A 72,089-nucleotide genomic window follows, 5' to 3' on the forward strand; every position below is an offset into this window, starting at 1 on the left:
TCTGTGTTTCTTTCTGTCGTTTTGTAGTTTCATCCTCACACGCTTGACACTGTGATTCTATATGCCAAGTGCACTTCGGGACACAGCACACAACAATCAGGACTGTTCTCAGAAGTATTGCCGATCATGTATCTCACTAATTGGTCTTTTGACCAATCAGATCAGTTCTGAAAGAAATCTGATGTGAAAAGATCTGATGTAATTGGTCAAAAGGCCAATTAATGGAAAAAGATCAGAATTGGGCTGCGTGTGTAAATGCAGCCGACTAACAACAAGATAACAATGAGCCGATGAGAATAGAGCATCTCCAACATACAAATTGCCACTGGTAATTTAAGCAAGCTTTTTAACTACAGCAATTTGCCACCACTGTGGAATAATTGCGTTAAATTTTAAGACTGGACCCCACATTATCCCCAGCACTTGAGCGTGATAAACAACATTTAGCAGTGGGACCATTCACAGAGAAGTACAGTGACGCTCGGAAGAGATTTCATTTAACAGTCTCTGCACATTGTGAGGAAATGAGGGAGAGATGAGTAGGAGAGGATGGAAAGAGTGTTAGAGAGAGAGAGAGAGAGAGAGTTGAGAGAGAGAGAGGGAGAGAGAGAGAGGGGGGGGGGAGGACATTGGAGCTGTTAGATATAATAGCTGTGTGTGGGTTCTAACACTAGGAGACCGAGGTTATGAAAATAGAGACAGAAAAGGGAGTTAATAACTTGATAATTCCAAATGAATCCTTAATCCTTTGGTAAAGTAGAGTATTCTTAATGGTGAGAATGTTGGAGATGGTCTTCATGTGGTTAGGTCCAGTTGGAAGTGTGGCTGAGTTGCTAACTAAAAACGCATATTTAGTACTCTAAAGTCTTTACAGATCTAGGTACATCAAAGTTCAGACACAAAATGAAGGAGTAAAGGGATACTATTCCTCCTAATTACAACCTCGTGTAATTAAATGGACATCACACTGGTAGTTCAATAGGTTCCTCATCCATTCTGCCCTCTAGATGAACTCTCTGTATGATTATCCCAGTAGCTCTAGCTCCCCTCCCAGTGCTACAGGCCTCCCGGTGACAGTAAACTCTCCCATTCCGCCTACATTCAAAGGAACCATGAGGAGCCGATTTGCATAATCTGGAATGCTGGGTGTGTTTTTAGGGAGAGTGGAGATTTATTCTCAGCTTTCCCCAATCTAATTATCCCTCTGGCCTCGAGTCTAGCCCCACTCTGTGATGGGGAGAATAGACATGGTCAAAAATGAAAATACAACACAAAAGTTCAGAGAGAGAGAAAGAGAGAGAGAGAGAGTTGCACTTGATTATACAATCAACTGACCCAGACAGAGGGATGTTTTCATTGAGCTCTGTCAGAATATACGTTTTTATGAATCTAACATTGCAGTGTTGAACGAACAGACCTGGTACCTAACTGTTTCCACTTTCAACAATATTTGCTGTGTGATTGACTTCCTAAATAAGAGAGAGACAGAACATAGCTGAGTTGGAGTCAGATTCACTAGAGAAGCTCTTTAGATCTATATCGTTAGGGATCTCAGGTATGCAGCTCCTGTCTCCTCACTCCGTGCTCCCCTTTCCACTCTCCTCCCTCCATCCTCACCTTCTCCTCATTAAAACTCTTAATTGTCTCGTTCACACCTGCTCGTGTGCTGGATCATTTGGGACGGCTTCCTCACCAGAGCAGCTTTTCTCATCAACGCTGAGCTGAGTTGGGTTCACATCAGGGTACTGTGTCCTTCACTCACCTACAGGGCAACACACACCTGTCTGTGTGTGTGTTTCCATGTGTGTGTGTGTGTGTGTGTGTGTGTGTGTGTGTGTGTGTGTGTGTGTGTGAGTGTGTGTGTGTGTGAGTGTGTGTGTGTGTGTGTGTGTGTGTGTGTGTGTGTGTGTGTGTGTGTGTGAGTGTGTGTGTGTGAGTGTGTGTGTGTGTGTGTGTGTGTGTGTGTGTGTGTGTGTGTGTGTGTGTTTCCGTGTGTGTGTGTGTGTGTGTCGGTGCATAGACCTACTGAATAACCTTGTCTTGTCTATAACCGTCACACATACTGTATGTCTCTTTAACTGGTTGTATGAATACAATTTGGTCATCAGTCTTTCTATTTCTCCTGATCTCATTGCTGTGATATAGGCCTACTACCCATGCTTGTATTAGGAGCCATCTACCTCCCTATTCTCTCCGCTTCCTGTTTGTCGGCAGGATTGATAAATGCTCCATCAAAAGCACATCTCCAAATGTAAATCGTAACCTTTTGTTAAGCAGGAAATTAGTTTTCTAAAATACACTGGAGCGCCTGAGTGACTGCTTGCTAAGTGTCAGTGCTGTCACACCCAGATGGACCCCTGCCTCCTACAATGGCCTGCAAGAGACATAATTCACCTAAAAGAGCACGGCCTCTCCCCTCCTCTCCTCTTTTTTTGTCATTAGGATTTTATATTTTAACGAAAATCTACCAGTTTTCCTTCCCGACAAAATTCAAACCATCCCTGTAATTCCCGGTATTCCCGTTCAAACCGGAAATATTATTTAATAGCGTATAATACCAGCTAAAAACATCTCACATGATTATACTAATGTAAATTGAGAAATCTGGGCAGGAATCTTGTCACAATTGTAATAGGCCTGGGTGTAGTTGGTGCAGAGGAGTCAGGTGCAGGACAGCAGAGATGAGTAATAAAAGTAACTTTACTCAAAATGACCAAATACATGTAGAATTACCAAGCCCACACAAAAGTACCGAAATACATAAAACAAACACGCACAAAAAACATGGGAAAAACAAGGGTTAAATAACGAACATGTAATTGGAGAATTGAAACCAGGTGTGTAAAACAAAGACAAAACAAATGGAAAATGAAGGATCAGGGATGGCTAGAAGTGGATCAGGGATGGCTAGAAGGCCGCCGAATGCCGCCCGAACAAGGAGAGGGACCGACTTCGGCGGAAGTCGTGACAACAATTTAATCAGCTCAAAGTTCTGTCAGTCACCACACTATTTTGTTGATGGAGCCTAGTTTAAATGTAGGCCTAAAATATTATGTTCTTAGCCTACATCCTAGTGAAAATTGTATTCATTTTAGCTTACCTTTGTTGGCCCTTTTCTCTCCACTTGCACCTGGCAATCAGGGCAATTTCAGAAGGTTGTGGCTGTTTTTACTTTATGATTACCCACTTATCATGGTGACTTAGTCACAGGAAACAAATGCAGAGGCAAATAGACCTTGTAGAGGAGATCCATCACAATGGATAGCGCCGCGGTTGATCAAATCCTTGCAAATCTGACTAGTTAAACCCGTGCACTCGCTTTTGTTATTGTAACATCATAAATGGATCAATGTTGGATCAATGTTGCAAATGTCTATTTCCTCTAGCGCGTTTCTGAACACATTACCAACCATGTTGTTAACAATGAGTATAGGCCTAGCTGGAGTTTATATTTCGAGCCTCTTACAATGCCACAAAGCCTCTTCCAATGTCACAAAGCTATTGGAGATTTGTGAATGTGAGATGGAGATTGCCTTCAGAAATTGCGTGGAGTGGTCGAGTGTAACCTACACATTATAGTCAACAATGGAATTTATAGATATCATGAGAGTAAATGTTTTCTATTGGTCAATTTACATTGAATACGATAAATATGGTTGGCTGCTAGCTGACTAAACTCCAATCCATGGTGAAGGAAGTTTCTGATAAACTCCGCCAATTATGCTCCGGCTACATCAATTCGCCCAAAGGTCAATACTTACAAAAAAATGAATTATGAAACGTCCACCTTGTACCTATGTTTGTCTGTCCTCTGTAGTTGAGCATCTTTCTTTGTTTGCTGAAATCCATGCTTTTTTAATAAACGGTAATCAAATACAACCACCAACTGTTTGCTCATTGCTTTTGCTCCAAGACGGCAAGTCAGCGCAAATGCAATTGAATCTCAACAAGGAAACAGTCGATGGTTGTATTTGATTAACATTTATTGAAAAGTATGGAGTTCATCAAACAAAGAAAGGTGCTCAACTACAGAGGACAAGGATAGGTACAAAGGAAGCATTATTATGTTATTTTTTTAAACAGAGTAAACTAATGGACAACAACACTTAGCCTTCCACTTCCAGCTTATACATACTATATACATTTCACGGACAGTATATTTTACATGAGTTATCTTTTGTTTGCTTTAAGCCACAGCCTTGAGCTACCCTCCAACCATCCCCTCTATCTCTGAAGACTGTCCAGTTTGGATTTCTAGCTGCCATATAGTTTCCTATTGTGCTGTGATGTTTCACAGAAGTCTGAACCTTTCTATTCTCAGAGTTTCTACAGATTGTAAATTAACCATAAACACCTTTGCTAAGAGTATTATTATATTATTGACCGAGTGACTAAGACTTTTTAAATCACCCAACAGTGCTATTTGCAGAGGTAGCTCCAAGTAAATGTTGCATTTCATAATTTACATTTTGTGAAACATTGTCCTTGGGCGAATAGATATAGCCGCAACTGAATTCCACAAAGCCTGGTCTCTGCTCCACTCCGTTGGTGGAGTTAATCAGAAACCTCCTTCACAATGGAGTTTAGTCAGCTAGTAGGCTGCCAGTGGTGTGATAACTGGTCTAATGTATGAATGAGGGGGACCAAAATGCAGCGTGGTTATTTCGATTCATGTTTAATAAAAAGATAAACATGAACAATACAAAACAAGAAACGTAACAACCTAAACAGCCTTATCTGGTGCAAACTAACACAGAGACAGGAACAATCACCCACAAAACACTCAAAGAATATGGCTGCCTAAATATGGTTCCCAATCAGAGACAACGATAAACACCTGCCTCTGATTGAGAACCACTCCAGGCAGCCATAGACTATTCTAGACAACCCCACTATACCACAATCCCAATACCTACAAAAACCCCAAGACAAAACACACCACATAATTAACCCATTGTATTTCATTCTGTTGAGAGTGATACAATCAATTATTTTGCGTTTTGTGGTAGTCATAAATGATGGGATATCTTAATGCTCTCCCGTTAATTCTTGAAAATAAAATGACTTCATTCCTAGTGTATGTGTGTATGTCAGTCAAATCTGTGAGTATGCAGAGGCATAGATTATAGAGCAGTACCATTGATCATGTCATGAGACATCTTTGAGACATCTTTTAATCATTTGCAATTTGTCACTTTTTCGATTAATTGATCTTTAATAATCAAACCTATCAATGACGTTATGCATTGTGGTCAATAGATTATTTGACAAACCAACTCCTAGGCTCGGCCTACAGAAGACGAACGTGGTCTGAATGTAATAAAGGAAATCTGGATGATTAAAAGCTCCTATTAATTACTGGCAGACAGGAGAATTATTGCTGAACATTAGTAAAGCCGATAAATTAGAGTCATTTGCCAAAATGTCTATTGATGGAGTGCTGTGTGAAAATAAGCTTTTAATGTTTTGCAATATTTAGCTAACAGTGCTCTATGATGTTTTTTTGTCTGCATATCGACTGCAGTGTGTGAATGTGTGTGTGTGTGTGCGCGCGTGAGTGCCTGTGTGCATGAGTACAATATCAGTGTTTTCATCTTTTCCAGTCATATTATACTGCATTTCAGGAAAACCAACAGCATCCGCATGTAGTAAATCATTCATATTGACAAACCCTTATCTAGCCTTTGAGAGGAGCACTAATACTGTAGTCAGATCTCCAAATCATCTGGATTAGTGTCTATTAGTGTCTATTAGTGTCTATTAGTGTCTATTTAGCAGGTGAGAGTTTTTCCCCATGAATCCTGTTCTGAAGGCAGCTCTGCAGAGGGGTCCCTAGCTGGCACAGCTGCAAAGGCATAAAATCTGATTTTAAACCTAATCTTAACCTTAAATTAAGACCAAAAGGCAATTTTTACTTTGCAGCTGGCCTATCTAAGGGGAAATCGCACAGTTCTGCCTCCAGGACAAGATATATGACAATAAACGTCAACCTGCATCTATTTAGATCAATGTGCAGTCATTTGGTCCCATCCTCTCACTGTGAGATCTGTAAAGAAACCTTCCTCTTCAGATCCTCCCTGTCATTTCCCTGCTCGACGCCTCTCTCTGCCCCCCCCCCCCCCCCCCTGCGCCCTGCACTTCACACCACTCTGAGATTAGTTCCCCCTGAGTGGTGCCCGCTCTGGGAAAATGGTCTCATTACCAAGGAGAGGACCAGCAGAGAGGCCAATCTGCCTCTGTGTGCCATTAGGCTGCACAAGCCTCTTAATCTGTGCAGCGCATGATGGACACTGGCGGGGGAATGGAAACCCTCCATGCCAAAATGGGCTCTGTTATTATAACATAAAGAATGGTTATTAAAGTGTCTGGGGGACAGGGGTGTTCATCGTAATAAGCCTGAGAGCCCTGTCTCAGCCCTACAGTGTGTGTGTGTGTGTCGTACAGGCTGTCTGGCCGTGTAAAGCCCTTTTTATGACCTCCTTGCCCTTCCCTCCCAGAGTAAAAGGCCTGATAAGCTATTTGGCCTATTTGTTCCATTCTTCCTCATGTAGAATCAGACAGGTTCATTTAGGGAGCGCTGCGTATCTGAGACAGAGGTTGTACCAACTAGAGCTTTTCAATGGGACACGTTTATACTGATAGTCCATTGTGAAGGGAGGCCATCAAATCTGGAATAGGATTGTCCATGTTTGAATAGACATGCACTGTAGTCATCCTTAATTCACATACGCACATAGCATACATAAAGCATCCCTTTATCCTTGAAAACAACACATAATCACACAGTATGTCTTCAAGATCAATAGCATCATTCATATTTCCTCAGGATGGCTAGCTGCTGTAGTTTATCTGCTAGTGGCTCATTTGATCCTCTACACACACTAGAGGATCGTTCTACTGCTTAATTTATCAACATGCCAGTTGCTTGCAAACACTGCATAATCACAAGATGATTGATGTTAGGATCAGCCAGCCTGTATAAGGAGTAGAATGTGTGACGAGAGCATATGAAAGTACAGAATTGGGTGAGGGTATGTTTGTGATGGGTTGTCAGACCCTGTGTCGTCATAAGCGAGTACGAGGGGAACACAAGCAGAGATTGTTTTTGATCAGAACTTCATGGAGTCTGATCAAAGATGAGTTATTGACCCTGTGGTATGAAACAGAGGCACGGAGAAACTACTGTAATTCATCACACAGCTTCTAGCTACACTAGATACAAGGACTTTCACGACTTTAAATGAACAGAAAGACTACAACATATTGTAAGGAACGTGTGTGTGCGGAGTGTGTTTCTGCGTCTGTACGTGTGTGTGATGTGGGATAGTGATAGGAACCAATGACCTTACAACTCAAAGCCAAACATCCAAAGCTGCTACACCAAGAGGTCCGTGCCGTTTATGAAGTTGCAAAGAGTTGAGCTAATGGATGCAGTGTGTATAACACTTTATACCTGTGTTGATACGACCCTGATTGTGTTACAATCTAAATGACTTTCTCTCCTTTTAGAGGTAATGCTCTGCAGACTAACTACTGCGTGTGCCTGTGTTTGTCTGCAGCATCTCGCACACACACATGTACACACACACACACACACACACACACACACACACACACACACACACACACACACACACACACACACACACACACAGAGAGAGAGAGAAAGAGCCCTCTGCTGGAGTGCTGCCATTGATTGACTGAGCCTGAGGTCAGATAAACACACTGTGCCGTGAGATTACATCCGTCAGCGCTCTCCAGAGGTGTGTTTGTGTGTGTGTGTGCATGTGTCTGTTTCCGTCTGTGTGTGTCTGTGTGTCTGTGTGTGTGTGTGTGTGTGTGTGTGTGCGTGTGCGTGTGTGTGTGTTCCACAAGGTGAACCCACTCAATTAGGAGAACAAACAGCAGTGTGTATTCCTGGCTGTCAGAGGGGACAGGGGCTGATCAATGCCTCCCTCTGCAAGCTGCACTATCAACACACACACACACACACACACACACACACACACACACACACACACACACACACACACACACACACACACACACACACGCACACACACACACACACACGGCCTGCTGATCAATGTGGCTCTCTGTAGGCCATACCATTAACAGACAGCACAGTGTATTCTAATAACTGCCGTCTGACCTTTCATTTGAATGTTGTATTCTCCCTCCCTGGACCTGGCCACTTTGCTCTAGCTGTAAATAGCCAAGGAGAAAAGGTGAGGCTTGTTTTAGCGTTCTGTAAGCGTAATAGAGATGGATCTTTGTCTTCCATAGAGCGCTGTGGTTTGTCAGGACTGAAGGACTAACAGTAGAGGAGGCTGAGGTCCTTTAGGAGACTGATTTATAGATCGATTCACCATACTTACATCCATACGTGCCATGTTTGTGAAGCTCCACTGTTATTCATGTGAATGAATCCAACCTCTATCCATTCCTGCTCAAAGCAGTTCATCGGAAGAGTATCCCAGGTGTAGTTATGTACTTTGCCCTTGCAGCTCTGTGCCAACAGGTAAACCAACAGGTTGACATATTATAAAACTTAGTAAACCTCCTGTCCAGGTAGTGCTGTCATATAGGTTCAGTACTTCATCATCAGTGTCTATTACAGTTTTTTTCGATTGCTAAACGATAGTGGACACAACTGGAGTCACATGTGCAAAACTCTAACTACAGTCTGCACAGCAGCAGTTCATGTGGACCAAACTCTAGTTCGTTTTACATTGCTTGAACACAGTTTTCAAAACTCTACACACTTATCCCATAACTTTAACCACAACCTGCACAACACTGTGGATTTACAGCACTTTGTTCAAATGCTAACACACTGCTGTCAAAACGGTGAACCACACATTCAAAACGGAATAGATTTCAGCCTTGTGCCTTTCAAACACTGCTGATTGCAATTTCAGCTGAAAGGCTAAGCAGGTGTCTTGTTTTAGACTTGTTAGTGAACACACACACATATTACAGTATATATAGGTAGAGCTCAGAAAGACTCATTTTGGAAATGGAACAAGGAAGATGGGTTCGTGGAGGGAGAAGGGTGGCAGGGAGAGGGCGGATGCGTGGAGGAAGACAAAGAAGACAAATAGCTGTTATTTCAGATGAAATAAGGGCTACACTTGTCGTGAACCATGGTCTCTCATTGAGAGAGGCAGGGTTGAGGGTGCAACCCAATCTGCAAAGATCCAAAGTGGCATCTGTAATGCGAATTTTCCATCATGCAAACAGGTGAGAGTTACATCCTTACAGTAAATGAAAACATTACAGGAATCTATTTTGTATTGCAATTATGGAATATTTACACAGATATATATTACAGTAAGTTTGACTGTAAAATATATTTTTACAACAGGACCCAAAGGCTGCCCCCAACAGGGGGAAGAGGAAAAATATTTTCAGATGCGCAGGAAAATGCTATTGTTGACATGGTTGTTGTCAACAATGCAATAAAACTGCGGGAGATTCAAGATAGAGTGCTGGCTGATAATGATATATTTGAAAATGTTAATTCTGTCAGCACAACAACTATTGCTCGAGTCCTAAAGAAACACCAAGTTACAATGAAACAGTTATACACTGTACCGTTCGAGAGAAACAGTGAACGGGTAAAAGAGCAAAGATACCAATATGTCCAGGTAAGACGTCTGAGGTTACGTACACAGCTATACAAAATATTTACAGTAAAAAAAACACTAGCATTTCTACAGTAAAACTGTGCACTTACTGTTTTTCAGAGAGTAATGGAGGTGGAAGCACTGGAAAGACCACATTCATTTGTATTTATCGATGAAGCTGGATTTAACCTTGCCAAAACACGGCGCAGACGAAGGAATGTTATAGGTCAAAGGGCCACTGTGGAGGTTCCAGGCCAAAGGGGGGGAAATATCACCATGTGTGCTGCAATGGCCAATGATGGTTTGCTTCTCAACACACCACTCATTGGCCCATACAACACAGAAAGGCTTATAGCTTTCCTAGAACAGCTCTATGCTCAGCTAGTGCCAGCAGAACAGGGGGAGCCAGTAAGAAACCCCCAAGTTTTTGTCATAGTTTGCGATAACGTTGCTTTTCACCACTCTGCAGCTGTCACAGATTGGTTTGCAGCACATCACAGATTTATGGTTTTGTACCTGCCTGCATATTCACCCTTCCTCAACCCAATAGAGGAGTTTCTCTCTGCCTGGAGGTGGAAAGTGTTTGGTCACCACCCACATGACCAAATTTCTCTTTTGGAAGCCATGCGTGCCGGATGTGAGGACACGAGTCCAGAGGACTGTCAGGGATGGATAAGGCACTCCAGAAGGTTCTTCCCCAGGTGCATGGCAAGAGAAAACATTAGATGTGATGTTGAAGAAAACCTGTGGCCTGATGCTAGAGAAAGGCAGGATTAGCCCCTCAATTATTTGTTCGAATTACAGTATGTACTTTTAGTTTCTACCTTTTTTTTCTCATTACTGTAATTCCGTAAATTACTACAGACTATTGAAGCAAACTGCTAATTTTCATTTACCTTAAAGAATTGTTATGTTCTAAAAATTTGAATAAATCATGTGAAAGAATGTCACTCTTTTCTTTGAAGAAAATATTACTTTGTATGAAGTCACTGAAATTGTTCAGTGAAGATGAAAAGTTTGTATTTTCTGTATTGGTGTTTGATGCTAGTGTTTTTACTCTCAGTGTGTTCTGAGTGACAGTGTGTGTTATCTCAGTGAGGGTTGTGCATAGTGTTTGGCTGCACTGAGCGTGTTTTGAGCCATGTGTTAAGAGTTGTGTTGCTTGGAATGAGTTTTGCAGGTGATGTGAACTGTTTAGCTCAGGTGACTGTTGGTAGTGCAGACTGTAGTTAGAGTTTTGCACATGTGACTCCAGTTGTGCCCACTGTCATTTAGCAATCGAAAAAAACTGTAAGCTGCTTCCCACCAGTCTCTCCTCTACTCTACAGGGAGATGAGAGGTCAGAACTGAGGACAGCGAGGGCCTGTTTCCCTCATCCCTGCTGTGTTCCCTTCTGTTACCACTCACCCACAGACAACATCATGCTATCATTTCCATCGCTCTGTCTTGAGGGGCTGTGGGGTTGACGTGGGAGCAGGAAAACACACATTTGTCTTGATGATAAATCCACAAGTTCGTTGTTCTGACAGCTGTGTGTGTTTGTGTGCGTGCGTGTGTTTACACATGTGTGTGTGTGTGCATGTGTGTGCATGTGTGTTTGAAACAGTATTGAATCATAGAACTGCATTCCTGTTTGTGGGTATGACCTTGGGCTAGCTGAGAGAGGTCTCTAAGTGCTGATTAATGAAGTGACAGTGGTGGAGAGAGAGATAGGGATTGAGAGAGAAAGAGAGAGAAAGTATGTTTGCCTGTGTGTGTGTGTGTGTGTGTGTGTGTGTGTGTGTGTGTGTGTGTGTGTGTGTGTGTGTGTGTGTGTGTGTGTGAGGACTGGGTGTACCCATTTAAAGGCCTGGTCACTAATGAGCTTGGAGTCTCTAACCGGTCAGTCACCTAACACAGACACACTCCTCCACCCACAGAGGGCAGTCACCTAACACAGACACACTCCTCCACCCACAGAGGGCAGTCACCTAACACAGACACACTCCTCCACCCACAGAGGACAGTCACCCACCTAACACAGACACACTCCTCCACCCACAGAGGGCAGTCACCTAACACAGACACACTCCTCCCCCCACAGAGGGCAGTCACCTAACACAGACACACTTCTCCACCCACAGAGGACAGTCACCCACCTAACACAGACACACTTCTCCACCCACAGAGGTCAGTCACCTAACACAGGCACACTCCTCCACCCACAGAGGGCAGTCACCTAACACAGACACACTTCTCCACCCACAGAGGTCAGTCACCTAACACAGACATACTCCTCCACCCACAGAGGTCAGTCACCTAACACAGACACACTCCTCCACCCACAGAGGGCAGTCACCTAACACAGACACACTCCTCCACCCACGGAGGACAGTCACCCACATAACAGAGACCCACTCCTCCACCCACAGAGGTCAGTCACCTAACACAGACACACCCACAGAGGACAGTCACCCACCTAACACAGACACACTCTTCCACCCACAGAGGGCAGCCACCTAACACAGACACTCCTCCACCCACAGAGGTCAGTCACCTAACACAGACACACTCCTCCACCCACAGAGGACAGTCACCCACCTAACACAGACACACTCCTCTACCCACAGAGGTCAGTCACCTAACACGGACACACTCCTCCACCCACAGAGGTCAGTCACCTAACACAGACACACTCCTCCACCCACAGAGGACAGTCACCCACCTAACACAGACACACTCCTCCACTCACAGAGGTCAGTCACCTAACACAGACACACTCCTCCACCCACAGAGGGCAGTCACCTAACACAGACACACTCCTCCACCCACAGAGGGCAGTCACCTAACACAGACACACTCCTCCACCCACGGAGGACAGTCACCCACCTAACACAGACACACTCCTCCACCCACAGAGGTCAGTCACCTAACACAGACACACCCACAGAGGACAGTCACCCACCTAACACAGACACACTCTTCCACCCACAGAGGGCAGCCACCTAACACAGACACTCCTCCACCCACAGAGGTCAGTCACCTAACACAGACACACTCCTCCACCCACAGAGGACAGTCACCCACCTAACACAGACACACTCCTCTACCCACAGAGGTCAGTCACCTAGCACAGACACACTCCTCCACCCACAGAGGACAGTCACCCACCTAACACAGACACACTCCTCCACTCACAGAGGTCAGTCACCTAACACAGACACACTCCTCCACCCACAGAGGTCAGTCACCTAGCACAGACACACTCCTCCACCCACAGAGGACAGTCACCCACCTAACACAGACACACTCCTCCACTCACAGAGGTCAGTCACCTAACACAGACACACTCCTCCACCCACAGAGGGCAGTCACCTAACACAGACACACTCCTCCACCCACGGAGGACAGTCACCCACCTAACACAGACACACTCCTCCACCCACAGAGGTCAGTCACCTAACACAGACACACCCACAGAGGACAGTCACCCACCTAACACAGACACACTCTTCCACCCACAGAGGGCAGCCACCTAACACAGACACTCCTCCACCCACAGAGGTCAGTCACCTAACACAGACACACTCCTCCACCCACAGAGGACAGTCACCCACCTAACACAGACACACTCCTCTACCCACAGAGGTCAGTCACCTAACACAGACACACTCCTCCACCCACAGAGGTCAGTCACCTAGCACAGTCACACTCCTCCACCCACAGAGGACAGTCACCCACCTAACACAGACACACTCCTCCACTCACAGAGGTCAGTCACCTAACACAGACACACTCCTCCACCCACAGAGGACAGTCACCTAACACAGACACACTCCTCCACCCACAGAGGACAGTCACCTAACACAGACACACTCCTCCACCCACAGAGGTCAGTCACCTAACACAGACACACTCCTCCACCCACACAGGTCAGTCACCTAACACAGACACACTCCTCCACCACACAGAGGACAGTCACCACACTGACTGGTAGAGTTTATTAATACACCTGGCCTTCCTACATTAATAGCATTACTTTCAGACTCATTTGTTTACAATGTCTGGTATCTGAAAACACCTCCTGAAGCAAAAGGCAACTCCCAAGATGTCAAGACAATTAGTCATTTTTTCCAACCATGATGTAATTGTTTATCAAGTTCTCTTTACATGATATTGACCAGTCCCTCTGGCTTTGAGCATGTACAGATTGTCCCCTAAATGTTGTCATTTCGGTGGTCCTCAAAAAAAGGCAGATCCTAACCTGCCAGTCCCTAGTACATAATTGTATTACCTATACAGAACAGTATTACCTATACAGAACAGTATTACCTATACAGAACAGTATTACATATACAGAATAGTATTACCTATACAGAACAGTATTACCTATACAGAACAGTATTACCTATACAGAATAGTATTGCCTATACAGAATAGTATTGCCTATACAGAATAGTATTGCCTATACAGAATAGTATTGCCTATACAGAATAGTATTGCCTATACAGAATAGTATTGCCTATACAGAATAGTATTGCCTATACAGAATAGTATTGCCTATACAGAATAGTATTGCCTATACAGAACAGTATTACCTATACAGAATAGTATTGCCTATACAGAACAGTATTGCCTATACAGAATAGTATTACCTATACAGAACAGTATTACCTATACAGAACAGTATTACCTATACAGAATAGTATTGCCTATACAGAACAGTATTGCCTATACAGAATAGTATTGCCAGTTGACGTGTGACGTCTGCTGGTGGCAAGGTTGGGTATGTTACTTTCTAAATGTAATCCTTTACAGTTACCTGTCCAAAATGGTAATCAGTAACGTAACGGTTGGATTACCCAAACTAAGTAACGTAATCTGATTACATTCAGTTACTTTTGTGTCATCAGTGCTTTGCCTTGCCCCATTGAATAGAATGTATGTTTTATTGACTGACTATTCTTTCTTTTTTTTACAATTTAAACACATTTTGCATAGACAATGTAGTTGTTGTGGTAGTCTGAAGGCAAACCATCTTCATTATCACAGTGGCACCTCCAAGTGCCACTCAGACCTTCTGGGAGAAGAGTATCTGGCATTGAACTTGGTAGTTGTGTGTATGTTTAAGCTAAGGATCCATCATCTCCTGCTTCCATAAATTTCACCACTTAGATTACAAGGGTTGGATGTGCACTAAACAATTTCATGTCAGCACAAGGCATGTACAAAATCTAGAATAATCATTAACCTCATACATTGTTTACTGGTGTTGTTTTTATATTGAGAAAAGACCCCTTTACTTTTTCCACATTTTGTTATGTTACAGTCTTGTTCTAAAATTGATTAAATCGTTTTTTTCCTCATCAATCTACACACATTATCCCATAATGACAAAGCAAAACAGGTTTTTAGATTTATGTGTATAAAAATATATATTTTTAAATCACATTTACATACGTTTTCAGACCATTTTCTCAGTACTTTGTCGAAGCACCTATGTAGAACATAGTCAAATAATGAAAAACCCTTGAATGAGTAGGTGTGCCAAAACGTTTGACTGATACTATAGATGACCTTAAGCATGTAGGTCTAAAAAGCCCAGTGGGATTTTAGTCACGACTCGTTACGACTGTTTTAATGAATGCCCAGTTGAATGTCCGGGGTGTGAATCTGTAGCTGATTTTTTTTTTTATCCCAGAAAAATCCCAGAAACCTTCTTGGAGTCGACCACCATAAATTATTTCACCCAATCTAGAATACAGTAGGCCCCAGGGAACCACCAAGTAGTTCAACCAAATTAGAAACTTGCCTGGGCTTACAGTATATAGAAAGTACAGAAATACAGGACTCAAAGGTTCTCTCTCACTGGGATTAGGTGTCCTGCTACGCTGCTCTGCCGCAGAGCTCTGTTTGCCTTTGTAAATATCCTCATCATCAGAGCTTCCCTGTACTCATACAACACATTATTGATTCTCAGAAGGCGACTAGAGTTCCACATGGCTAACCATATTGACTGGGTCTGCTCTTTGTGTTACAGCATTAAGGGAAACAGATGAGCCTGTCTGAGCTCTTATGATGGATCACCTCTGCCTGGGCTTTAATTGTGTGTTGATGAGGTCAGTATCAATGGATCGTGTGTGTGTGTGTGTGTGTGTGTGTGTGTGTGTGTGTGTGTGTGTGTGTATGTGTGCACATGTGTGCGTGCATGTGTGGGTGCGTGTGTGTGTGTGTGTTAACATGGTAATCAATGAGGTAATTAAGGTATTTTGCTTCCTTTCTCATGGGGTTGTTTGACTTGGCTTTAAAAAGCTGTGACTTCTTTTGGCTCTTCCACCAACATGATTTTTTTTGATTTCACCTTTATTTAACCAGGTAGGCCAGTTGAGAACAAGTTCTCATTTACAACTGCGACCTGGCCAAGATAAAGCAAAGCAGTGCGACAAAAACAACAACACAGAGTTACACATAGGATAAACAAATATACAGTCAATAACACAATAGACAATCTGTATACACTGTGTGCAAATGAAGTAAGGAGGTAAGGCAATAAATAGGCCATAGTGGCAAAATAATAACAATTTAGCAATTAAACACTGGAGTGATAGATGTGCAGATAAGCATGTGAAGTAGAAATACTGGTGTGTAAAAGAGCAGAAAAAGAGTGACATCATTAATACATACAGAGAAAAAAGTCGGCCCAAGAATTGAACCCTGTGGCACCCCCCTAGAGACTGCCAGAGGTTCGAAAAAAGGCCCTCCGATTTCACTATAACTAACTATATCTGAGAAGTAGTTGGTGAAACAGGCGAGGCAGTCATTTGAGAAACCAAGGCTGTTGAGTCTGCCGATAAGAATATGATGAATGACAGAGTCGAAAGCCTTGGCCAGGTTGATAAAGACGGCTGCACAGTACTTTTTTTTATCGAAGGTATCGTTTCGAACCTTGAGCATGGCTGAGGTGCACCTGTGACCAGCTTGGAAACCGGATTGCATATTGGAGAAGTTAGGGTGGGATTGGAAATTGTCGGGGATATGTTTGTTCACTTGGGTTTCGAAGACTTTAGAAAGGCAGGGCTGGATGGATGTAGGTCTGTAACATTTTGGGTCTAGAGTGTCTCCCCTTTAAAGAGGGGGATGACTGCGGCCGCTTTACAATCTTTAGGAATCTCAGACGATGCTGGAAGATCAAAACTATTTAAACATCATACTGTACCTCTCTGAAAATAATACTCACCATTTGACCTGAAATAAGGAAAAGAGTTGAAGTAAATAGACTGTAGTAAGATGAAATAGAATGTCGCCTGATTTGAACTTTTGTTAAGAGTGTGAGAGGCTGGCTGGTGGTGTATGCCAGGGGATAAATGGAGTGTTAGATGAGCTGCTGAAAGGAGGTATCACACACATCCATATCCACACACAGTAATTACAAAGAATGATACATTACCAGTATGGAACACACATAATGAGCTTATGATTGATATGAAGTTACTCTACCAGCACCATGGTTAGAGTGAGGGAGCACACTGACTGATATAGCTACCTGGCCAATCAGTGTGTGTGTGTGTGTGTGTGTTTGCATGTGTGTGCAGTGTGTGTGTGTGTGTGTGTGTGTGTGTGTGTGTGTGTGCGTGTGTGCAGTGTGCAGTGTGTGTGTATGCGCGTGTGTGTGTGTGTGTGTGTGTGTGTGTTCCTTAAGCCAATCAAGAATCAGCAGAGCCAAGAGTTGACTTAGTTGATGAATGTTCCTGGATTCAAGCAGTCCATCATGTAAAAGCTAATAGATTTATTTTTAATGAAGTCATCTGGGTGAAATGAGTTCACTAGTGGGAGAAAAGGCTTTTCATAACACCTTGTCTTCCATCAGTATGCCCTCCATCACAAAAAGATTACCTTTCTGTCCTTTCAGTCCAACTCAGCATGACAACAATAGCACCAAAATACCCCTTCTAAATATAACAAAAATAAATAACTACTAGCGAGGAAATGATTTCCTTCTTTTGTATGTGCAAACTACTATATATAAATATTTACTTCCATTGTTCCACATGAGACGTTGCTTGAAACTCTGAGTGGTATGTACATATAAACATTATAGACACGTCTCCATATGTTGTTGTTTGATTGTGACTTCCACAGCATCTTTAACACACAGCCACAAAGACTGGCAAGCTGCTGCAGCGTTGTTGTATAGTCATTTCAACTCCAACTGAACCCTGCATTTGAATTCTTTTGAAATCTACCCAGCCCCGTCATGCAACTTTGAACATGTATATAATACTCACAGTGATGTGAGTTGAAATGTGATGTATTTTCCTTTCTTTACTTCATTATTTTCTTAAGTCATTTAAATAACACATATCTTTCATATCTTAGAAACTATATAATCCTCTCTTTCTTTCTTTCTTTCTTTCTCGCTCTTGCTCTCTCTCTCTCTCTCTCTCTCGCTTTCTCTCTCTTCACTGTCTCTGTGCAGCTTTCAATAACACATGGGCTTTGAGTTGATGAGGATGCGTGGAAGCTCCTGTGGGAATATTGAGCTACTGGTCTTCTCATCTCGCTTCCCTTTACTGACACACTGATGGAAGAATGCTGCTGTCACATCTTACTGTTTTGTTTTTCACACTCTCATTGCATCATTAAATGTGAACCTTAATCTTCTCAACTAATAAAATATTAGCGTTATCCGTACTTTTGTGGAATTTGGGCCGCAGGAAGCCTAAGGCGTTTGGCCAGTAACCGAAAGGTCGCTGGTTTGAATCCCTGAGCCGACTAGGTGAAAAATCTGTCGATGTGCCCTTGAACAAGACACTTAACCCTAATTGCTCATGTAAGTTGCACTGGATAAGAGCGTCTCCTAAAACGCTATCATGTAAATGTAAAATTGTGGGGGTGTTGGGTGTATGATTCCCTTTGGCCTGTAAGAAAAGCCTTGTCGTTCCTACAAATCAGCAGATGTCTGCTGGGTGGGTTGGTGAGTGATTGACCTGTCTCACTCAGTGTGTGTGTGTATGTGTGTGTGTGTGGGCTGGTGAGAGATTGACCTGCCTGAAATCTCTGAGTCCATGTCCGCTGATTGATCGTCTGGTAAATCGATCAACCCCCTCAGATACCTGAACCACAGATGCTGGTCTCACCCCGGGCCTCTTCAGACTGAGAACACTCTGTCTTTCCCTTTCTCTACCTCTGTCTTCCTGTCACTGTCTTTCTCACCCTCATTCTCTTTATCTCTCTCCCTCTCTTTTCTCCTCTCTTTTTCTCCACTTCTTTATCCCAGTATGAGAGTGCTTGTGAGCTACATAATAGACAGATTCACACTGCACCTTAGCCCGGGGCTGAGCAGTGGTGACCCGTCATTCATGTTTTCAGCCCCACATTTTTTGCATGATATTTTGGCATTATTGCGTGTAACATATGATCATACACTGCATTTGAGGAACAATGAGAAAGTAATTCTGCTTTGAAACTTGATCAATTTGTAACTTCACTTTTGAGAAAATGGCCTTTGAAAATGTTGGTACCTACTGGAGAGATCTTCCTTGTCTACAACCATTCAGCATTGTTTAAACCCACTTAAGCTTCGTTAAAGCTGCGTTAGACAGAATTACCTACACATACAGTACTGACCAGCTCAAATAAACAGAAGCTTGCTATATTGTAGACCAATCCAAACTCATCTCTCGGCATGTCCAGCCCACTCATTATCTCAGCCAACCAAGATTGCTGTCTTTTTCTGTGGCTAAACCAACTAGGCTTGTAATTTAACCATTTTATTTATATTTACAGATGGCATAAAAGTCTGTTATTAAGGCACATGAAAGTTCATGAAAGTTCACATGTTGCAGAACGCATTTTGATAAAAAAAAACATGTTTATGTTCAAATGGCTCTCCTGTGAAGTAGTGACCCGCGACACAAAACTAAAACTAGTAACATATCAGTTTGCAAACAATGTAAAAATAAATAAATACATCTTTGAGTTCATAAAGCCTCCATACAAACATGGCCTATTTTTTGCTTTCTTGAGTAAGGCAGCTCCAAAATGCAGGTGTTTCAGCCCAGCTGAGTGCTTTTTGTGGTGGTGGGGCAGCCAGCGGGAAATAAGGAGCATAGGGGTTGGTAACGTATCCCACTTTATTTTGATATGATTATGTCCAAACTGTCATAGAATATGTAGAAACAAATGTACAATGTAATAACATGTAGTTTGTCATAATGTGAAGTGTATTTTGTTTTTTTAACCAAGTTTTTATGCTAACTCGTTAGTTATTCTAGCTCTCGTCCTGTTAGCCATGTACACTGTTAGCTAGCTTGTTTTCAACATGTGCGCCCCGTCCAAAACTAGAAGGTTCAACATTTTTGTTGAGTTTTGATAATTATCCTTTTATGTTGTTGTCAGCGATTGGGTGCAGAGTGAAAGTGGAGTCAGGCGCAGGACACAGGTATAGAGTAATCCAACTGAGTTTACTCAAAGAATAAAGCAAAATTCCAAATAGGAACATACAACACAACTCTAACACAAACACAACCACTAACGCGACATGAACAATCATGGACAGAACAGAAATGTATGTCAGATAGTTAAATAGGGAATGTAATGAGGGAATGTAAAACAGGTGTGTGTGTAATCAGACAAAACAAAACAAAACAGAAAAATGGATCGGTAGTGACTAGAAAGCCGGTGACGTCGACCGCCGAACACCACCGAACAAGGAGAAGGGTCGACTTCGGCGGAAGTCGTGACAGTTGTAGGAGCATGAGAGAAACCATAAGTCAACTAACACTGCAGTGAATGTTATTGTCTGTCCTAGGTATGTGAATAAATGTGTTGTCTATGGGGTATTTGTTCTACGTAATTGTTACGGACATTTCGGTGATAGCCCCAGATACACGGTGCCAAAATAGCCACTGTGAAACAGGATCAAGAACAACACCTTGAATGTTCACTGTCCAATCACAAAAGCTGCACTGTCACTTAATTGACATATGCTCGTGATGCCTGTAATGTGTTGTACATGTTGTTTTGATAATTAAATTCATACTATTTCATCCTAAGGACTAAAACCCAAATACTTTCAACCATGCAAAAGCATTGGTTGCTATGCATAACAAAAATGGTTGCTATGCAGGTTCACTAATTTCTCACTTACAGTGGAACTGAAAGCATTTTAACAACACGAAATCCGAACGAAGTTCTCAGTGGCGGTCGTGCCGTTCAAGATGAGGGAGGACGGTCATTTTTTTTTATGAGCATGGCCTTGTTTATATTTTCAGCATATTGGATGACTGTCATTCATATTCCGTTCACCCAGCTCAATGTAACATCAATAGGTTTAGGCTACTACATGATACTCAGATGTTCCCTTAACCCATCATGAGGTTGCTACTACCTAGTCTACGAATGAAAGTTCGCAATGTAGGGGCAAAAGTTGAGAAAAAGGTAACAGACTGACACATTCAATACCGCCTTACACATTCTTGCCTGCATCTAGCTGATCTAGGGTGTAATCAATAGTCCAACAGTTGCAAACGAGAGTGTCTATTGGACAAATTCAGGTATGTTTATCCCCGTTTTGTTATGTTTAAGAAACGTTTTTCAACAGAATCGGTAGCATGAATACACCCCTGATCACACGCAAACACAGTTCCCTTTCATAGAACCACAGCACGATCCCTTTGGTCATTGTAGAATTTATTCTTGCATCTACGTGCTCTATCCTCCTCTCACATCAGCTGTCTGTGAACAGGCGAAAAAACCTTTCGAAGCCAAACTTTCATTCATTTGACATTTGGGTACAGGACTGGTACAGGACTGGTTCTCTCCGAAAAATGGTTAAATGGTTCTGTCTCAGATGAAGACATCAAAGTAAATTATTACATGTATTTCTATGTGACAGATTGATTACACAAAGGGGTAGGAGCGGCCATATATGTCAAATCTAATTTCATGGCATCCCAATATTTAAATATTTCTGTTACCAAGAAATTTGAGCTCCTGGTTGTAGAAGTGTCAATAAACCAGAATACACATTTATTTGTTGCTGGGATTTACCGCCCCCTTGCTGCCATGGTGGATGCTATTGGTGCTATATCTGAGTGTTTAACACATTTTCTGTCCTTGGAGTTGGTCATTTTATGGGATTTGAATCTGGATTGGCTATCCCGGCCCTGTGTGTCCCCAGGAGCTCTCATTTGTTGACTTCTGTAACCATAAAAGCCTTGGTTTCATGCATGTTAACATCAGAAGCCTCTTCCTTAAGTTTGTTTTACTCACTGCTTTAGCACACTCCGCCAACCCTGATGTCCTTGCCATGTCTGAATCTTGGTTTTTCAAAAATTCCAGATTTCCATCCCCAACTACAACATTTTCCTTTTTAAGATAGTGATAGTGACAGTTCGAGCTTCTAATTTTTCAGTTTTTGATTTGTTAAAAAAGTTTGAAATATCCAATAAATGTCGTTCCACTTCATGATTGTGTCCCACTTGTTGTTGATTCTTCACAAAAAAATACAGTTTTATATCTTTATGTTTGAAGCCTGAAATGTGGCAAAAGGTCGCAAAGTTCAAGGGGGCCGAATACTTTCGCAAGGCACTGTATTTGTCTAGTGGAGTATTTGTATATGATCTCATTGATCATCATCCCATAGTATGTATTAGAGATACGAAACAGCAAAATACTAATCCTTGTTTCATTTCGAAGATACATTTGAAAGGGTTTTCTGCTCAAGGGTTTTCGCATGACATGTTCTACTGTAATTTAGCCACTGTCTCATGTATTCCTGACCCTGAATTGGCTCTAGGAAATATATCCTGCATATGTATTCCTCTGGCAGATAAACATGCACTTTTAAACAATTCAGAGTCAAAGATAGATCAAACCCTTGGTTTTCTTCGGAATTACCTGAGCTAATCCAGAGGAGAAATCAGGCCTGGGCCAAAGCAAGGAAAACTGACTAGGTAGTGGACTGGCAATCTTTCAGACAAAGGAGAAACAGATGTACTATCTCAAATAAAAAAACAAAATCAAGATACTTTTTAAGCTCTATCTCTGACTCTGCTGGTGATCCTTCTAAATTTTGAAAAACAGTAAATGCATTGAAGCGTACAAATTCCTCTTCTTCCCTGCCTAAGCAAGTTCTTTCAGACTCTGGCATCATAACTGAGAAGAATGGGATAAGTGATGCTTAAAAAAATTATTTTATCTTGACATTTGAGATAAATGGTGGTGTAGTTGACCCTGGTCAGTCAATCAACTGTTCTTTCCTCTGCAAGACTCTAGCTGACTCCACGGTTAACCCGTCAACTTCTGGTGAATCTTTGTTTTCATTTCAGCAATTTACTATCTGTGATGTGCTAGATGCCTTGCTTAAGATTGATGTAAAAAATCCACTGGAGCTGATATGCTTGATCCATTTTTGCTGCAGCTCTCTGACCCCTGATTGCTGAATCATGAACCCATATTTTTAACCTGACGATTATATCTGGTACTATCCCCAAGGTTTGGAAGGTGGCCCATGTATTCCCCCTTCACAAAGGTGGTGAGCCTTGTGACCTACATAATTATGCCTAGCTAAAATATTAGGATCCTTGATTAATTCTCAGCTAAGATCGTTCTTATCTTTGAAATTTATTCCAAATGTATTTCAGTCAGGTTTTAGACCAGTTGATAGCACTATATCTGCTGCATCCCTAGTTATAAACAACATGGTTAACTCTATGAATAAAAGGCATTATTGTGCTGCCCTCTTCATTGATCTGTCAAAGGCTTTCGATAGTGTTGATCACTCACTGTTAATTCAGAGGCTTTCCTCAATGGGCCTAGACCAGGCTGCAGGTAACTGGTTTAAAAATGACTTGCTTTATAGAACTCAATGTATTTCTACTGATTGTGTTAAATCAGGATTCCTGGCTATTACAAAAGGTGTCCCGCAGGGGTTGATTCAGGGTCCTGTACTTTTTACTGTTTACATTAATAATATTGATATGTCTGTAAAAAAAATTGTAACCTGCACTTTTATGCCGATGATACTGTTGTGTATGCTATTGCCCCCACGGTTGGCCAGGCTCTATCTGAACTAGTTTGTCTTCGTTGTATTACAGAAAAACTTTATTGACCTGAAATTGATATTGAATGCAGGTAAAGTATATTTTGTTCTCTAAAGCACATTGATGTTTTAAGCATATGTACTTTGGATGGTGTCCATCTGGATAGATAAAAAGTTTTGATGAGTATTGATGAGTTCTTCTTCTACCTCTTGCTAAATAGTAGAAATCAGATTATTCAGTCGACGTTCCTATCGGTCCTAGACAATAGCGACATCATCTACAGTATATGAACACAGCTGCCACTTCATTAAAGCCGGTAGATGCAGGTTATCATAGCACACTGTGCTTCATTACAGGCAACAATTTTAGTACTCATCACTGCATTCTCTACCAGAAAGTTGGTTGGCCCTCTTTGATGCTATGTTTTCATTTCTAAAGCCCTTTTACAAAAAGTCCCACTGTACCTAACATCATTACTATACTTTCGACATGAATTACCACATTAACTCCAGAAATTCCTTTAGTCTCTACCGAGGTAAATCAACGTTTAGGTTTCTTGCACCTTATTTGTAGAACAATCTTTAAAATGTTCTTAAATCAATTTTCTAGTGCCTCTAGGGCAATTCAGAAAGCTGATTGAGGACCTTAATACTGATGAATGTGTTTGTTCTGGTGCCTCTAGGGCAATTCAGAAAGCTGATTGACGACCTTAATACTGATGAATGTGTTTGTTCTTGTGCCTCTAGGGCAATTCAGAAAGCTGATTGAGGACCTTAATACTGATGAATGTGTTTGTTCTGGTGCACTCAGGGCAATTCAGAAAGCTGATTGACGACCTTAATACTGATGAATGTGTTTGTTCTTGTGCCTCTAGGGCAATTCAGAAAGCTGATTGAGGACCTTAATACTGATGAATGTGTTTGTTCTGGTGCCTCTAGGGCAATTCAGAAAGCTGATTGAGGACCTTAATACTGATGAATGTGTTTGTTCTGGTGCACTCAGGGCAATTCAGAAAGCTGATTGAGGACCTTAATACTGATGAATGTGTTTGTTCTGGTGCACTCAGGGCAATTCAGAAAGTTGATTGACGACCTTAATACTGATGAATGTGTTTGTTCTGGTGCCTCTAGGGCAATTCAGAAAGCTGATTGACGACCTTAATACTGATGAATGTGTTTGTTCTGGTGCCTCTAGGGCAATTCAGAAAGCTGATTGAGGACCTTAATACTGATGAATGTGTTTGTTCTGGTGCACTCAGGGCAATTCAGAAAGCTGATTGACGACCTTAATACTGATGAATGTGTTTGTTCTTGTGCCTCTAGGGCAATTCAGAAAGCTGATTGAGGACCTTAATACTGATGAATGTGTTTGTTCTGGTGCACTCAGGGCAATTCAGAAAGCTGATTGAGGACCTTAATACTGATGAATGTGTTTGTTCTGGTGCACTCAGGGCAATTCAGAAAGCTGATTGAGGACCTTAATACTGATGAATGTGTTTGTTCTGGTGCACTCAGGGCAATTCAGAAAGCTGATTGAGGACCTTAATACTGATGAATGTGTTCTATTTTTTTTATTTAACCTTTATTTAACTAGGAAAGTCAGTTAAAAACTAATTCTTATTTACAACTATGGCCTAGGAACAGTGGGTTAACTGTGATGTTCAGGGACAGAATGACAGATTTTTACCTTGTCAGCTCAGAGATTTGATCTAGCAACCTTTCAGTTACTGGCCCAACACTCTAACCACTGCCGCCCCTCACTTCTCCAGCGTGCCAGTGGCCATCGAAGGTGAGCATTTGCCCACTGAAGTTGGCGACGACACCGAACTGCAGTCAGGTCAAGACCCGAGTGTGGTTGATGAGCTTCCCTCAGATGGTTTCTGTCAGTTTGTGCAGAAATTCTTCAGCTGTGCAAATCCACAGTTTCATCAGCTGTCCAGGTGGCTGGTCTCAGACCGGAGGTGATGAAGCCAGATGTAGAGGTCCTGGGCTGGCGTGGTTACACGTGGTCTGCGGTTGTGAGGCCGGTTGGACGTACTTCCAAATTCTCTAAAATGATGTTGGAGGCGGCTAATGGTAGAGAAATTAACATTTAATTATCTGGCAACAGCTCTGGTGGACATTCTATAGCTCAGCTCTAGTATTCTAAAATGATTCAATATTATTTTTTGGGGTCCATAACCTACACACAATGAGAAAGAAAACTGGTTTTTAGAAATGTTAGCACATTTATTAAAAAAATACCTTATTTACATAAGTATTCAGAACCTTTGGTATGAGACTCAAAATTGAGCTCAGGTCATCCTTGATGTTTCTACAACTTGATTGGTAAATTCAATTGATTGGACATGATTTGGAAAGACACATACCTGTTTATATAAGGTCCCACAGTTGACAGTGCATGTCAGAGCAAAAACCAAGCCATGAGGTTGAAAGAACTGTCCGTAGAGCTCCGAGACAGGATTGTGTCGAGGCACAGTTTTTTCACCTTTAGTTCTGGGGAAGGGTACCAAAACATGTCTGCAGCATTGAAGATCCCCAAGAACATAGTGGCCTCCATCATTCTTAAATGGACGAAGTTAGGAACCACCAAGACTCTTCCTAGAACTGGCCGCCCGGCCAAACTGAGCAATCGGGGGAGAAGGGCCTAGGTCAGGGAGGTTACCAAGAAGCTGATGGTCACTCTGACAGAGCTCTTGAGTTCCTCTGTGGAGATGGAAGAACCTTACAGAATGACAACCATCTCTGCAGCATACCACCAATCAGGCCAGACGGAAGCCACTCCTCAGTAAAAGGCACGACAGCCCACTTGGAATTTGCCAAAAGACACATAAAGACTCTCAGACCATGAGAAACAAGATTCTCTGGACTGATGAAACCAAGACTGAACTCTTTGGCCTGAATACCGAGTGGTGCAGCGGTCTAAGGCATTGCATCTCAGTGCTAGAGGCATCACTACAGACCCTGGATCGATTCCAGGCTGTATCACAACCGGCCGTGATTGGGAGTCCCATAGGGCGGCGCACATTTGGCCCAGCATCATCTGGGTTAGGGTTTGGCTGGGATAGGCCATCATTGTTAATAAGAATTTGTTCTTACCTGACTTGCCTAGTTAAATAAAAATAATAAAAGTCACGTCTGGAGGAAACTTGAGCAATCCCTACGGTGAAGCATGGTGTTGGCAGCATCATGCTGTGGGGATGTTTTTCAGGGACTGGGAGACTAGTCAGGATCGAGGCAAAGATGAACGGAGCAAAGGACAGAGAGATTCTTGATTTAAACCTGCTCCTGAGCGCTCAGGATCTCAGACTGGGGCGACAGTTCACCTAAGCACACAGGCAAGACAGCACAGGAGTGTTGAACCCAATCTAACATCTCTGGATATAGGTGTGCCAAGCTTGTCACGTTATACCCAAGAAGACTTAATGCTGTAATTGCTGCCAAAGTTGCTTCAACAAAGTACTAAGTGGTTTGAATACTTATGTATATGTGATATTTCAGTTTTAATTTTTTATAAATTAACAAAAATGTCTCAACCTGTTTTGGATTTGTCATTATGGGGTATTGTGTGTAGATTGATGAGGGGGGGGGGGGGGAAACGATTTAATGAATTTTAGAATAAGGCTGTAACGTAACAAAATGTGGATAAAGTCAAGGGGTCTGAATGCTTTCTGAAGGCACTGTAGAGTAAGCATTGGGGTGGCAGGGTAGCCTAGTGGTTTGAGCTTTGGGCTTGTAACTGAGGTTGCAAGTTCAAATCCCCAAGCTGACATGGTGCAAATATGTTGTTCTGTCCCTGAACAAGGCAGTTAACCCACTGTTCCTAGGCCTACATTGAAAATAAGAATTTGTTCCTAACTGACTTGCCTAGTTAAATAAAGGTAAAACAAAAAAAGAGTGGGAAAGTTGCCATGCGTTTGGACAATTAAAAGACACTGCAGTAAATAAAACCTAATAAAAACATCTGTCTTGTCCAGGACCAGAGTTTATGCAGACCGGTGCACCATAGCCAATCACAGCTACAGAAGGCCTATATATGCCAATAAGCCAATATGCAAATTCACTTCTAGTTCAAACAACCATGACAAGGAAGGCTCTCTCCCTCAGTTATGCACATCAACAACAAGAAGATCAACAACTTATGCTAGCCAGAGCGAGGTGAACTGAAATCTATCAAGGGAACGTTAGATAAACCCTCTCAAACGTATTCAGCTTGTTGGCTGTCATATTTACACTGATAAAAGATGGGGAATATTAGACTGCTTGTACAGCTTGCCTACCAATGCATGATTGTTCCAACCCACGTTTTGACAACTGACTGGGAACTTCCCTGACTGCCCACCCATTTGATCGATGCTAAAATACATTTGATTGACACCTAAGGGTGCGGTCATAATTCAGTGTTGTCAGATTGTCTGTTCGTGAATTCAGAGAGCACACTGCACTGCCCTATTGACACTGGACGTTCTGACCAAGGCGTAGGGTTGATCGGACTGTTCCTCATAATGGCTGTCAAGCACCCAAGATGGCGTCGACAGAGAGGGCTGCTTCACTTATAGTTCTTTGGAAACGTTGCAGTATTTTGTTTGTTAATGTATTATTTCTTACATTGTTAGCCCAGAAAATTGTATGTATTATTACATACAGCCGTGAAGAACTATTGGGTATCAAAGCGGAGGTAACTCACTAGCATTACGACCAGGAATACAACTTTCCCAAAGCGGATCCTTTTTCGCACCACCCAGGGCAATTGAACTGATTCCAGAGGCTGACCAAAAACAACGCCGGCGGGGAAGAGGTAGTCGGAGCGGTCTTCTAGACAGACTTAGGAGACACACCACCCACCACTTCCGAGTATATTACTCGCTAATGTTCAGTCCCTGGATAACAAGGTTGACGAGATCAGGGCAAGGGTTTCTTTCCAGAGAGACATCAGGGATCGTAACATACTCTGTTTCACGTAAACATGATTCACTCGGGAGTCAGAGTCTGTCCAGCCATCTTGATTCTCAGTCCATCATGCCGACAGGGAGAACATCTCTCTGGGAAGAAGAAGGCTGGGGGTGTATCATTCATGTTTTACAACTCATGATGTAATTGTAATAATATACAGGAACTCAAGTCCTTTTGTGCACCCGACCTAAAATACCTCACAATCAAATGCCGTCCGTATTATCTCCCAAGAGAATTCTCTTCGGCTATTGTCACAGCCGTGTATATCCCCCTCAAGCTGATACCACGACGGCCCTCAAGGAATTTCACTGGACTTAATGCAAACTGGAAACCAAATATCCTGCGGCTGCATTTATTGTAGCAGGGGATTTTAACAAACAAATTTCAGGAAAAGGCTTTTTAAATTCTATCAGCATGTTTACTGTAGTACCTGTGCTGGAAAAACAGTCTACCATTGTTACTCCAACTTCCGGGATGCATACAAGACCCGACCCCACCCCTTTTTGACAAATCTGACCACGACTCCATTTTGCTCCTCCTTTCCTATAGGCAGAAACTCAAACAGGAAGTACCCGTGCTAAGGACTATTCAATGCTGGTCTGACCAATCGGAATCCATGCATTTCATGCAGACATGGATATGTTACTGGTAGCTTCTGAGAATAATATTGACGTCTACACTGAGACAGTTACCGAGTTTATCAAGAAGTGTATAGGAGATGTTGTACCCACGGTGACTATTAAAACCTTCCTAACCCAGAAACCGTGGATTAATTGCAGAATTCGCTCTAAAAAGAAAGCGCAAACCATCGCATTTAACCATGGCAAGGTGACTGGGAATAAGACAGAATACAAACAGAGTAGTCATTCCCTCTGCAAGGCAATCAAACTTAAAATGTCAGTATAGAGACATGGTGGAGTCGCAATTCAACGGCTCAGACACAACACTTATGTGGCAGGGTCTACAGACAATCACGGACGACAAAAGGAAAACCAGCTACGTTGCAGAAACCGACACCTTGCTTCGAGACAAGCTAAACACGTTCTTTGCCCACTTTGAGGATAACACAGTGCCACCGACTCAGCCAGCTACCAAGGACTGTGGGCTCTCCTTCTCCGTTGCGAACGTGAGTAAGACATTTAAGCATGTTAGCTCTCGCAAGGCTGTTGACCGAGGCGGCATCCCTAGCCGCATACTCGGAGCATGTGCAGACTAGCCGGCTGGTGTGTTTACAGGCATATTCAATCTCTCCCTATCCCAGACTGCTGTCCCCACACGCTTCAAGATGGTCCCCATTGTTCCTGTTCCCAAGAATGCAATAGTAACTGAACTAAATTACTATTGCCCCGTAGCACTCACTTCTGTCTTCATGAAGTGCTTTGAGAGACTAGCCAAGGATCATATCAGCTCTACATTACCTGTCACCCTAGACCCACTCCAATTTGCTTACCGCCCCAATAGGTCTACAGACGATGCAATCGCTATCACACTGCACACTGCCCTATCCCATCTGGACAAGAGGAATACCTACGTAAGAATGCTGTTCATTGACTATAGCTTATCATTCAACAGCATAGGACCCTCCTAGCTCATCATTAACTTCTTGGTGACAGGGGGGCAGTATTGAATAGCTTGGATGAATAAGGTGCCCAGAGAAAACTGCCTGCTACTCTGTCCCGGATGCTAATATATGCATAATATTACTAGTATTGGATAGAAAACACTCTAAAGTTTCTAAAACTGTTTGAATGATGTCTGTGAGTATAACAGAGCTCATATGGCAGGCAAAAAACTGAGACAAATCCAACCAGGAAGTGGGAAATCTGAGGTTTGTAGTTTCATTCAAGTGATTGCCTATAAAATATGCTGTGTCTATGGGGCCAGATTGCACTTCCCAAGGCTTCCAGCAGATGTCAACAGTCTTTAGAAAGTTGTTTGAGGCTTCTATTGTGGAAGGGTGTGAATAAGAGCTGTTTCAACAAGTGGACTAGGTTGAGGCCAATCAGTTGTTTACTGCGCGGTCACGCGAGCATGCCGTTCCTTCTTTTTCCTCTCTAATGAATACGCTATTGTCCGGTTGGAATATTATTGAAGATTTATTATAAATATACCACAAGGGTTGATTGTAAACATCGTTTGACATGTTTCTACAAACTGTAATGGAACTCTTTTGACTTTTTGTCTGGATTTTGCGCTCACGCATTGTGCCTTTGGAATAGTGAACTAAACGTGCAAACAAAACGGTTTTGGAGGTATTTGGACATAAATATGGACGTAATCGAACAAAACAAACATTTCTTGTGGAAATGAGAGTCCTGGGAAGATCAGCAAAGGTAAGTGAAGATTTATAATGCTATTTATGACTTTTGTTGACTCTACAATTTGGCGGGTAACTGTATGGCTTGCGTTTGTGTGCTGTTCTCAGATTATTGAATATTGTGCTTTTGCCATAAAGCTTTTATGAAATCTGACACAGAGGTTTCATTAACCTGTTGGTCCTACTTGAGACGCAGACGTCTCAAGTAGGCACCTGGAAATGCAAATGCACTACGCTAAATGCTAAATGTACTCGTTAAAACTCAAACGTTCATTAAAACACACATACGGGGTATTGAATTAAAGCTACACTCGTTGTGAATCTAGCCAACAAGTCAGATTTTTAAAATGCTTTTCGGCGAAAGCATGAGAAGCTATTATCTGATAGCATGCAACACCCCAATATACCTGAAGGGGACGTAAACAAAATAATTAGCGTGGCCGGCGCTACACAAAAACGCAGAAATAAAACATAAAACATTCATTACCTTTGATGATATTCTTTGTTGGCACTCCTATATGTTCCATAAACATCACAACATCACTTTTTCCCGATTAAATCCGTCCATGTATGCCCAAAATATCCATTTGTATAGCCTGTCTGGTTCAGGAAAAAAGCTCTCTTCCAACACGCAACGTCATTTTTAAAAATTATATAAGTTGCCTATATTCTTTGTTAAAACACTTCAACCTACTTTTGTAACCCAACTTTAGGTATTTGTAAACGTTAATAAGCGATCAAATTGATCACTGGGCGATCTGTATTCAATAGCAGCTACTCAAGAAAACAATGTCCATTTTTCTCTCTTCCAAAATCGATTGCTGTAGGCTGGATGGAATGAAGGCTCTATTTATCATGACACAATGGATTTTTGTCAATGAAAATGACGTTTTTGGCTACATCGTGTGGAAGCTGTAGGAATTGGATCCTTGGCCCTATTAATTTTGGTGCCCTTTAAACAATACATGCAAGTGGCGCATGGATACTTTTTTCAGCTTTCAGTGACCAGTTTTTCTTGCGCTTTTCGATGAAACACACGCTCTGTTATAGTCACAGCCGTGATTTAACCAGTTTTAGAAACTTCAGAGTGTTTTCTATCCACACATACTAATCATATGCATATACTATATTCCTGGCATGAGTAGCAGGATGCTGAAATGTTGCGCGATTTTTAACCTTTCTGATCTCCCCATCCCGGATCCGGGTTCGTGAATACAGACTCAAGCTCATTACCATAACGCAACGTTAACTATTCATGAAAATCGCAAATGAAATGAAATAAATATGCTAGCTCTCAAGCTTAGCCTTTTGTTAACAACACTGTCATCTCAGATTTTCAAAATATGCTTCTCAACCATTGCAAAACAATAATTTGTGTAACAGTATTGATGGCTAACGTAGCATTTAGCATTAGCATTCAGCTGGCAACATTTACACAAAAAAACAGAAAAGCATTCAAAAAAATCATTTACCTTTGAAGAACTTCAGATGTTTTCATTGAGGAGACTCTCAGATAGCAAATGTTCAGTTTTTCCTGAAAGATTATTTGTTTAGGACAAATCGCTCCATTTTCTGCGTCACGTTTAGCTATGAAAAAACCCCTGTATCCAGGATTGTGTAAATCTATCAGCAAGCTCATTAGCATAACACAACGTTAACTATTTATGAAAATCGCAAATGAAATGAAATAAATATGCCATCTCTCAAGCTTAGCCTTTTGTAAACAACACTGTCATCTCAGATTTTCAAAATATGCTTCTCAACCATAGGAAAACAATCATTTGTGTAAAAGTAGCTAGCTAGAGTTAGCATTTCGCGTTAGCATTTAGCGTTAGCATTAGCGTTAGCATCCAGCACGCAACATTAACAAAAACATAAAAGCCTTCAAATAAAATCATTTACCTTTGAAGAACTTCTGATGTTTTCAATGAGGATACTCTCAGTTAGATAGCAGATGCTCAGTTTTTCCAAAAAGATTCCTTGTGTATTAGAAATAGCTCCGTTTTATACATCACATTTGGCTACCAAAAGAAATCCATAAATTCAGTCCTCAAAACGCAAACTTTTTTCCAAATTAACTCCATAATATCGACTGAAAACATGGCAAACTGGTTTAGAATCAATCCTCAAGGTGTTTTTCACATATCTCTTCATTGATACATCGTTCTTGGAAACATGCTTTCTCTCCTGAATCCCAGGAGAAAATGCCTGCACCTGAAGATTACGCACAAATTTAGACAAAGGACACCGGGCGGACCTCTGGAAAATGTAGTCTCTTATGGCCAATCTTCCAATGATATGCCTACAAATACGTCACAATGCTGCTAAGACCTTGGGCGAACGACAGAAAGTGTAGGCTCATTCCTTGCGCAATCACAGCCATATAAGGAGAGAATGGAAAACAGAGCTTCAGAAATTCTGCTAATTCCTGGGTGATGCATCATCTTGGTTTCGCCTGTAGAATGAGTTCTGGGGCACTTACAGACAAAATCTTTGCAGATTCTGAAACTTCAGAGTGTTTTCTTTCCAAAACTGTCAAGAATATGCATAGTCGAGCATCTTTTCGTGACAAAATATCGCGCTTAAAACGGGAACGTTTTTTATCCAAAAATGAAATAGCGCCCCTAGAGCTCTAACTGGTTAACAGAATGTTCGAAAAAGGAGAGGGTAGACTTAACAGGTTTTAAGAACAAGTTTATCTTTAATTCTATGTAAAACATGTATCTTTCATCAAAGTTTATGATGAGTATTTATGTTATTTGATGTGGCTCTGCAATTTCTCTGAATGTTTTGGAGGCATTTCTGAACATGGCGCCAATGTAAACTGAGGTTTTTGGATATAAATATGAACTTGATCGAACAAAACATACATGTATTGTGTACCATTGAGTCCTGGGAGTGTCATCTGATGAAGATCGTCAAAGGTTAGTGATTCATTTTATCTATATTTCTGCTTTTTGTGACACCTCTCTTTGGTTGGAAAATGGCTGAATGCTTTCTGTGACTAGTTGCTGACCTAACATAATGATATGTTCTGCTTTCGCCAAAAAGCTTTTTTGAAATCGAACACTGTGGTTGGATTAACGAGAAGTGTATCTTTAAAATGGTGTACAATACTTGTATGGTTGAGGAATTTTAATTATGAGATTTCTGCTGTTTTGAATTTGGCGCCCTGCAATTTCACTGGCTGTTGGCGAGGTGGGACACTAGCGTCCCAAACGATCCCAGAGAGGTTAAGCTCGAGACCCTGGGTCTGAACCCTGCCCTGTGCAATTGGGTCCTGGACTTCCTGACAGGCCGCCCCCAGATGGGGAATGTAGGAAACAACACCTCCACTTCGCTGATCCTCAACACTTGGGTCCCACAAGGGTGCGTGCTCAGCCCCTTCCTGTACTCCCTGTTCACCCATGACTGTGTGGTCATGCATGCCTCCAAGTCAATCATCAAGTTTGCAGATGACACAACAGTAGTCTTGATTACCAACAACGATGAGGGAGGAGGTAAGGGCTCTAGGAGTGTGGTGTCAGAAAAATAACCTCTCGCTCAACGTCAACAAAACAAAGGAGATGATTGTGGCCTTCAGGAAACAGCAGAGGGAGCACCCCCCGATCCACATCGATGGGCCACCAGTGGAAAAGGTGGAAAGTTTTAAGTTCCTCGGCGTACATATCGGCGACAAACTGAAATGGTCCACCCACACAGACAGTGTGGTGAAGAAGGCGCAAGAGCGAGGTTGAAGAAATGTGGCTTGTCACCTAAAACCCTCACAAACTTTTATAGGTACACAATTGAGAGCATCTTGTCGGGCTGTATCACAACCACAGGGCTCTCCAGAGGGTGGTGCAGTCTGCACAACACATCACCGGGTGCAAACTACCTGCACTCCAGGACACCTACAGCACCCTCTACAGCCTTAATTTCTCAGAACAAGAGTAGACTGAAGAGTTTCAGAAGAAAAGTATTTGTTTCTGGACATTTTGAGCCTGTAATCAAACCCACAAATACTGGTGCTCCAGATACTCAACTAGTCTAAAGAAGGCCAGTTTTATTGCTTCTTTAATCAGGACAACAGTTTTCAGCAGTGCTAACATAATAAAGGGTTTTCTTATGATCAATTAGCCTTTTAAAATCATAAACTTGGATTAGCTAAATCAAATAAAATCAAATGTATTTATATAGCCCTTCGTACATCAGCTGATATCTCAAAGTGCTGTACAGAAACCCAGCCTAAAACCCCAAACAGCAAGCAATGTAGGTGTTGAAGCACGTTGGTTAGGAAAAACTCCCTAGAAAGGCCAAAACCTAGGAAGAAACCTAGAGAGGAACCAGGCTATGAGGGGTGGCCAGTCCTCTTCTGGCTGTGCCAGGTGGAGATTATAACAGAACATGGCCAAGATAACACAACGTGCCATTAGAACACAGGAGTGATGGTTGCAGATAATGGGCCTCTGTACTCTTATGTAGATATTACATAATGAATCTGTCATGTATTGTCATGTTGTGTCTTGTTTCTGTCCTTTCCCTTCACCCTGTCTCCCTCTGCTGGTCGTTATTAGGTTACCTTTTCTCCCCCTCTTTCCCCCAGCTGTTCCTTGTCTCCACCTAACTACCTCGTCACCCCTTTTCCCACCTGTTCCCTTTTTCCCTCTGATTAGTCCTCTATATCTCTCTCTGTTTTTGTTTCTGTCTTTGTCGGATTCTTGTTTGTGTTATTCATGCCTGAACCAGACTATCGTCATGTTTGCTGCAACCTTGTCCTGTCCTGTCGGAATCTGCCGGTCCATCTGAGCCTACGTATGTTTTGTTATTAAAGAAGCTCTGTTTACGTTAATTCGCTTTTGGGTCCTCATTCACGCACCGTAACAGAAGAATCCGACCAAGAATGGACCCAGCGACTTCGGATCCTCTCCACTCAGCCGTCGAGATCCAGGGAGCGATGCTAGGCAGACACGAGCAGGAATTGTCTGCTGCTCGACATGCCGTTGAGACCCTGGCCACCCAAGTCTCCAACCTCACAGAACAGGTTCACCATCTCCGCCTCGATCCACCGGCCACTTCCAGGGCTTTCGAATCTCCGGAGCCCAGAATCAATAACCCGCCGTGTTACTCTGGGGAGCCCACTGAATGCCGCTCGTTCCTCACCCAGTGTGATATTGTGTTTTCTCTCCAGCCCAACACTTACTCCAGGAGCACTGCTCGTATCGCCTACGTCATATCTCTCCTTACTGGACGGGCTCGTGAGTGGGGCACGGCAATCTGGGAGGCAAGGGCTGAGTGTACTAACCAGTATCAGGACTTTAAGGAGGAGATGATACGGGTTTTTGATCGATCTGTTTTTGGGGAGGAGGCTTCCAGGGCCCTGTCTTCCCTATGTCAAGGTAATCGATCCATAACAGACTACTCTATTGAGTTTCGCACTCTTGCTGCCTCCAGTGGCTGGAACGAGCCGGCTTTGCTTGCTCGTTTTCTGGAGGGTCTCCGCGCAGAGGTAAAGGATGAGATTCTCTCCCGGGAGGTTCCTTCCAGCGTGGATTCCTTGATTGAACTCGCTATTCGCATTGAGCGACGGGTTGATCTTCGTCACCGAGCTCGTGGAAAGGAGCTCGCGCTCTCCGTTGCCCCCCTCTCCGCATCACTACCATCTTCCTCTGCCGGCTCGGGTGCTGAGCCTATGCAGTTGGGAGGTATCCGCATCTCGACTAAAGAGAGGGAACGGAGAATCACCAACCGCCTCTGTCTCTATTGCGGTTCCGCTGGTCATTTTGTCACTTCATGTCCAGTAAAAGCCAGAGCTCATCAGTAAGCGGAGGGCTACTGGTGAGCGCTACTACTCCTGTCTCTCCTTCAAGATCCTGCACTACCTTGTCGGTCCATCTACGCTGGACCGGTTCGTCAGCTTCCTGCAGTGCCTTAATAGACTCTGGGGCGGACGGCTGTTTTATGGACGAGACCTGGGCTCGGGAACATGACATTCCTCTCAGACAGTTAAGGGAGCCCACGGCCTTGTTCGCCTTGGATGGTAGTCCTCTCCCCAGGATTCAGCGTGAGACGCTACCTTTAACCCTCACTGTCTCTGGTAATCATAGCGAAACCATTTCTTTTTTAATTTTTCGTTCACCTTTTACACCTGTTGTTTTGGGCCATCCCTGGCTAGTTTGTCATAATCCTTCTATTAATTGGTCTAGTAATTCTATCCTCTCCTGGAACGTCTCTTGTCATGTGAAATGTTTAATGTCTGCTATCCCTCCTGTTTCCTCTGTCTCTTCTTCACACGAGGAGCCTGGTGATTTGACAGGGGTGCCGGAGGAATATCACGATCTGCGCACGGTGTTCAGTCGGTCCAGGGCCACCTCTCTTCCTCCACACCGGTCGTATGATTGTAGTATTGATCTCCTTCCGGGAACCACTCCCCCCCGGGGTAGACTATACTCTCTGTCGGCTCCCGAACGTAAGGCTCTCGAAGATTATTTGTCTGTAGCTCTTGCCGCCGGTACCATAGTCCCCTCCTCCTCTCCCGCCGGAGCGGGGTTTTTTTTTGTTAAGAAGAAGGACGGGTCCCTGCGCCCCTGCATAGATTATCGAGGGCTGAGTGACATAACAGTGAAGAATCGTTATCCGCTTCCTCTTATGTCTTCAGCCTTCGAGATCCTGCAGGGAGCCAGGTTTTTCACTAAGTTGGACCTTCGTAACGCTTACCATCTCGTGCGCATCAGGGAGGGGGACGAGTGGAAGACGGCGTTTAACACTCCGTTAGGGCACTTTGAATACCGGGTTCTTCCTTTCGGCCTCGCTAACGCTCCAGCTGTCTTTCAGGCATTAGTCAATGATGTCCTGAGAGACATGCTGAACATCTTTGTTTTCGTTTACCTTGACGATATCCTGATTTTTTCACCGTCACCCCAGATTCATGTTCAGCACGTTCGACGTGTCCTCCAGCGCCTTTTAGAGAATTGTCTTTTTGTGAAGGCTGAGAAGTGCACTTTTCATGCCTCCTCCGTCACATTTCTCGGTTCTGTTATTTCCGCTGAAGGCATTAAGATGGATCCCGCTAAGGTCCAGGCTGTCATTGATTGGCCCGTCCCTAAGTCACGCGTCGAGCTGCAGCGCTTTCTCGGCTTCGCGAACTTCTATCGTCGTTTCATCCGTCATTTCGGTCAGGTGGCAGCTCCTCTCACAGCCCTTACTTCTGTCAAGACGTGCTTTAAGTGGTCCGTTTCCGCCCAGGGAGCTTTTGATCTCCTCAAGAATCGTTTTACATCCGCTCCTATCCTTGTTACACCTGACGTCTCTAGACAGTTCGTGGTCGAGGTTGACGCGTCAGAGGTGGGCGTGGGAGCCATTCTTTCTCAGCGCTCCCTCTCTGACGACAAGGTCCACCCTTGCGCATATTTTTCTCATCGCCTGTCGCCGTCGGAACGTAACTATGATGTGGGAAACCGCGAACTGCTCGCCATCCGCTTAGCCCTAGGCGAATGGCGACAGTGGTTGGAGGGGGCGACCGTTCCTTTTGTCGTTTGGACTGACCATAGGAACCTTGAGTACATCCGTTCTGCCAAACGACTTAATGCGCGTCAGGCGCGCTGGGCGCTGTTTTTCGCTCGTTTCGAGTTCGTGATTTCTTATCGTCCGGGCTCTAAGAACACCAAGCCTGATGCTTTATCTCGTCTCTTCAGTTCTTCAGTAGCCTCCACTGACCCCGAGGGGATTCTCCCTGAGGGGCGTGCTGTCGGGTTGACTGTCTGGGGAATTGAGAGGCAGGTAAAGCAAGCACTCACTCAAACTCCGTCGCCGCGCGCTTGTCCCAGGAACCTTCTTTTCGTTCCCGTTCCTACTCGTCTGGCCGTTCTTCAGTGGGCTCACTCTGCCAAGTTAGCCGGCCACCCTGGCGTTCGGGGTACGCTTGCTTCCATTCGCCAGCGTTTTTGGTGGCCCACCCGGGAGCATGACACGCGTCGCTTCGTGGCTGCTTGTTCGGTCTGCGCGCAGACTAAGTCCGGTAACTCCCCTCCTGCCGGCCGTCTCAGGCCGCTTCCCATTCCCTCTCGACCGTGGTCTCACATCGCCTTAGATTTTGTCACCGGACTGCCTTCGTCAGCGGGGAAGACTGTTATTCTTACGGTTGTCGACAGGTTCTCTAAGGCGGCTCATTTTATTCCCCTTGCTAAGCTTCCTTCTGCTAAAGAGACGGCACAAATCATCATCGAGAATGTTTTCAGAATTCATGGCCTTCCGTCAGACGTCGTTTCGGACAGAGGTCCGCAATTCACGTCTCAATTTTGGAGGGAGTTTTGCCGTTTGATTGGGGCTTCCGTCAGTCTCTCTTCCGGCTTTCACCCCCAGTCTAACGGTCAAGCAGAACGGGCCAATCAGACTATTGGTCGCATCTTACGCAGTCTTTCTTTTCGCAACCCTGCGTCTTGGTCAGAACAGCTCCCCTGGGCAGAATACGCCCACAACTCGCTTCCTTCGTCTGCGACCGGGCTATCTCCTTTTCAGAGTAGCCTCGGGTACCAGCCTCCGCTGTTCTCATCTCAGTTCGCCGAGTCCAGCGTCCCCTCCGCTCAGGCTTTTGTCCAACGTTGCGAGCGCACCTGGAAGAGGGTCAGGTCTGCACTTTGCCGTTATAGGGCGCAGACTGTGAGGGCTGCTAATAAGCGTAGAACTAAGAGTCCTAGATATTGTCGCGGTCAGAGAGTTTGGCTCTCCACTCAGAACCTTCCCCTTAAGACCGCTTCTCGCAAGTTGACCCCGCGGTTCATTGGTCCGTTCCGTATTTCCCAGATCATTAATCCTGTCGCAGTTCGACTTCTTCTTCCGCGATATCTTCGTCGCGTCCACCCGGTCTTCCATGTCTCCTGTGTCAAGCCCGTTCTTCGCGCCCCCGCTCGTCTCCCCCCCCCCCCCCCCATCCTTGTCGAGGGCGCACCCATCTACAGGGTCCGTAGGATTTTAAACATGCGTCCTCGGGGCCGTGGTCATCAGTACCTAGTAGATTGGGAGGGGTACGGTCCTGAGGAGAGGAGTTGGGTTCCCTCTCGGGACGTGCTGGACCGTGCGCTGATCGATGATTTCCTCCGTTGCCGCCAGGTTTCCTCCTCGAGTGCGCCAGGAGGCGCTCGGTGAGTGGGGGGGTACTGTCATGTATTGTCATGTTGTGTCTTGTTTCTGTCCTTTCCCTTCACCCTGTCTCCCTCTGCTGGTCGTTATTAGGTTACCTTTTCTCCCCCTCTTTCCCCCAGCTGTTCCTTGTCTCCTCCTAACTACCTCGTCACCCCTTTTCCCACCTGTTCCCTTTTTCCCTCTGATTAGTCCTCTATATCTCTCTCTGTTTTTGTTTCTGTCTTTGTCGGATTCTTGTTTGTGTTATTCATGCCTGAACCAGACTATCGTCATGTTTGCTGCAACCTTGTCCTGTCCTGTCGGAATCTGCCGGTCCATCTGAGCCTACGTATGTTTTGTTATTAAAGAAGCTCTGTTTACGTTAATTCGCTTTTGGGTCCTCATTCACGCACCGTAACAGAATCAGCCGTTTCCAGCTACAATAGTCATTTACAACATTAACAATGTCTACACTGTGTTTCTGAACAATTTTATGTTATTTTAATGTGTAAAAAATGTGCTTTTCTTTCAAAAGCAACGACATTTCTAAGTGACCTCAAACATATGAACAGTAGTGTACATAAATAGATACGCTAGCCCATTAGCCACGTTATAACTGAATTGTGATAATTGCCTTTTTTAAATATATATTTATATATATTTATTTATTTTAAAAATATATTTTCCTTTATTGTTTTCCCCTGCCTACCACCCCTCCCTTAATCGGAATGCACTAATGGACAACAATACTTAGGCTTCTACTTCCAGCTTCTACATCCTATATTAATTTTCAGGAAACAATATTATTTACTTTAGTTATATTTGGTTTGTTTTTACTCCCAGCGTTCAGCTACCCTAAACCACTCCCATCTATCTCTGAAGACCACTCAGTTTTGATTTCTAGCTGCCATATATTTGTCCACTGTGCTGTGATGTTTCACAAAAGTTCTGAACCTTTCAATTCTCTTACACGGAACCCAAATTAGCTGCTCGCGTACGCCATCGTGTGCTATCGTGCATACTTTTATTTTTTCCCCCTACACCAAACGCAATCACGACACGCAGGTTAAATTAACTAAACAAACCCCAAACCAATGACATTAATTTGGGGACAGGTCGAAAAGCATTAAACATGTAGGGCAATTTAGCTAGTTAGCTTGCACTTGCTAGCTAATTTGTCCTATTTAGCTAGCTTGCTATTGCTAGCTAATTTGTCCTGGATATAAACATTGAGTTGTTATTTTACCTGAAATGAACAAGGTCCTCTACTCCGACAATTAATCCACGCATAAAACAGTCAACCGAATCATTTCTAGTCATCTCTCCTCCTTCCAGGCTTTTTCATCTTTGAACTTATATGGTGATTGACATCTACACTTTCATAGTATTATCACGACAACCGGCAAAACAGTTAGTCTTTCAATCACCCACGTGGGTATAACCAATGAGGAGATGGCACGTGGGTACCTGCTTCTGTAAACCAATAAGGAGATGGGAGAGGCAGGACTTGCAGCGCGATCTGCGTCAGACATAGGAATGAACGCAGACGCTCGTTGTCGGGTGTATGCAGTGTGGGTAAGAGAGTGTTGTTCAAATGCACATATTGCTTTATATATCTTCTCAAAGAAACTACTGGTAGAAACTACTGGCATCATATTTCTGTCATGCTGCTTTGTTGACAACTCACTCTACTTCGCTCCCCGGGTATTCAGCCAATCAGTGGCCGCCACTGTGTCGTATTGCTTATAACATGGTTGAGTTTCAGAGATAGAATGTTAGTTGCATGTTGTGTTCTTCCGTTGGCCCAGGGTTTTGGAACACAAGTGTGAATCCTTAGCCCAGGTTTAACAAATGCCCTTGGCTAAGACACAAATTACAGCCCACACGCACCTGCTATTCCCTTTTCTTCTCACTCTCTTCATCTCACATTCCTCCTCAATCTGTTATGCCATCTCTTTCATTCTCCTCCCTCTCTTTCTCTCATCTCTCTCTCTTTCTCTCTCATCCCTCCATTTCGCTCTCCCTCCCTCTCCTCTCTCTCTCGCTCTCCATGGTACCAGGTGGTGCTGTATTTCAGGTGTGAGGGATGACAGGACCAACACACTGAGCCATGAGGGGATTAGAAGGGGAATCTAACACCTAACCCTTTTCTCATTCTGGTTCATAGAAAAATGTTGCTTTTCATTCTCCGGAATCTGTCAATTGAGTAAATGGTCACGCTTAACAGATACAGTCACTTCTTTGGCAGCAGACAAGTAGTGGTTTGAAATTGCGTGTACAATAGACAATAAAGTAGCATTTAAAATAGCATACGCATGTTCTATTGTTCTAGTCTAGAACATCTAGATCAGTGGTTCTCAACTGGTTTTGCTTCAGGACACAAATTGAACCAGGTTGTCTCAGTCGCAATCCAATGTTCAATATTATACTTTTTTGGGGCCAAACTGCAATCTGGAAAACCATGTTTAACGCTATATTGATAGTAAATGTAATGACAGTATGTAAACAAGGGAACAATAGTCCCACCTTTTTCATTGTCAATAATAAAAAAATTCCCATATTTCTGATGAAAAATGTTAAGCTCACTGGTTTGAGACCACAAAATCAACCAATTCCGCTAAATAGCGCTGTGATTACTGTGATTGAAGAAATATAGTTCAGATGTTAAATTATTTTTAAAAAATATATATATATGTTCATTATCAATTCTACACACTTTTTTATTTTATTTTTCATAAAACATTTTTAAAAAAAAAATGTGTTATTTCATTTTTTAAACGTACTCATACACTTGCAACCCATTCAAAACCTCCCGAAGAAGGCCTCATTGTTTCTAACCTCAGACAACCCTTGACCTTTACATCCTCTCAGACAGACCGCATTTTGGAAGTTTTCATAACATTTGACCTTATTGATACACTCCTAACATTTTCTTCTTCTCTCATCTTTCCCATCTCTCTCTCTCCCTCCATCCTCCCCCTCTCTCCTTTTCTCTCCCTGTGGTGCAGTAGATATAACAGATTGCCTGTATCCTCCAGCTGATTTAATCCTACTGAAGAATGTGAACTACTGGGGATCTCTGTCACCCCTGTGCTCTGTCTACTGCTATCGATCCCTGCCTCCCTCTACTGTCTCCCTCTTTCTATCTTTCTGTCTTTTTTGGGCTGTCTCCATTTTATGTTCTCACCATCTCTCTATCTATTGTTAAATGACTTGTGTCTGGTGTCTCCTTTCCCCTCCCTGTCTCTCTCGTTCTCTCGTTAGTTGACTTAAGCTGTCCGATATCTCCCCTGAGTTCAGCTGAATTGTTGAACCTTTTCTTTAAACCCTCTGTAGAGAGGAGGGGTTTTCCTAAACAGGGGCACCGAGGAATTGATTCCCAAAGTGAACTTAGTTCCAGGTTAGGACCTGAGAGTGCAAAGTAACTGAAATCCATGACTCTGAACATCCACCGGGGAAATATTGAGAGACCCACTTAATGTAGAGATGAGAGAAACATTGTAATCACAAACTTAACAAAATAAACAACATATGGCGGTCATTTTTTCACACAACAGATGATGCTGCAGAGCAGATAAATGTGTGGAGTATATCATCATCATCATCATTCTATGACTAACTGAGCCAATCATCAATAATAATTACCTCATGACTGGTCCATTTAGCCCAGGCAATCAGGTCTTAATTTAATTGCTACATGTCTAATTAGCGCTATCCTTTCTAATTACCATCAGGCTGTAACCACAGATAGCCTCTTCTCCTCTCTACCCAGTACCCAGACTACTCTCACCATCAGTTCAGTTTTAACTGACACTTCACTGACCGATGGCAATGGCTACTGACGGTGGCTTCCTCTCTGCCGCTATGTCTCTTAACCTCCCTGGGCTTCTTGTGTATTCCTTACACACATGCATGCACACTCACTCACTGACACACACACACACACGCGCACACACGTGCACACACACACGCGCGCGCACACACACACACACACACACACACACACACACACACACACACACACACACACACACACACACACACACACACACACACACACACACACACACACACACACACACACACACACACACACACACAGGGAGCAGTCTTAGGGAGAACAAAGCATTGTGGCCTGTCAGTAGAGAGGCTCTCAGGGTTCAGCTGTATTCCCCTCAGCCAATCAATTAGCCAGATCAGAGAGCCTTCATCCTGCCCAGGGGGGAGAGGTGGAGGGGGAAGAGAGAAGAGAAGAAGTGTGGATGTTGGAAGGATGGTGGGATGCTGACAGGGTGAGAGAGCCGAGGCGCCCTGCTCACAAACGAAACACAGAAGGGAAATAAAGAAAGAGATACTTATATTGGGATGAAGGACAGAATGAAGACAAGCAGAGCCGATGGTAACGTCTGTGAATGTTTTCTTTTCTTAGACAGAACCAGACTTCACAGGTTACCATTTAGAGGGGATGGATGTGGTATAACGCTACATCCTGTTAATGTAATCAACTGGGTCGAACCCGGTTCTGCTTTGCTCTCTTGCAGTGTAACTGACACTCCAGATGCTGTTTCCCTGTTGGTGGCATAGAGTGAGCTCTGATTGGCTTAAAGTGTGCACCGGTTTCTTGCTGACTTCCTATCACCATGACCCCTGGGTGAACCCGCTGTTCATCATTTGCATACGACACTGAACTGACAGCTCATCAGCTTACAGGGTTCATACAATTTTCCTCTCTCGTTCTCTCTTGCTTTCTCTCTCTCCTCCTCTTTCTCACCATCTCTCCTTCTCTCCATCTACCTCTTTTTCTCTCCTTGACTCTCTCTGTTTCTCTCTCTCCCCCTGTCTTTCTTCCTTTCTCCCCCTCTCCCCTCTTTCCCATGTCTGATGAGTCTCCCTCCAAGGACTGCAGTGAGTGACGGCTGGGAATTAGCGATGTGTAAACACTCACGCATCCATTTGCATCCCATCAGCAGGCCGTCAGCACTCACACACCTCCTCTCTCATTGCACACCTTTTCTGCTGCTTCCTGCGCTTTTCTGTTTGTAGGGTTTTCTGCTTTCAGAAAGAGGGGAGAGAAGGGGGTGCACGTCTAACTGGCTGACTTAAGGTCACCTTCAGAAAACTGCCATCAGTGGGAGAGGAGAGGGGCGTCTGTAAGAAACAGTTACATTTGATACCAAATAATGCCTCTGCAAAATATACTTCTAGAAGATCATACGATACAGACACAGTTATATAGTATGTGATAGACAAGAGCGTCCATGCTACCAAGTAATCATAGGAGGGGAACTCAGTCAACAGCTTCTTATTGATCTTCAGACATTGTGCTCTGCGCACATATTGATTATCCTTCAGGAGACTCTCCGTATTACGCCTGCAAACGTCAAATCTATAGGTACACTATATCAAAAGTATGTGGACACCTGCTCATAGCACATCTCATTCCAAAATCTTGGACATTAATATGGAGTTGGTACCCTTTTTGCTGCTATAACATTTATGTGGGTACTTGCTTCCACTCAGCCACAAGAGCATTAGTGTGGTCGGAAACTGATGTTGGGCGATTAGGCCTCGCTTGCAGTCCTTGTTCCAATTCATCCCAAAGCTGTTCGGGGGGTTGAGGTCAGGGCTCTGTGCAGGCCAGTCAAGTTCTTCCACACTAATCTCAACAAACAATTTCTGTACAAACCTCGCTTTGTGCACAGGGGCATTGTCATGTAGAAACAGGAAAGGGCCTTCCACAAACTGTTTGAAGCACAGAAATTGGAAGAACAGAATCGTCTAGAATGTCATTGTGTATTGTAGCGTTAAGATTTCCCTTCGCTGGAAGTAAGGAACCTAACCCGCACCATGAAAAACAGCCCCAAGATGGAAACCCATTTCATGAAGCTCCTGACGAACAGTTCTTGTGCTGACATTTCTTCCAGAGGTAGTTACAGTTGACCGCGGCAGCTCTAGCAGGGCAGAAATTTGACAAACTGACTTGTTGGAAAGGTGGCATTCTATGACGGTGCCACGTTGAAAGTCACTGAACTCTTCAGTAAGGCCATTCTACTGCCAATGTTTCTCTATGGAGATTGCATGGCTGTGTGCTCGATTTCATACACCTGTCAGCAACGGGTGTGGCTGAAATTGCCAAATCCACTAATTTGAAGGGGTCCACATACTTTTGTATGTATAGTGTATGTTTTAACCTAGAAAACGTGCACAATATGTCACTACATAAGTTAAATGTTATTTCCTCTTCAATACCATCTATACTATCAGCTCAAACATGAATACAAAGGAAAGTAGTACCAATTTCACTGTAACTGTAAAACCATTAACATTATTGGTTCCAACAGGGCCGTCTCTAAGGACCTCAGCTCCTTCTGATTACACTACATCAACATCACGCATCACGCCCACGTTTCCAACATGGGAGATTTAATCTCTGGCTTTAAAAGACATAGGAGCGTAAAATACGCATGTCTAATTGTCCGGATGACTTCAGTTCTAATTTCTTTGTCCATTGTTCTTGTTTTGTTGTGGCTCTATGGCGCACGGCGTCGGTGGGGCTGTAGCCGTGCGTGAGAGGAGAACACACAGCGCTCGGCTTTATAGGGTCATTATCTCCTCTCTGGTAATAAGGAACAAACCATCGCTCTCTCCAGCCATGACATGAATGTCTAAACAAGCATTAATTAACACACGCAAGCACACGCAGACACACACACATTTCTCACACATCATTTTTGTCTCTCCTTCCCTTCTTTTCTCACTCTCTCGCTCCCTCTCTCCCTCCCTTCCTCCTTCTTTATGAGAATATATATATTTCCTATGAATTAATGGGGCCAGAATTAGAGGTCTTTTGTTCCTAATTATTTTGTCTGACTTTTTTATCTCTACCTAGCCATGTGTGAGGCAGTAAAACACAATGGAAATCACTACAGTATACGAGACAGAAAATATGCAGTGATGGCCTGCTATTTTACTTAGCAGAAGATAACCATATTGCCTATGCAAATTATAGCTTTAGCCTTTTAAAATGCATTAAAATGGTCACTGAGCATTATTCATGAAACTGAGTAGCCTCTAGTCTCACCAGTCTGAATCCTGTCCTCCTACTTGTCAAGGACTGAATCCTTTCCTACAGTTTGCCGTGGGCAGGAACCAGTTGTATTAAGTGACAACAAGGCTGAGTGAGTATCATGCAAATCAGATCCTGGTATCCACCATGAACCCAGCCACACGTCCATCTAGTTAACTTAGCCCTCCACCATGAACCCAGCCACACGTCCATCTAGTTAACTTAGCCCTCCACCATGAACCCAGCCACACGTCCATCTAGTTAACTTAGCCCTCCACCATGAACCCAGCCACACGTCCATCTAGTTAACTTAGCCCTCCACCATGAACCCAGCCACACGTCCATCTAGTTAACTTAGCCCTCCACCATGAACCCAGCCACACGTCCATCTAGTTAACTTAGCCCTCCACCATGAACCCAGCCACACGTCCATCTAGTTAACTTAGCCCTCCACCATGAACCCAGCCACACGTCCATCTAGTTAACTTAGCCCTCCACCATGAACCCAGCCACACATCCATCTAGTTAACTTAGCCCTCCACCATGAACCCAGCCACACGTCCATCTAGTTAACTTAGCCCTCCACCATGAACCCAGCCACACGTCCACCTAGTTAACTTAGCCCTCCACCATGAACCCAGCCACACGTCCATCTAGTTAACTTAGCCCTCCACCATGAACCCAGCCACACATCCATCTAGTTAACTTAGCCCTCCACCATGAACCCAGCCACACATCCATCTAGTTAACTTAGCCCTCCACCATGAACCCAGCCACACATCCATCTAGTTAACTTAGCCCTCCACCATGAACCCAGCCACACGTCCATCTAGTTAACTTAGCCACTGAATCCACAGCCTGTTTACTCAGCTACCATCTAAAAGGCAGATACAGTACAGGTGCATCATAGCTTTATATGTACAGTATATACTGTATTCTAGTCATGGCGCGTCCTATATAACTAATGCTGTACACACCTTTTCTATTCACATACTGTCTATACAAACCATTCACATTATATTCCGGGCTCCTGGGCGGAAGCTAATTTCCTGCAATTCTATCCGCTTTGCCATGGGGTTTTGTACTGCTTATTTCTTTAAATTGTGTATTTTACCCCCTCTTTTTCCCCAATTTCGATCTTGTCTCATCGCTGCAACTCCCCAACAGGCTTGGGGGGTGAACAGTCAAGTCATGCGTCCTCCTAAACATGACTCGCCTAACCACGCTTCTTAACACCCGCCTGTTTAACCCGGAAGCCAGCCGCACCAACATGTTGGAGGAAACGCCATTCAACTGACGACTAGGTCAGCCTGCAGGCGTCCTGCCCGCCACAAAGAGTCGATAGTGTGCAATGAGCCAAGTAAAGCACCTGCCGGCCAAATCCTTCCGTAACCCGGACGACGCTGGGACAATTGTTCACCGGCCTATGGGACTCCCGATCACAGCCAGTTGTGAAACAACTGAGTCTGTAGTGACTTCTCTAGCACTGCTATGCAGTGCCTTAGACCGCTGCGCCACTCGGGTGGCTGTACTGCTTATTTAAATACTGCTTTTTTGACATGGCTCATTCTAATATCTTTACAACATTGCATTTTAGTTACAATGTTTATAAACACTGCATATTTATTTATATACTGCATATTTATACACTGCATATTTATTGATATTATTTATAGACTCTTGACATGGCTCACTCTAATATATCTACTGCTGTACATATAATTCTTAGTATATCTTGTGTAAATTCATCCGGTGTAGATACGTGTAGATTGCATTTGGATTACTGTTACAGTGCTGTTTGGGTTGTTAATAGGATTAGTTCCGACATTTCTTGATTTATGTTCTGATTATTTGTGTTTGACATTTTACTGCATGTTAGGAGCTAGTAACATATGCATTTCACTGCACCTGCTATAAACATCTGCAAAACTGTGTACGCAATAAACCAATAAACTTTTATCTGATTTGATTTGATTGAACTGCAACGCTGCATACATACACATGTAATACATCACCAAACACTGTATGTGTCACATCCGTGTCAGCACACACACATACACACATACACACACACACACACAGACACATACACACACACACACAGACACATACACACACACACTGGTCCTTTTGAGCAGTCATCAGGTCCACCTAGTCTTGTCACAGGGAACCCACTCTGCATGGTGGCTTTACAATGTTCTGATCCTGTGATCAGATATCAGTACAACAGTGACAGTCCCAGGGTAAACACTGTCACAACGCTGTCACACACTACCGGTTACACAGAGGTCAGCCCATCACAGCTCAGTACACATGTACACATGCTCAGACAGCATCTGTTTCTGTAGTTTGGAAAGATCTGTCTCTCTCACTGACAATCTATCAGACAGAGTAGTGTGGTGACAGAGACTCAGAGACAGAACTCACTGACTGTATTATAGTGAAGTGGAGAGCTCTACTGAGTCTGTTGAAGAGTTGGGTGAGTGCAAGGACTGGGGGGATGAGTTGATTGCACATGTTCGGTATAGGGAAAATAAAGGAGGACTGTTTAGAGATGCTACTGTGGCATAATCAGTAATAGTATAGTGACTGTGGAGCAGCAGTCAGAGCTTGAACCACCTACCCATATAAGTTCACTACCTCATGTGCCATAAATGTTTATTCTTCCTGGCAGAGGTTGAGTAGTCTTATATCACTAGCATAGGCCTAAACTCATGTACTGTATCTCTCAGCATAGAAGGCTCTCCATTGCCCTCTCTTCAGCAAATCAGAACATGACTCCATCATCCTGATTCCTGTTTACAAGCAAAAACTCAAACAGGAAGTGCCAATGACACGTTCAGTACGGAAGTGGTACAACGAAGTGGACGCTAGGCTACAAGACTGCTTCGCAAGTACAGACTGGAGTATGTTCAGGGATTATTACAATAAAATTGAAGAGTTTACCACATCAGTCATGGCTTCATCAATAAGTGCATCAACGACATCATCCCCACATTGATCGTATGTATGTAGCCTAACCAAAATCCATGGATTCCAAGCAATATCCACACTGGGCTCTATGCTAGAGCTAGAGATTTCAAGGAACAGAACATGGACGCTTACAAGAAAGCCTGCTACAACTAAGCATTTACAAGAAAGCTCGCTACGACCACCGACGAGTCATCAAACATGGAAAAGGTAAATATATAGGACTAAGAGTCCTACTATGCCGGCTCAGACGCTTGTCAGATGTGGCAGGGTTTGCAGACTATTACGGATTACAAAGGAAAACCCAGCCGTAAATTGCCCAGAGATGCAAGCCTCCTAGACAAATGCTTGTTTCGAGGCAAACAACATTGAGCCTGGCATGAGAGCCACTGCTGTCCTAAAAGACTGTGTGATCTCGCTCTCTGTAGCCGATGTGAGTAACACTTTTAAACAGGTTAACACTCGCAAGGCTGCTGGGCCAGACGGAATACCAGAGTGCATGTGCAAACCAGCTGGCAAGTGTTTTCACTGACATTTTCAAAATGTCCTTATCCCAGTCTGTAATCCCAACATGTTTCAAAGCAGACCACCATTGTCCCTGTTCCTAAGAACACAAAGGTAACCTGACTAAACAACTATCATCCCGTAGCACTCACATCTGTAACCATAAAATGCTTTGAACGGCTGGTCATGGCACATATCAACACCATTATCCCAGACATCCTGGACCCACTCCAATTTGCATTCCCCCCAAGAAATCCACAGACGATGCAATCTCTATTGCACTCCACATTGCTCGCTTACACCTGGAAAAGAGGAATACCTATGTGAGAAGGCTGTTCATTGACTACAGCTCAGGGTTCAATACCATAGTCCCCTCCAAACTCATCACCAAGTTTGTGACCCTGGGACTGAATACCCCTCTCTGCAACTGGATCCTGGACTTTCTGACTGGCTGCCCCCAGGTGGTGAGGGTAATAACACAACTGCCACACTGACCCTCAACACGAGAGCACCTCAGGGGTGTGTGCTTAGTACCCTTCTGTATTCCCTGTTCACCCACGACTGGGTGGCACGACTCCAACACCATCATCAAGTTTACTGACGACACACCAGTGGTAGGCCTGATCACCAATGACGATGAGACAGCCTACAGGTAGGAGGTCAGAGACTTGGCAGTGTGGTGTCAGGTCAGCAACCTCTCCCTCAAAGTTGACAGGGCTGTAGTGGAGCGGGTCGAGAGCTTAAAGTTCCTCGGTGTCCACATCACCAAGGATTTAATATGATCCTATCACTCCGGCACAGTCATGAAGAAGGCGCGACAGGAGGTTGGAGGTTGAAAAGATTTGGCATGGCCCCTCAGATCCTCAAAACGTTCTACAGCTGCACCATTGAAGTGTCTTGACTGGCTGGTATCACCGTTTGTTATGGCAACTGCACCACCCTCGATCGCTACAGAGGGTGGTGCGGACGTACATCACTGGGTAGTACATCACCAGTACATCACTGGGGCAGAACTCCCTGGACCTCTATACCAGGCAGTATCAGAGGAAGGCCCGGAATATTGTCTCCAGCCACCGAAGCTATAGACTGTTTTCTCTGCTACCATACTGCAAGCAGTACCGGAGCGCCAAGTCTGGGACCAAAAGTTACCCCCCAGCCATAAGATTCCTCATTTTTCTATGTTACAGCCTTATTCTAAAATAGATTAAAAATAGTTTTTCAACTCATCAATCTACACACAAAAACAGTTTTTTAGAATTTTTTGCAAATTGATAATAAAAAAAGCTGAAATATTACATTTACATAAGTATTCCGACTCTTTACTCAGTATTTTGTTGGAACACCTTGGGCAGTGATTACAGACTTGAGTCTTCTTGGGTATGACGCTACAAGCTTGGCACACCTGTATTTGGGGAATTTCGCCCATTCTTCTCTGCAGATTTAAGCTCTGTCAGAGACTTTTCCCGAAGCCACTCCTGCACTGTTTTGGCTGTGTGCTTAGGGTTGTTATCCTGTTGGAAGGTGAACCTTCGCCCCAGTCTGAGGTCCTGAGCGATCTGGAGCAGGTTTTCATTAAGAATCTCTCTGTCGTTTGCTACGTTCATCTCTCCTTTTATCCTGACTAGTCTCCCAGTCCCTGCCGCTGAAAAACATCCCCACAGCATGATGCTGCCACCACCATGCTTCACCGTAGGGATGGTGCCTGGTTTTCTCCAGACGTGGCACTTGGCATTTAGGCCAAAGAGTTCCATCTTGGTTTCATCAGAACAGAGAATCTTGTTTCTCATGGTCTGAGAGTCCTTTAGGTGCCTTTAGACAAACTCCAAGCAGGCAGTCATGTACCTTTAACATGAGGAGTGGCTTCCGTCTGGCCACTCTACCATATAGGCCTGATTGGCGAACTGCTGCAGAGATTTTTGTTCTTCTGGAAGGTTCTCCCATCTCCACAGAGGCACTCTGGAGCTCTGTCAGTGTGACAATTGGGTTCTTGGTCACCTCCCTGACCAATGCCCTTCTCCCCTGATTGCTCAGTTTGGCCGGGCGGCCAACTCTAGGAAGAGTCTTGGTGGTTCCAAACTTCTCTAATTTAATCATGATCGAGGCCACTGTGTTATTGGGGACCTTCAATACTGCAGACATTTTTTGGTACCCTTCCACAGATCTGAGCCTTGACACAATCCTGTCTCAGAGCTCTTCAGACAATTCCTTCGACCTCATGGCTTGGTTTTCGCTCTGACATGCACTGTCAACTTAGTACCTTATATAGACAGGTGTGTGCCTTTCCAAATAATGTCAAATCCATTGAATTTACCACAAGTGGACTCCAATGAAGTGGTAGAAACATCTCAAGGATAATCAATTGAAATAGGATGCACCTGAGTTCAATTTTGTGTCCCCTAGCAAAGGGTTTGAATAGTTACTTACATAAGTTATTTCTGTTTTTATTTTTAATACATTTGCAAAAATTTCTAAAAACCTGTTTTCACTTCATCATTATTGGGTATTGTGAAGTGATTGTGAAGTGATACCCAATAACATTTTTTAAAATCCATTTTAGAATAAGGCTGTAACGTAATGTGGAAAAGGGGAAGGGGTCTGAATACTTTTCGAATGCTTTGAATGCTCTGTATTCTTAGCTTGAAATGTATCTCTTTGCTATTGCTTCCAGCTCACCGCTCACTGAGGGAAAATGCATGTGTTGCAACCTCCTTAATTGGCTTTTCACAATCTACAAGATAATAACAAATCAATGGTGATGTACTGTAATTAGTACATCTGCCAGTCTATTAACAGCACTTAACTGTTTTAGTCATGGAGAAAGAACTAAGATGACCAGAGTTCCTGTGATCCCCTGTACTCTGTGTGCATGTTTGCATGGATGTGTGTGTTTATCTGTGTTTTGACATGCATACTGTATGTGCGTATTGGTGCATTTATCAAGTTCTTCCACCTGCATTCTTGAACACTTTCCCTGTGTGTATGTGAGATAATGACTATAATTCTCTGCCATTTAATGTTAATAGTGCTCCATTTTAAACATGGTAAAGTGTATAAAGCTGCTAGATTGGGCAAGTGATTGCAGAGAAAGAGCATCCTCATCTATTCTAAGCATTCTGAAGACGCCATCTCTTTCTCTCAACAGATGGCTCACAACAGCTAGACCACACACACACAAACACACACATGCACACACACACACACTCTCTATCTTACACTTACAAACTGAATACCAATTTAGCATCTCCATCTGCTTTCTCTTCTCCCTCATACTTCCAATAACAGGCGCCGAGCGAGTGTGTGCCTGCGTGTGTGTATGAGTGTCTGTGTGACTGCATATGGGAGAAAGTGTGAGTGTGGAGAATCTCCCATCTTCACGCCATTTCAATTTGCCTCTTTTTTTCTCCAGTGAGCTGCGTTGCTTTCACAGTGATTGCACAGCCCTCTATGATTGCTGAACATTTGTTATTTGTAATTCGGCATCCTGTTTATGTGGCTGTGGGGCCATTAAGTGGAAAACTGAGGGACTGAGAGGCTGTTTGAAAAAGGTTGTTGGAGGACCTTCACTTCCTCTCTGTAGGGGGGGGGGGATGAGAGACGAGGAGAACCGGGGAGAGATGGGAGGGGGGAATGCAGGAGGGGAGTAAAAGAGCGGGAATGCTTAGGAATACAGATGATGTGGTATTGGTGACAGAGGGAGGTGTGAGTGGAGGAGAGAAGGGGGAGAGGCTGTTTTTGTATGTTTATGTGCGTATGGGTGAGGGGCATGACATTGCAAACTCAGAGATGTGATCATTTCTAGGAATTGTGTTAAGCATTTATGGGAAAAACTATATTTAAATTGAAAATTAAAGTCTGTGAATGATTTCAGAATGGGGAAAGGACATTATTATAAATCAGAGTAAGGTGAACACTTGTCATACTGCTTGGCAAGATAGACTGATTCACAAAACCATGCTGATAGCTACACTACAACCGAACAACAACAATATGGACAGAGACGTTGTCTTTTGGGGGCTAATGTAAAGATTTGATCAGAGTTTATCTTGCAGAACCCTGAGAAACCTTTACCTGATACAGTCAATTTACTCACAGTAAAAACATGTGTCAAATCTTGAACAGTTTGTGCTCTACCACAGAGGACACTAATTCAGCTATTTGAAAAGAGCTGCTTGTGGATAAAAAATGTTTTGGGGACCCAAGGTTTGATTTTGATTTCAGTCATATGTCTGACCCAATGCTTTGTGACAGAGGAGGTGAGACATATGGTTCTTGATAAGTATCCAGAAGGGAATGTGTGGCTAGGACCTAATGGGTGGCGATGTCACACTGCTCCAGGAGAGTGGCCAGTCTCCTATCACGGGACCAGTTTCACAGGAGCTGAAGGCATCATCAGCTCTCACTATAAAGCTGGAGACCGGGAGATTTACGGGAGAGGAGTTTACTCAACTCCACATTTACAAGAAGCTGCTTTCTATGCTGACGTCATCCAGTCAAACAAAACAGGGAAAACCTACAAAATTGTCCTGCAGAACTGGATCAACCCAAATGAAAGGAAGGTTACTGCCAGTGTGGATTACTGGCTGATTCCTATTCCTTCTGGGACTTCTGATGCCATGCAGAAGAAGATTGTGGATTGTATAATTATTTTTACGGTATATAATTATTGAATAGGGATTTCATTATTGCATCATATTATTATTACTCAAATACACATGTATTATCTTCTACAATGATACTAATGGTGACAGATGTTGGAGAATCCAAACTGTGGATTTACGTTATAGCAATCGCTACAGGTCTGACAGTTTTTGTCTGCAACATGCACGTGCACAGATAGGACTGTAAGTGTGCTCGAGCACCTGCCATTTGTGATTGGTGATGTTACCTTTTATTTCTTGTAAATGTAACAAATTGCCCATCATACTACCTAACATCACAAGCTCTTAAATCTTAGAAGATTCTCCCTTCCCGGCCCTCTGCCACCACGAGAGCACACACTGCTGCAGTTGTTCTGGCCGCATGCAAGGACTATACTACAGGTGCCGGGTGGTGAGTTTTGAGTAGTACTTTTGAGTTACGTGTAATCGTTTCTCAGAGAAGTGGACAATTTGACTTTTTTTATAAAATGGAGATGCTTATCAAGTTACGACCAGTTAGATTGTTTTGACAGCATAGCTAACTAGCCATCTGATTCATTGCTACATTCGCAATGATCAGCTGATAGCCCACAGTCCCGTTTTGCCCCGACTTGATGTCTCTGTTTAGCCTGGGTGAGGGAGGTTTTTGGAGAACATAAAGGCCTATTCTATAAAACAATGACTAAATGTGACTACAGGAGTAGATAATTATGATTTTTCACTTTGAGCACCTCCGTACCTAAAGGTCTGTGCATGGCCATGAGCTTCAATGTCAGATTTCTGATAATCAATAACATTGCTTTGCTTTTTTTTCCTTCAGTGTGATTGACTGACCAAATTACTTTTAATTGTTCTGTCGTTTGTTAGTTTATTGATACAATTTTTACGGTATATCATTCTTGAATATGTGTTTAATTATTAAAATGTCATTACTCTAATACACATACATTCTCTTCTATAATGATACCAATGGTGACAGTGACAATGTTTTAACAGAAATGTTCGAAATTACTATTAAAATGACCTAGTTTTTTTTTTATCTACCATCGTATTCTGACCAATGCCATATGTTATCCTTAAATTCACTGAATAAAAAGCTTTATTTGATTTTATATATAGCAGCTTCTTGACACACTGCTCACTTAACCCGGAAGCCAGCCGCATCAATGTGTCGGTGGAAAAACCGTCCAGCTGGTGATCGAAATCAGCTTGCAGGCACCTGGCCTGCCACAAGGAGTTGCTAGAGCGCAATGGGACAAGGAAATCCCGGTCGGCCAAACCCTCCCCTAACCCAGACGACGCTGGGCCAATTGTGCACCGCCTCATGGGTCTCCTGATCACGGCAAGCTGTAACACAGCCTGGGGTCGAACACGGGTCTGTAGTGACACCTCAAGCACTGTGATGCGGTGCCTTAGTCAAAGACTCAATCATGGACACTATTACTGACAGTTGTGGCTGCTTCGTGTGATGTATTGTTGTCTCTACCTTCTTGCCTTTGTGCTGCTGTCTGTGCCCAATAATGTTTGTTCCATGTTTGGTGCTGCTACCATGTTGTGCTGCTGCCATGTTGTGTTGCTACCATGTTGTTGTCATGTTGTGTTGCTGCCATGCTATGTTGTTGTCTTAGGTCTCTCTTTATGTAGTGTTGTGTTGTCTCTCTTGTCGTGATGTGTGTTTTGTCCTATATTTGTATTTTTAATACCATTCCCCGTCCCCAATGGAGGCCTTTTGCCTTTCTTAACTGACTTTCCTAGTTAAATAAAGGTTAAATAAATAAATAAGACAGCTGTGCCACTCAGGAGGCCCTCTATATTTGTCTATTTTAACACATTTGGGAGTTTCTTCTTCGGTTATGATTTTAATTTTTGCAAAATGGAGGAATAAAACCTCAAATATTTGCACCCTATCTCAGTGTCTCTCATTGCCTACTTGGTCATCCATGACAGGGTGAATAGACCTTGGGAGTTTATTTTACCAGGCAAGTCAGTTAAGAATGATGGCCTAGGAACAGTGGGTTAACTGCCTGTTCAGGGGCAGAACGACAGATTTGTACCTTGTCAGCTCGGGGATTTGAACTTGTAGCCTTTTGGTTACTAGTCAAACGCTCTAACCACTAGGCTACCCTGTCGTCCCAATAAGACTGTCGTCCCAAAGAGACCGGGAACCCTGCTGGCTGTTTAGTATGACACAAACCCATGTTCCAGCGGCTAGCCCCTGAGTCTATAATATGGCTAACCGTAAAGCCCTGCAGAACCCCAGGGAGGGCAGAGTCTCACCATATACTCTGTAAGACAGCTGTCTGCCAGAGAGAAGGTGACAATGTTGACAGTCACTGTAATGGAACATAATGTACTGTATGTCTCTGCATAGTTTAAGTGCTCTCACTGTTCAAGGGGGTATGGAGGGTTTAACAGGTGTTTTGAGGGAGAATGGAGAAGACATTGTAGGCTTATGGTCCGCTCTCCCCATGATGGTTTCTTCTAACACTGCATAAATGACTCAAATAAAAAATGAGGAGAGAGCACCACTCCAAGTGATAGTGTTGTGGTGGCCTGCCTTAGGTGTTCTGGGAAGTCAGATATTATTTTCTAAACTCTTGAACCCAGGAAAAAAATGAATGTTTTTCCTCATTAAACCAGTAGACCAGACATGTTGGGGGAAGTTTTTTCGTTGCTCCAGAAAACATCACAGTGTCAAAATCTCAGCTTCAAAAAGACTTCAAAGCCTTGTGAAAGCCTTGTCTTCCATCCATCCATCCATCAGTTGAACAGTGTTGCATAAATAATCTGTAGAATGCTGGGGGGTTGGAGAGACAGCAGGACTCCTGTTCCTATGCAGCAAACCTGTTCTGTGATGACATCACAATCGGCTAGACAAAGAGAGGACAATTCCAGAACTTTTGAGCTCCAAAAAAACTCCAGAACTTCCTCAAGAGCACACAACAGAGCAGGAACTCAAATCCCTCATACTTCTCTCTTTACTATTTTCTTAACAGTTTTAATACTCACTGTCTCTCCGTTCTTTCTGTGAGGCTGTAGAGCGACATGCATCCTCTGTCTGGCTCTGCTAAACCCTGAGCAGAGGAGCATTCTGCTTGAAGGGAATGACGATGCCAAGGTTCTCACCAGACACTGTAGTCGGAACATGGGAGGAGGAGGAAAAGGGTCTGGTGGTTAGGAGCATTGTGCAAGTAACCGAAAGGTGGTTGAATCAAATCCCTGAGCTGACAAGGTTAAAATCGGTCATTCTGCCCTTGAGCAGGGTAATTAACCCTAATTGCTCCAGGGTCGCTGCCAATAATGGCTTTTCCCCTGGCTGGGACCCCACTCTCTGAGGGTGTCTCAGGGGGAGTTGGATATACAAAAAACACATTTCCATTTCACACCTGTACAGGCTACCCACTTCTACATAAAGTGAAACAGGACTGTATAAGCACCCCCTAATTATTATAGATGGCCAAATTTGAAGAGGAGTCTGGGTGCTCTGACCCTTGGCATCAATCCGTGAACTGTAAATTACAGCATCTCCTACACAGGGTAAGGACATGATGGATGTGTACACACTGAACTCCATTTGATTACAAATCATACACATACAAATCATATACAGTGCCTTGCGAAAGTATTCGGCCCCCTTGAACTTTGCGACCTTTTGCCACATTTCAGGCTTCAAACATAAAGATATAAAACTGCATTTTTTTGTGAAGAATCAACAACAAGTGGGACACAATCATGAAGTGGAACGACATTAATTGGATATTTCAAACTTTTTTAACAAATCAAAAACTGAAAAATTGGGCGTGCAAAATTATTCAGCCCCCTTAAGTTAATACTTTGTAGCGCCACCTTTTGCTGCGATTACAGCTGTAAGTCGCTTGGGGTATGTCTCTATCAGTGTTGCACATCGAGAGACTGACATTTTTTCCCATTCCTCCTTGCAAAACAGCTCGAGCTCAGTGAGGTTGGATGGAGAACATTTGTGAACAGCAGTTTTCAGTTCTTTCCACAGATTCTCGATTGGATTCAGGTCTGGACTTTGACTTGGCCATTCTAACACCTGGATATGTTTATTTTTGAACCATTCCATTGTAGATTTTGCTTTATGTTTTGGATCATTGTCTTGTTGGAAGACAAATCTCCGTCCCAGTCTCAGGTCTTTTGCAGACTCCATCAGGTTTTCTTCCAGAATGATCCTGTATTTGGCTCCATCCATCTTCCCATCAATTTTAACCATCTTCCCTGTCCTTGCTGAAGAAAAGCAGGCCCAAACCATGATGCTGCCACCACCATGTTTGACAGTGGGGATGGTGTGTTCAGGGTGTTGCTTTTACGCCAAACATAACGTTTTGCATTGTTGCCAAAAAGTTCAATTTTGGTTTCATCTGACCAGAACACCTTCTTCCACATGTTTGGTGTGTCTCCCAGGTGGCTTGTGGCAAACTTTAACCGACACTTTTTATGGATATCTTTAAGAAATGGCTTTCTTCTTGCCACTCTTCCATAAAGGCCAGATTTGTGCAATATACGACTGATTGTTGTCCTATGGACAGAGTCTCCCACCTCAGCTGTAGATCTCTGCAGTTCATCCAGAGTGATCATGGGCCTCTTGGCTGCATCTCTGATCAGTCTTCTCCTTGTATGAGCTGAAAGTTTAGAGGGACGGCCAGGTCTTGGTAGATTTGCAGTGGTCTGATACTCCTTCCATTTCAATAATATCGCTTGCACAGTGCTCCTTGGGATGTTTAAAGCTTGGGAAATCTTTTTGTATCCAAATCCGGCTTTAAACTTCTTCACAACAGTATCTCGGACCTGCCTGGTGTGTTCCTTGTTCTTCATGATGCTCTCTGCGCTTTTAACGGACCTCTGAGACTATCACAGTGCAGGTGCATTTATACGGAGACTTGATTACACACAGGTGGATTGTATTTATCATCATTAGTCATTTAGGTCAACATTGGATCATTCAGAGATCCTCACTGAACTTCTGGAGAGAGTTTGCTGCACTGAAAGTAAAGGGGCTGAATAATTTTGCACGCCCAATTTTTCAGTTTTTGAATTGTTAAAAAAGTTTGAAATATCCAATAAATGTCGTTCCACTTCATGATTGTGTCTCACTTGTTGTTGATTCTTCACAAAAAAATACAGTTTTATATCTTTATGTTTGAAGCCTGAAATGTGGCAAAAGGTTGCAAAGTTCAAGGGGGCCGAATACTTTCGCAAGGCACTGTACATATGAGATGAGTAATGTAAGATATGTAAACATTATTAAAGTGGTATTATTTCAAGTGACAAGTGATCCATTTATTAAAGTGGCCAATGATTCGAGTCTGTATGTAGGCAGCAGCCTCTCTGTGTTAGTGTTGGCTGTTTAATTGTCTGATGGCCTTGAGATAGAAGCTGTTTTTCAGTCTCTCTGTCCCAGCTTTAATGCACCTGTACTGACCTCACCTTCTGGATGGTAGGGGGGTGAACAGGCAGTGGCTTGGGTGGTTTTTGTCCTTCATTATATTTTTTTGCCTTCCTGTGACATCAGGTGCTGGAGGTGTCCTGGAGGGCAAGTAGTTTGCCCCCGGTGAATGCGTTGTGCAGACCGCACCACCCTCTGGAGAGCCTTGCAGTGCAGTTTTCGTACCAGGCTGTGATACAGCCTGACAGGATGCTCTCAATTGTGCATCTGTAAAATAAAAGTTTGTTAAGGTTTTAGGTGACAAGCCAAATTTCTTCAGTCTCCTGAGGTTGAATAGGCACTGTTGCGCCTTCTTCACCACACTGTCTGTGTGGGTGGACCATTTCAGTTTGTCTGTGATGTGTACGCTGAGGAACTTTCCACCTTCTCAGTTGCTGTCCCGTCGATGTGGATAGGGGGTGCTCCCTCTGCTGTTTCCTGAAGCCCACGATCATCTCCTTTGTTTTGTTGACGTTGAGTGAGAGCTTGTTTTCCTGACACCACACTCCGAGTACCCTTACCTCCGCCCTGTAGGCTGTCTCGTTGTTGTTGGTAATCAAGCCAACTACTGTTGTGTCATCTGTAAACTTGGATTGGAACTGAATGAAATGATTGGAATATAGCTCACGTGTCCATACTTCCCTTGTTGTCTTAAGTACAGGTGCGTCAGTTGGGTATGGCAGTCGCCATGCGCTAGCTCTAGATCAAAACATGTTCATAGACTGGCTTTAGGATAGCTTTTAGAAATCCGAGACAGTGCCATTTTTCCCGTTTAGGCAGTGCGCTGATTGCTTGGAATTTGATGTTGGTATTTCAACTCGGCCTTATTGTAATCTGATAGCCAGAGGTCAATTGAATTGGGAATTGTGAGGTGGGGGAGCCCTCCTTTTGGTGACCATTCAAAGCCAAAAGCTATTTTATTGCTATTAAAATATAGGTTATGATAGCTGTAGGCCTAATTGATATTTGATATATTACTGAACTGACACCACTGCTTAACTATGATAATGTAATTGGTTAGAGACACTCCTGGCCAAAAGCCAAGAGCTCACATCCAGCATCAGGAGCCTGGAGCTGACATCATCACCTCGCGTCAATAGCCTGAAGCTGACATCATCATCCCGCGTCAAGAGCCTGGAGCTAAGGGTGATTTGTCAGAAGAAATTCCTGTGAGATGGCAGAAAAGTAGATGGAGCTTGAATCAGTTGGCAGTGGAAATGAAGAATGGACTTTTGTTCAAAGAAATAGGAAAAAAAGCAAAGTGGGAAAGAAAACGGCTACTGTTTATTTGTATCTTGTTTTGGGGGATTATGTATGCCCGACTTGGTGAATCCATTGAAAACATCCAAAGTGGTGGAGAAAGCATTGGTTAGCCTTGTTCATATTTGTTTGTGTTTCTGATTATCAGGAACACACTCGATTTGGAGATGATGATGTGTTGTGATTTGCGCTACAGAGCAGGGCACCTATTAAAGGAGTAATTTCTGGAGTTTTGGGAAGAAGTTGACATTGATATACTAAAGGAAATTCCTGGAGTGGTTGATGTGGCAAGAAGGATGGGAGTTCATCTTACCTTGTGTTTTTTTATGTGGAGTCCCTCCCGACCAGAGTGAAGCTGGGATATGTGTATTATCCTGTCAGAGCCTTTGCATCTAGGCCTTTGCAGTGTAAGTGATGTAAAATATTTGGACATGTAGGAAGTGTCTGCAGACAGAAGGAGCCGAGATGTATGGGGAAAATCACTATGATGGAGACTGTATAGTCAAAGAGAGTGGCAAAGGAATAACGTTTTTTAACTGTGGTGGAGAACATGAGGAGACATCCTTGGAACTCCCAAATAGGGTGATAGAGATGGAGGTTGCCAAAATCAGGGAAGTTCAGTTTGAGTCCTATGTGGAGGCGGTAAACATTTTAGAAAGATCTGAAGGTCCGATGTTCGTGAATACCAGTAGATCTACACAGCAACATACACAGAGGCCTGAGTATCACCAGTAGGACCCAAACATTCTTCATGTGAAGAAAGTGGACTTTGTGACATTTATAGCAATGGTGAGATACGGAACTTAAAAAATAAAAGAAGTCAAGAAAGATTGACATCATTGTTTCTGCAGCAGACTCATTCTGCAATTAAAACATTTGACATCTGAGGAGCTACCTGGAGTACTGTCTCGTGCGGTCCCACCCTCAGAGCCTGAGCAGGGGATTTGTGTTTTCGATTGACTGAAAGAGTTTGTGCAGATTCACGTTAATGTTGCATTCCTGATATGGAATTTACTTTTCTTTTGTACATTTTTTTCAACCCCGTCCAGTTGGTGGTGACAACACACTTTTTGCATGTAAAAAGCTGACGTCATCACAGAGTTCCCTAGTCATTAGTAACACAGTCTAAGAGCGAATTTATTTAAGCTTATTAAAGTTAATTTCAGAACAGAAAATGTCTGGCTGACATTTAAGACGTTAGAAGAGAGAGAGAGAGAAGAACAATTGAAAGAGGAAACCATTTGTCTAAATTTCAAGCTAAAACATTTAAAAAAAGAAAACACCATGTTTAACCATTTCTTAGAAATACAAAAAGGCCTGTCTTGGCGTTAGGGCTCTGCGTCATATGAAGATGATAATATAACTGATGATAATATAACTACAGGCTGTGAGCCCGATATGCTCTAAGAAATCCCCTGAAGAAAGAACACAAAGGCCATACAGGTGGAGGCTGGGATGGTGGTGGGAACTCAGAAACAGTAAGCATAGCGAGGAACTGCTAGTTACAGCATTACGGCAGCAAGAGACACCAACGCATGTGAGTGCGTGACATCCAGCATTCAGGAACCATGTGTGAAACTGGCCCACTTAAATAGACTGTATGTAATTAGAGTGTGAATCCAATTGGTGCAATATCAGATGATGCCGCCACACTCGCGTTTCCGTTCTGAACTGGCTACGCTTCATTCCTGTGAAATAGATTAGTTATCGTGTCTATTGAGTGTTGAGTGAGTCTTCCTGGGTACACCTGACACCTGGGCTGAGGTCTTATTTATACTCTCCAGGTACAATCATTGATTTCTCTTTGTCTTTTGTCTCCAACTGTGAATCCACACCCATTTTGCTCCATACCAAGGTCTGATGGAGAACAGAGGGCTTTGTTTAGGCTGGCAGTGGGAAAACGGGGTCGCAGCGAGGTCAACTCCATGGCGGATCAAAGCCTGAGCTGTCTGTGTTTTCAGGCTCACGGGAGAACAGAGCCTTTCATCTCTAGGTTCTGGACAGAAGGGTGATGTGCTACTCACAGCCTTGATCGGTGTTTACTCTACCTCAAGGGCACCACAGTACCCTGAAACACCGCCTTACACATACAGAGAGAGAGAGGGTTTGAACAACGTAGAACTGGTTGCTGCTTCCAGCTCTGGGTATACTCATTGTGAGTATTTGGATTAGTTCTCAGCAAGCAAACAAGCAAGTGAAGCTGCAATGCAACTCTCTCAATACAGTGCAATACTGTCCTCTATGGTGTCTATGGTGCATTATTCCTCATCCACTCCATTTCCTTTGTCTGAGAGTGATTCACGTACATTTTAAATCATATAGATCTACATGAGCAATGTTTACAGTCAATGAAAGTCTCCCCATTATGAGAAGCTTTTTCAAGCTGTTTTTCAAGCTTTACTAAAGAGGCTTTAAAACACCAGTCACTTTAGTGAAGCTGGAATGGAAATAGAATAAAAACAAGAGTACTCATGAATCAGACTTTCATTTGCTACCTTCCTCAACCCCTCTCTCTCTCTCTATCTCTCTCTCTCTCTCTCTCTCTCTCTCTCTCTCTCTCTCTCTCTCGTCGGAGTCCATGCTGGGAGTGAGTCGTCAAGCAGGAGTGATTGTGAGAGCGAATGGAATTTCTTTTCACTCTATTGGGTTTTGGTATGTACATTAATATATATTGATTAGTTTAGTTGTTTTAAGGGTATATTGTTTAACTATCACTAAGCACGTATAGGGATGGTGGGATCTTTGAGGTTGGTTTTTCACGAGGGCACAACCAGCGGGTGGGGCTGGTTGCAATGGCCACTCGCGGAAGTGTAGAGTTTGAAAAACTTAGTCGGAGGCATGGAGCAAAGATTCCTGCTGCGGCCGGGTGTTCAGTGGAAGAATGTAGCTTGGCTGTGGGTGCTATCATTGGGTATGATAGCATCAAATCAGCCTCAAGGATGAATAGCGCTGTTGTGATATTCTTAGATTCAATTGAAAAGGTGAATAAGATAGTTGAGAGGGGTGTTGTGTTGCGGGAGACACAGACGCCGGTATTTCCGCTTATGAATCCGGCGAAGAAAGTTATACTTTCTAACGTGCCACCATTTGTTAGAGATGAAGTGTTGGAGCGAGAGTTATCTCGCCATGGTCAAATCGTATCTACAATAAAGAAGGTTCTTTTTGGATGCAAATCTCCGTTGTTGAAACATGTCGTGTCTCATAGGAGACAAGTGCATATGATTTTAAAAAAGGACGGAGATTAACTGAATTTAGCGTTCAGGTTTAAGATTGATGGATTTGATTATGTCTTCTATAAATCTACTGAATCAATGAAATGCTTTGGCTGTGGAAGAGAGGGGCATTTGTTGCGTAGTTGTCCCGAGAATGAGCGCGCTGAGCCTGGTAGTAGCTCTAGTGCGGGTGCAACTAACGCACCACCGCGAAGGGATGAACATGCTAAGGGTGCAGGGGAAGAGAGAAGGTGGGCAGATGTGGTTGGAAAAGTAGGAGAGGAAGGCATTGTGGATACGGGGGCAATTGTGGTAGATCAGAACAAAGAGGGAGGGGAAACAGTAGGTGAGATTGCGACTGCTGTCGCTGAGGTGTTGCTGGAAAATGAAATTGGAGGTCAAGAGGAGATTGAAATAACGGAAAAGGAAGCGGATGTTTTCAAAATACCGAGGAGTAAAAGGAAGAATTTAAGGGGTGGTGAAGGGTCTAATTCTAAGAGAAAGGTAGAGATTGATAAATCAGTTGAAGATGAACAAGTTGTAGAGATGGTGGAGTTTTCTTATGGGGAGGATAGCGAGAGTGAGTCATCTGACGCGTCACAACAATATAGTGAGATAAATGGGGTGGAAGGGAGGTATGGGATCGAGAGGATACGTCAATTTCTGAAGTTCACAAAAGGGAAGAAATATATGCAGGATTACAATGTAACTGATTTTTTCCCTGAAGGTGAATTGTTTATTGAATCAGCAAAGTTTCTGATGTCAAAAATTACAGGGGGAGGTTTGAAAAGCCCTGAAATTGCTAGACTCAAGAAAGTGGTCACGAGAGTGATAAGTGATGTAAATTCTAAAGAAAATGAAAGAGTTCAGTTGCAGTTTGAACTCTGTAAAGAGATGTGGTGGCTGTATCTTCCTCTGTATTTTTTTTTTCCATCCATGAGCAGTTTTAAGATTTCTTCTTTAAACGTAAATGGGGCAAGAGATGGTAAAAAAAAGAGCCATGGTGTATGAGTTAATTAGGGGAAAGGGAAGTGACATAAATTTTCTACAAGAAACGCATAGTAATTTGGAAAATGAAGTTATGTGGCAACAGGAGTGGGGGGGGGGGGGGGACAGTGGTGTGTAGTCATAAAAACTCAAAAAGTGGGGGTGTGGTTATCTTGTTCTCAAAAGGGTTTTTGCCTTTGTCATATGAGGTTGAAGAGGTAGTTGAGGGGAGGTTATTAAAAGTTAGAGCAAGGTATGAAAACATCAATATGTGTCTGATAAATGTATATGCCCCAGTGGTGACAGTTGAGAGGGTATGTTTTTTAGAGACATTATCAAATACCATTGAGAAATGTAACAAAGAAGATTATTTATTTATTGCTGGGGATTTTAACTGCACAGTTAGTGATTTAGATAGAAATCACCAAGAACCTCATATAGCCTCAAGGACGTTTTTAAAACGCCTTATTGTAACAAATGAACTGTGTGATATTTGGCGGAGTCAACATGGAGGAACAAGGCAGTACACCTGGGAGCATGTGAGAGAGAACATCATCTCTATGGCCAGGTTAGATAGGTTTTATGTTTTTGAGCATCAATCTCAGGTCTGTAAATCAAGTGTGATAACCCCAGTGGGATTTTCTGATCATTGTTTAATAACAGAGGTGGTGTTCATTAACGATGTAAAACCCAAAAGCGCGTGGAACTCATGACGTTGGTTGAGACCACAGGAGATCAAGGCCATACTCAGGCCCTCAAGAGGAGAAAAGCTGCATTGGCAGACCTGCTGGGTATCAGAGCACAGGGGGCATTGGTGAGAAGTAAGTTTCAGGGAATATTTGAAATGGATCATCCAAATTTTTCTTTGGTTTAGAGAAAAAGAATGGACAAAGAAAAATTATTCATTGTCTCAAATCAGCTGTTGGACAAGAGCTCACTAGCCCTAGTGAAATTAGAAAGAGGACTATACTGAGCTCTACAAGTGTAAGAACAAAGAGGATAAATCAGTGACACAGCAGTTCTTTGATGTGCTCCCAAAGGTGGCTGCAGAAGCTCAGGTTGAGCTTGAGCAACCATTGTCTTTGCAGGATTTATACACTGCATTAAAAGGCATGGAAAATGGAAGGGCACCAGGCATTGATGGGCTTCCCGTTGACTTTTTTAAGTCTTTTTGGGCTATGTTGGGAGAGGATTGGTTAGAAGTAGTTAATGATAGTTTAACCGGAGGGTTACTACCAATAAGCTGCAGAAGGGCTGTCCTCACCCTACTGCCCAAAAAGGGTGACCCGAGGGAGGTGAAGAACTGGAGGCCGGTGGCTTTATTGTGCACTGATTATAAGATATTGTCAAAGGCTTTGTCCAACAGGCTGAGGGAGGTGATGGGGCAAATCATACATACGGATCCGTCCTACTGTGTTCCTGGCAGGCAGATAGGGGATAACATTTCTCTGATTCGTGATTTTTTGGACGTCTCTAGGGCTATTGGGTTGGATGCTGGTCTAATTTCAATTGATCAGGAAAAGGAATTTGACCGAGTTGAACATCAATATTTATGGCACACGTTTGAGGCGTTTGGGTTCAGCTCTGGTTTTATTGCCATGATAAAGGTGATATATGGTGACATTGAAAGTGTATTGAAAGTTAACGGTGGTTTGAGTGCTCCTTTTAAAGTGTGTAGAGGTATTAGGCAGGGATGTTCTTTGTCAGGAATGTTATATGCCATTGCTATAGAGCCACTACTAAATAGCATTAGAAGTCGCATTGCAGGGGTGTACTTTTCAGAGGATATTCCTCCTATTCGTCTCTCAGCCTATGCTGATGATGTAGTTGTGTTAGTGAAAAATCAAGCGGAGGTGGATAGCTTGAGTCTAATGGTTGATCGTTTTAGGGGAATATCCTCTGCAAAGGTAAATTGGGAGAAGAGTTGTGCTTTACAGATTGGAGAATGGTCTGGAGGGATCATGGCTTTGCCAGGGGGGCTAGAATGGTGTAAGGGAGGTTTTAAGTATATTGGAGTGTACCTAGGAGATGAGGGGACTATGGAAAAAAATTGGAGTGGGGTGGTTGAAATGGTGGAAGGGAGGATGAGGAGATGGCGTTGGTTACTATCTCGTATGTCATATAGGGGGTGCACTATTATAGTTAACAATGTGATTGCCTCTGCACTGTGGCATCGGTTGTCAGTTTTAGAACCACCATCTGGCCTTCTGGCTAAGATACAGGCAATTATTGTGGATTTCTTTTGGGATAAATATCACTGGGTTCCACAAAGTGTTTTGTATTTGTCAAAAGAGGAGGGGGGACAAGGTCTTGTACATCTTGCTAGTAGGGCTGCTGCTTTCCGGTTTCAGTTTATTCAAAGGTTGCTTTATGGACCGGAAAATGTGGTGTGGAGAGGGGTGGCAGGTCTTATATTACAGCGGGTTGGAGGATTAGGTTTAAAGAAGGCTTTATTTCTGGTTGATAGTAGCCAGATTTCTAGGGAGGGAGTACCTCCGTTTTACAGAGGCCTTCTCAGAGTGTGGAGCATAATGAAGGTGTCCAGAAGAACTTCAGTGGAGTCAGTGCATTGGCTGTTGGAGGAACCTCTGGTGTATGGGGCAAGACTGGATTGTACAACTGCAGCTGTTCCACATTTCTCCAAGATTCTGGTGAAGGGGAAAATCATAGCCTTAAAACAGTTAATGGCCATGGCTGGGCCCGCCTTAATGGATGGAAGACGGGTGGCAGAACATTTGGGGATGAGGTCGGAAAGGATTGTCGGACAAATGCTGGGGAGCTGCAGGAAGGCTCTGTCAGCGGAAGAATGGGGTATGCTTAGTAGCCACAAGAAGAAGGTGCAAGATGAAGACGTCTCATTTCCAAGACTAGGGATTACACCAAATATCCCAGAGTCAGAAAGAAAGGCGTTATTGCTGGATTTGAGAGGGTTGGAGGAGGTGGGTTTGGATGAGGTGAATGGGAAGGACTTGTATAGGGGGTGTGTCAAGGTGTTGAATAAAGATAAATAAAAAAATAGAAAGACACTCCATGGAGGGTAAAATTGGGCATTGATGACAAGGTAAAGCCAGCATGGAGAGCACTCTACAAGCCACCGTTACAAAAGGGTACTGGTGATATGCAATGGAGGGTTTTACATGGCATCATTGCAGTTAATGCTTTTGTATCTGTTATTAACTCAGATGTTAGAGATGGATGTCCTTTTTGTAATATAAGAGAAACCATTTTTCACTGTTTTATGGAGTGTGAGAGGAAAAAACCTCTATTGGAAATGCTGGAATCTTTGTTTAAAACTGTAGGGGAGTTTTTCAATAACACTGTTTTTATTTTGGGGTTTCAATATAGTAAACAACAGAAAAGAAAATGTCAAATGTTACATTTTATTTTGGGACAAGATGTCAATTTTTCTGAGTAGGAAACATAAGATAGAATATGGGTAGGATGTAAGATGTGTTTTTAAAGGATTAGTGAAAGCAAGAATAAAAGTAGATTTTGAGTTCTTTTCAGCTGTAAAAGATCTCCTATTATTTGAGGAGAAGTGGGCCTACGAAGGAGCGCTTTGTTTTGTAGAGGAGGGGAAATTATTTTTTGCTGATGAAATAAGTTGAATGTATATGTTATGTATTTATTTTTGTTTAGGAATTACATTTGTTGTTTCATTTCTGAAAAGGCAGTGTGTCATTATTTATGTTAACACTTGAGTAAAAAATAAAGGTTTTATAAAAACTAAAAAAAAACTCTCTCTCTCTCTCTCTCACACTCTCTCTCTCTCTCTCTCTCTCTCTCCCTCTCTCTCTCTCTCTCTCTCTCTCACACACACTCTCCTTCTCTCTCTCTCTCTCACACACACTCTCTCTCTCTCTCTCTCTCTCTCTCTCATTACTATAGTGCTTGCAGTCTGATGAGGAATACATGACGTACTCAGATGAAAGCCTCTCTCCCTCATTTCCTCACTCCATCTCTCTCTTTGAGGCAGACGTCTCAGTGAAGCTGATGTCTTTATTTCCTCACAACTGAGGATATGTGCTGACAAGTGCACCTCTAATATTTTTTATCAGGGGCTTGACGAGTTTTTTTTCAGAAGGTTGTAGGCAACTCAAACCTCTATTTTACTTCAGTAGTTATTAGTGAGTGTCTTATCTTGTTCATGAGTTTGACACACACAGGTAAAAGAAATAGAACTGTAATGATATAGAGAACCTGAATGTCTTTGTTTTCAAAGCTGATGTATGGGTTGTCATTGACATTGACATGAAGTGTGTTTGTCTGAGATTGATGTTTGAGGGTGTGTACTATTTACCACATGAACAAAGCCATTCATCATGATCCTATCCTCTTACAGATGTTCACATGTCACAATCACGGTTATGTGTATGAAAGAGAATGTGTGTGTGTGTGTGTGTGTGTGTGTGTGTGTGTGTGTGTGTGTGTGTGTGTGTGTGTGTGTGTGTGCGTGTGTGTGTGTGCGTGTGCATGTGTGCATGATTGCGTTCTTGTGGGAAAATAGCGTATGGTCTAAAAAAGACAGATGTTTGTTGGACAGATAATCATACAGACACATTGTTTTACTATCCTGCATTGGGGTATGAAATCAGAAGATGCCACTATAGCCACATCAACTCTGTATTAACTCAACAGAGCTTATACAGTACCAGTCAAAAGTTTGGACAGACCTACTCATTCAAAAGTTTGTATTTATTTTTACTATTTTCACATTGTAGAATAATAGTGAAGACATCAGAACTATTTAATAACACATATGGAATCATGTAGTAACCAAAAAAGTGTTAAACAAATCAAAATATATTTGAGATTCTTCAAAGTAGCCACCGTTTGCCTTGATGACAGCTTTGCACACTCTTGGTATTCTCTCAATCAGCTTCATAAGGAATGTTTTTCCAACCATCTTGAAGGAGTTCCCACATATGCTGAGCACTTGGCTGATTTTCTTTCACTCTGCGGTCCAAATCATCCCAAGCCATCTCAATTGGGATGAGGTCGGAGGACTGTGGAGGCCAGGTCAACTGATGCAGCACTCCATCGCTCTCCTTCTTGGTCAAATAGCCCTTACACAGCCTTCTGGGGTGTTGGGTCATTATCCTGTTGAAAAACAAATGATAGTCCCACTAAGTGCAAACTTGATGGGATGGCGTATCGCTGCAGAATGCTGTGGTAGCCATGCTGGTTAAGTGTGCCTTGAATTCTAAATAAATCACAGACAGTGTCACCAGTAAAGCACCATAACACCTCCTGCTCAATGAGTCATGGTGGGAAGCACACATGCAGAGATCATCCGTTCCCCTTCTCTGCATCTCACAAAGACACAGCGGTTAGAACCAAAAATCTAAAATTTGGACTCATCAAACCAAAGGACAGATTTCCACCGGTCTAATGTTCATTGCTCGTGTTTCTTGGCCCAAGCAAGTCTCTTCTTATTATTGGTTTCCTTTAGTAGTGATTTCTTTGCAGCAATTTTGCCGTGAAGGCCTGATTCACGCAGTCACCTCTGAACAGTTGATGTTGATATGTCCGTTACTTGAACTCTGTGAAGCATTTATTTGGGCTGCAATCTGAGGTGCAGTTAACTCTTAATAAATGTATCCTCTGCAACAAAGGTAACTCTGGGTCTTCCTTTCCTGTGGCGGTCCTCATGAGAGCTAGTTTCATCATAGCTCTTGATGGTTTTTGCGAAAGCACTTGAAGAAACTTACAAAGTTGTTGACATTTTCCGCATTAACTGACCATGTCTTAAAGTAATGATGGACAGTCGTTTCTCTTTGCTCTTTGCTTTGCTTATTTATCTCCATCTCTTCATTCAAAGACTCAATCATGGACACTCTTACTGACAGTTGTGGCTGCTTTGCGTGATGTATTGTTGTCTCTACCTTCTTGCTCTTTGTGTTGTTACCTGTGCCCAATAATGTTTGTCCCATGTTTTGGGCTGCTACCATGCTGTTGTTATGTTGTGTTGCTACCATGCTGTATT

Source organism: Oncorhynchus mykiss, chromosome 22 (genome assembly GCF_057628025.1).
Source record: "Oncorhynchus mykiss isolate SJ-2025 chromosome 22, ASM5762802v1, whole genome shotgun sequence".
NCBI classification, from domain to species: Eukaryota; Metazoa; Chordata; class Actinopteri; order Salmoniformes; family Salmonidae; genus Oncorhynchus; species Oncorhynchus mykiss.